Source organism: Osmerus mordax, chromosome 13 (assembly GCF_038355195.1).
Source record: "Osmerus mordax isolate fOsmMor3 chromosome 13, fOsmMor3.pri, whole genome shotgun sequence".
NCBI lineage: Eukaryota > Metazoa > Chordata > Actinopteri > Osmeriformes > Osmeridae > Osmerus > Osmerus mordax.
The window spans coordinates 7,372,001-7,440,992 of record NC_090062.1 but is presented as its reverse complement, the minus strand read 5'-3'; the positions used below and the strand labels follow the sequence as shown (position 1 = coordinate 7,440,992).

Below are 68,992 nucleotides of genomic sequence, written 5' to 3'. Positions count from 1 at the left end.
GGGCATGGGGATTTTGCCTACCTTCTGAGAACCGGAACTGGAGGAGGAGCGCTTGATGGAGCCCCGTTTGATGGACCCACTGGTCCCTCTCCTCCCTCCCAAGCCTCTGTACTCCATGAGTGCCTCCTCGGGCGTTCACACAACCTCATCCACACAGCCAAATAGTCCCTCAGAGTCCTCCAGTACATCACCTGAAGTCCACATTCAAATACCAAAGATACTAATGATAGCAAAACTGACGTAGCAGGTCTTCTAGGTTCTGAGTTAGTTTCAGGAAAAGCCCCAGGTCTTCCAATCCTTTATCTCTCCTCTTACTTTGTCTTCTATGAAAGAGATGTGGATGATGCCAAGCTCAACAGCAACAGCTTGACACATAGACCCCTGTCTCTTTTCCCGTCCCTGTCTCTCGATAATCAGGCTTAATGGACACAGCTCTGACTGGGGGCAGTGCACTTTAATGGATGGAGATTTAATAAATTATGATTGAAGGTAAATCTACTTTGGGACAACTCTGGCCCCAAAAAAGCTTAAAAGCATGCTTAAATGGAACACACGGGAGGATATTGTAACTCTAGTTGAAATAGTGATACTTTGGTATACAGATGTTAATACAGAATAACAGAATATCTTCCCTAATAGGATTAGTAAAGTCAAGGCATATCGAGGACTGTGTATGATTGACCATACACAGGCCAGCATGGGTCTGAATAGAGTATGCTACTCAATTTGGAATAAAATATTTCCATCAAATAATTTTACCACCTCAAGTTCTAATGTTGTTTTACTCAATTTGAGGAGCAAAATCCATGACCTGGTCATCATTTGTTCAAGCAGACAGTATTTCCCTTAAAACATTGACAACATCATAAAGAAAAATGTATCCTGTTTATTCTCAAGTCAAATAAGTAATAAATGTTGAAGTGTCCTTTAGAATAATTTACAATGTCTATATTCTTTTTTATAAAGGTGTCTTTTATTTAGAAAATACTGTACAATCTATCCTCAGAATTATTCAAATGCACTCATATTTCAAGAAAATATATTTATATTTATATATAATATGTACAGCATAATATGTACATACAGTATGATCAGAAATATTTTTTATTCTCGTTTGGTTCTTTCATCAGGATAAAAAAATACCCCAAAATCTGTGAATTTCTGCATGCTTCTGGATTATAATTCAGTGTGAAGTTAATCCGTGTCTGGGTGTATTTTTATGAAGGACACATAATTTATACACTGGTTTATTAAAGCTTACACAATCATACATATTAAACACCCACAACTGAAAACTTTTCAGCTTTGGTCCATTGATTGACTAAATCGATAAATGGCAAGCCATCATGTATGGGTCCCAACAAAAGATGTGTATCAATGTAAAACATACTCACTCACCTATGTGTATCTAAGAGATCTCTATCAACCAGAAGGGCAATGGATAAGATGGAAATAAGTAAAATATTGATAATATTGTTGCCCTAAAAATACTTTCCTGCACTTTGTGTCTACTTACTTGCCTTTATATCATACTGGACAATTGAAACTGTTTCATAAATATAGAGATCTCAGAGTAAAGATAAGGGTTTTGAACAATGAATAATCCAGCAAATGCACAGTTAATCATGGCACAAACAATCCTTTAGAAGAGTGCAAGAGGCATTAGTCACAGTAAATGTAATAGCCCCGTCTGCTGGAGGAATACCTAGTAACATGTCATCTACAGTACTACCATACTGTTATGGACCCTTAATGCAGATCTAAGCATTGACAAGTAACATCAAATTAGGGTTTGTTAAAGTAAACAAAGAATAAGGTGGGAACATACATAACTTGCTGAACTCAGTGTACAAAATAATGTTCTTGAAAGGAAACAAAAGTCAAGAGGCAGCTGTTGAGGAAGTGTATGAATGGTTAAATGTAGATCACGCAAAACTCATTGTATCCACTAAGTGGCGCTCTGGTTTAGTTTGTGTGTTCATCTCTGGTCATGGATAGGAAAGATTACCACTTAAGAGATAAGAAACTAGAATCTCCCCAATACTGTTTGCTTCTGCCCTTTGTAGCCCCTAGTCATATTAAGTAATTAATTTTAAAAAACTTTTACGTGCATTCTTTGGTACTATTTGGCGCTATGTGATTGCTGACGCAACAAGAAGAAGACATATGGTGTGGTAAATAATTCCACATGTTCACGGCACATTTCGAGGAAAAAGCTCTGTAGCTTGTCAGCTTTCTGGCCTTATTAATATGTAATGTTAGCCAAAAAACAAGACTTGAAAGTTCTCTGTAATATGACATTTTTGCACTTGACTGATTAAGCCTTAATGGTGATCTACAGTATACTACATACCAATACAATACCTGCCAAAACATAGATTATCCATTATCAATATGTTGATATGCTGATGAATTGTATATATAAGGACAGCAGATCCCCTTGTAAGTCACTGAACAGAAGTAGACTGGATGTGGGCCTGTGTTTGTGTACTGTAACAGTGAGAAAAGAGTGTGTGTGAGTGTGTGCATGGCATGGTTTTGGTCTGTTTACAGATTTTCACACTAGTTTGATTACAATGCTTGTTAGGACATGTCTGGCCACTTTTTTCAGGCAATTCCCTCCACTGGCTGGTCTACTCCAAACAGAGAGAGTTGACAGAAACTTTAAGCCCACATCCAGCAGTAATTACAATAATTTTCCAGGTATGACCCACACATTCCCCAATGAAACTGACATCTAAACAAATATCATAATATGTCATTGCTTATTTTGTTTAGTCATGCTAAGCTATTGCAAACAAAGGGAAGGGTGCTCCCTTTCAAGGTGATGGTTTACTGGCACGCAGCGTATGTGTCTTTAATTGTGGGTCTTGGAACTTGAATGAATAGAAAGATACAAAAAGACAGACTCAAGCAGTGAACAAGAGGTTGCTGAGACACTTATAATTGGAACCACTATGGTATTATTATTATTATTATGCGTTATCAAAGACAGTAATGTAATTAGTGAGAAGCAAATTACAAAATGGCATACCCCTTTCATGACATTGATATTAATTCGTATGTTACTGAAAAGCAAAACACTGTAAATATTTAGGAAATATGTATTTGCAATGTTCTTACTGTAGGAATTGCTCTAATAGGTTTTAAGTTGTTTTAGTTTTTGTGTGAAGGCGAAGGTTTTTTATGGGCATCACCAAGTCAAATGAGTAAACTAAATAATTTAAAACGTGTTATCAGAGACTCTATTCCTATGTTACTTGTTGCTATCCAGTATGGTTAACATTAGTGAGTACTCTTAATTTATTTCTGAATTGATAGTTGAACTGATAGAAGTACTTTGAATGTTAAGCATACTACACCTTCACATGTTGTTGATGACCAAGCAGAAGTCTCTGCATGGTCAAATGTTATCAGTTATTTCCCATGTCTAAAGATTAATCTAAAACCCACCGAAATATATTGAAATGACTATAACTACCCTTGAACTGCACTCCTGTAGTCTTGTTTTCCAAAGGTTGGTAGATTGTTATCAATTCACCAGTCTGTCCATGGTTCAGCTTATCACCGTCTGTCATAGATACAGAACAGTCCCCGTGTATTATAAAAGGACTTCTGGAAATACATCACCTGTCGCTTTTATCTAGTTTACAGTCTGCTTACCCATAGGAAACCAGATCAGATAACACCTCTAATTCACCTGGCAATACATTCTGGAATGTATTGCCAGGTATTGAAAGTACATTGGCAAGTACCTTTCTACCTTGAGGTATTGGCTTACCTCCCTGAGGGCCAGTGCTATTGAAGCGAGAGGGTACTCTGAAAAAAACATGTCTTGGTGTTTGGATAAATGACAGTTAACATGATACAGGATAGGTTGTTTCTACACCTTAATGAATGTTAACAGACTCAAAAGGTTTTAGTCATGCTAAGCTATTGCATACAAAAGGAAGGGTGCTCCCTTTAGAGGTGATGGTTTAATGGCACGAAGCTGTTTGTTACGTTAGTCACTACCCAGAAAGGAAGTACAAAAAACAATGTGTAGCTGAATCATAGTGTTAGAGGTATCATTTCCCTCGCCTCTTATTTGGTATGTATATGGTTATATGGTTATTGCTGACACAAGCAACTCAAATGGACATAGGTTCATGTCCCAAACATCAAACATAAATACAACTGATTGAGCTACATTCAGGGCCCAGACCCAACAGAATTATGGGCCAACTTAAATTTCTGATAGTAAGTAATTCTTGGGGGGACTTGACACACAATAACTCACCCATTCATTAACTTGGTTAAGTCGTAAAACCAAATCCTTGTCAAAAACATGAGCCTGGTCTATCATGACGGTCATTGAGCTGTCAGGGATATCACTTTAGGGATTGTCCTTCAAATGGGAATGCTGTCAGCTAGAAGGTGAAGTTCATAACCGTTCCACAAACGATGGTGAGACAAGACATCATCAGAACAAGATCATCAACAGCATATAATCCCACCACCAGGCTACAGTGGTAAGCTTTATCTGAGCTTGGTCATGCCTATTAGCTAATGTGCAGGCTAATCTTGGAAAACATATGGCTAATACATGGGCAGCATTCTCCATACATTGCTGACTGGCAGACTTGATAATATCTGTTGTACAGTGACATATGTTTATTCTGTCTTGTGCAGCATATGAAGTCCACTCAACCAAGTGATTAGGAGACACTATGTAGACTGGATGTCCTTCTTACGTTCCTCTGGTACTTTCAGTGTTCTTCAGTAAACATTCTTTTGAGATACTGAAACCGAAAGGTGTCATCATTCACATGAGTTAGTCCCAGAGCTTTATTTGTAGATAGATGGTCTGGCTATGCCCCTTTGCATACAGCCTCACCCTAAAACCTAAACAGGAAAAATGAATGTGGGTAGTGTTAGCTTACCAAACAGTTTCCAAACCTTGCTTTTGTAGAATTCTAAATTGAGAAACTGAGATTTGTGCTTATTTAGATTCTTTCCATCATTGCACACAGCTACCATTCCAGTGACCTTACTGATGACCTGGCCTCTCATTTGTAATTACGGGAGGGTGTGTTTGGATTATCCTATAATTTCCATGGTGCCTCTTGTCTGGGGAAGTGGCCAGGGAGAGACCTGCTTGGCCGGTATTTAAAGTAAGTACAGACATGTTGATCACCCCCATGATGGAGGGGTGTGTTCACCATTGACAGTTGGAGGATTTTATCTACTCAACCTGGAAACCGTAGGGGAGCTAACAAATGGCATAGCACTGCTTCACGGTGCACAAATAAAAGCATGTCTGTTGTCCAGAATGGAGATATTATACAGAGGATACTAACGTAGGTTGATATTTTGTGTCCTGTGCACCAAAACGGCCTTACAAAGAGGTCAGAACCAGCAGCTCAGGATAAAGGCATGTCTCACGCTCCTCTTTCATAACAGCTCTGTGTATGGATACAGCCACTCCCCACTAGGAGCACAGTCCCTCCCTCTAGCAGCCCGACCAGTATACCCTCTGTTGGGATACCGCCCACCCGCTTGTCTCTCTTCCCACTGGAGCTAAGCCAATACCTTACTCCTCACCCAGCCCCCTCTCCGCTTAACACAGGCTGGCCTGGGCAGTGAGTTGTGAACTAGGAAGTAGGTCAACATGAGGTTAGTGTGCGAAGTGCTACCAGAAAAACAAATGTATAGGATGACAGAGTACAGCTATGGTAAATCGTAATAGGTATTTTTTTTTGCCATACACGATTATGCTGCACTGATTTCCATTGTATTTGTTAAAAAAAAATCTGCTGAGGGGAATCTAAACTGAACTGAAGCTAAAGCCATCCAGCTGTGACTGAATCTTTGTTAATGTGGGGCTACTATTACAGAATTATTGGATTTAGTCCAAATTGGTTGTAACTGTGTTTTATACCCTACAAAAGCCAAAATGCTAAATATGATTTCTTTATTTAGGTTACACTAATTCTAAACGCAAGAGAATGACTTAATTGTGAATAGCCAGTGTATAACTGTGCTTAGCTTTGTGTATTGGCTAAAATGTATGTATGTAAAAGTCTCCACCATAAAATCGTCACTCACACGATTTATATGGCGAGGATTTGGTGCCTCAATGAGGTGTGGTTCCGTTTCAGTCATCTTGATATATAAAGTTATAAAATTAAGATATAACTTTCAATTACATTCAGTTGGATTGTTTTTCCATATTTGCTACGATGACCTTATCTTTTCTCCAAAGACAAATTGCGGTGTGTGAACAAAATGTTCACCCCTCACCCCTCGCCGCGTGGTAGTCAGCAGTCGTCTTCCAGTCGCGCCCACCACTAAACTCGTTGACATTGCGTGCACGCAGATGAAAACAACCCCCAGAAAAATGTTCCCGCTTCTGTCACAGGCTTCCACAGCATTCTCGAAAACATATGTGAGCACAGAGATATGAGCGCATGTGTTCTATTTATGATCAATGTAGGAATGTACATCTTGTACATTTTGATTAAATAATAGTTTACTTTTGATTCAAGTCATTTAAAGACCTCTATACAGAGTATATCTATTTACGATCTGTATTTTGTATACTTTTACATGTTGTTGGCGTTTTCAATCAAAACATTTATGATATAGCCTGACTGAGCACAAAGTACGCTTTAGTTGCTCGGGTGCCAGCATATTCATATTCAAGGCGTTGTATAGGGATTGAGGTGGGGACAAACTGGAACAAAGCTCCACCAGCATTTTACCATGTGATCCTACTAAGGACAGTTAAAGTCCATCTGAAATAGTCACGCAAAGTTCCGCCATGTGCAATGAAGTTGTACCCATGCTGATTGTATTCCACCAAATAAACACAGAATTATCATATGGGGTAATATTTTTTGTTTTATTAGATGTATTTTTAAATATGTGTAATACTGTATATTGCATTAGTAATCATTAGAGAAGCAAAGGTCACATGCTTACACACCCAAACTTACACATCTACTACATATAGGGCCTATCTAACACAACATTATAGAAAGATTAACATGTTGAGCAATTATCAACGTTTCTACATTTTGGTAAATGCAGGATATGGGTGTATACTGGTTCATTGGGTTCTTTCTTGGAATCACCTTTAAGGCCACCTCAGCCGGGGGCCTCACAGACTCCACTTCGCTACCACAACAGTGCAGCTGATGAATGCGTACGGCTCCTCTCATTAGTGAACTAAGTGTATAAGTGCAGTAGACATCTGAATGGCCTATGTCAAAAGGGAACTAGGCTCCGGCATCAGTATAGGTTAGTGCAGAGTTCTGGTTCACACTGTGTGAGTGAATGGAGCCTGTCATGGGAGGCTTTTCTGATTGGCCCCCCAATGAGGCCCACCTCACACACACACCCCCTTCCCCAACCACAATGCTGTAGTGGGTCAATAGAAACACTGTCCTTAGGTACAAGGATGGGAAGAGCAACAGATAGTCTGCCATTGGTTTGTTCAGTTTGGCCTCTTTGTATAGAGGGCAGGAAAGCATGACCCCTGTCTGACTGAATTGAACGGATAATAAGAGAACAATGATTAGAACAACAGCCTGGTCTTGGTTGTAACTGACAGAGAGTCATGTAATTACACACGGTAATAGCCCACGCTCCAATGAAAACCTTGTTATAGTCAACATATCATAATTACACTCATGGCTGAAACTTTACACAGTGTTCACCTACTAAAAGAACTTACAATAAAGGGGTGCACATATGGCGTGATAAAACAGTATATCTGAGAAGGTGTAATCCAATATAAGCACGCAAAAAGACGTGTATTGCCTTAGCTTTAGGTTTTCTTGAGAATGTAATTTGAGTGACATATGAGAATGAAGTGCAATTATTTTCAATTCAGGCCATTCATTTGTGTAAAAAACAACCTAATTATTCCTTCCGATTATTTCCCATGAACACCGTCAGGGAGTATTAGTCAGTATAAACTGTAAATGCAATGAAGTTCCTTCCAGCCCCATGTGGTCAGATAGAAAACAGGACAGTATATCCTCAAGACCCCTGCTAGTAATGCATTCTAGTTACTTTACATGAAGTATATAACTTCATTATCTCCTGATCCTACAGTCTTCAGCAAAATGCTGATTGTTATAACTCTAGTTTACGTCACCTTTGAAGTGAGAAACTGTATTGTACAGTTGATATTCATAGACTCTGAACTTATGACATGGTATATAAAAATGAAGCCAAATCAAAATGTATGTACAAAGTTCTGCCAGTTCTGTGTCAGTATGACTTGCATTTATCTGTTATCTGTGACCATAGTCTGAAATGAAATATGCAGTTTATACTATTTTAACTTTGACACTTGCTTTGGAGGAAGTGTTGATTTCTGTTGAGCACGTGTTCTGTGAAACCAAGTGTCCCACCCATTTCTTCATTTCCTGTGGCAGAAGACCGAGAGAAATAGACAAACAAAGAGAAAGAGAACCAAGGGAAGTCACTGTCACCAACGCCAGCAATTATGAGAAATGAAACCACTTGGTTCAGATCTGTGTCGTCAGAGGAGGAAAGCCAAACCACAAAGCTGAACAACAGGTGCTTGTGTGTGTCGTGTCCTTCAGAGCTGTAAAACTAAGCCAAGATTCACAATCGTGAGAAAAGTCATAAGACCATTTCGTGTTTCCTAATAAGGAAATGATATCAAAGAACTAGCTCTGTATTTGTGTAAGATGATTGCATAGATAAATATTTAAATATCAGTCAACTTCTAAAAAAGTCACAAAAAATAACTGAAACACTGTCTTGGCTAATATCTTGATAAAATCAAAGGATAAGGATTATTATCATCCAGTTTCTAAAATTCTACTCCTCAGCAAAGCAAAAACCTAACATCCTATTCCTAATCCGGAAGCTTTAATACTTTATGACTTTGCTTTGTGAGATAAGACTTCAGGAACTTTGCTCTCTAGACCGGTATACGGTTTGACCATGTAGGCTACTACTGATGTGTTTTCATAACCAGTGTACCTGACAAATACAGATAGACTATTAGATGTCCTAACTTATAGTATAACCTGTTGTGGACCCATGGTCTATGACAGTTATTATACATCAATAAGAGTATGCTGCTTCACATGATAATAATAATATTGTAAAAATCTTTTAGATGCTTTTATCCAAAATGACGTACAGTATGGGGGAGTTGAATCTGCGAGCAGTCAAAGGCCCTACTACTGAGCAATACCCATCAAATAAATACAACCTCGCAGCTGGTTTATCAAGAATGTGTACATCATTCTCAGTTTTGAGAGGTTTTACCCAGAAGGTGTTCTCACATCCTGCATACTTTACCCAGAATCATGAGGCAGTAAAACAATTTGTTCAAGCCAAGACACACTCGGTGTCCACGTGTTGTTTAAGGCCAGGGGGAGCAGGGGATATCCTCTGACTGTGTGTCCTTTGAATGTCCCAGCCCTGACAAGAATGCACCGCTTTGCCAGGAAGATAAGGCAGCCTGTGCTGTACCTTGAAGAAAACTCGTCTTCTTCCTATTTAGAATAGTTGGCCTATGCAAATGCAGAATATCTCATGTATATTGTGTTGATTTAGAGTAAATATGCATCATACACACGTATCATCCTATGCATATTATTTACTTTGCATGTAAACAGGTATTCCTCAAATGCCGATCATATTTCCAGGAATTGTTGTGTTAGGGCCATATATAGGTTACTTGCGTCTAGGTACAACAGGCCACATTTTTTTGAGGTGGTTGACGACAGAACAGTATGTCCCAGAGACAACTTTGCATTTCAGGTTTACTGAGGGCACAGCTATCGCGCTCCGGAGCGCATCGGTATCCAATGGATAAGCAGCTGCAATGACGACACTCGTTTATGCATTTAGGAGACACGCCCCCAGCATGGAAACGGCTCTAGTCGGCACATCGTCCTGTCATTATGCAGGAGATTGAGCACCGGCAGTGATGGAGTTCGTTAATTTTAAGTTTCTTAACATGTCATAACTGACTCGTTTTCATAATCTGAAAGTCAGACGCACATTTTACATTTACGCTTCGACTGTGATTTTTCAATTACCAGGATGACCATTTTATGGAGAAACCGGTAAATTATGGGAGTTTCCTATTGATAGACCGAGCTACCTCTAGCATCATATAAAAGTGTTGACGGAAATAATTTTGCCAAGTTGTTATTTTTGAATGTCACCAAAACAGATTGGTGACGGATATATGAAAGGATATGGATCATTTTGCAGCTGAGTGCCTTGTGTCAATGTCCAGTCGGGCTATCGTGCATCCTAAAGAAAACAGAGAGTCCAAAGCAGAACCTGCATGTTCTCAAAGGAATGTGGAAGAGAAGGACGCAATGATCAAAGACAATTCTTCTCTATTTGTGGTGGCTCGGATTCTAGCGGATTTTAACCAACAAACCCCTACCGACATCACCGAGCAGACTAAAATAACAGAGGAGTGCGCATCGCCAACAGCTTCGGAGGATGGAAGTACTGCCACACCTACCACGAACATCGACCCCGGCCGCACACAAAGAGGCAAACGTGTCAGAGGTCGAATCGAACCTGAATCTCCTCAGAAAAAGCATAAATGCCATTTTTCAGGTTGCGAAAAAGTTTATGGCAAATCGTCCCATCTCAAAGCGCATCTAAGGACGCACACAGGTCAGTTTAATAAAGAATAAAAAAAATACACCTTGCAGATTGAGAAAGCTTTGGGAATTAGATTTCCAAAGTTAACTTTTAACGTTAATAGCCTACTATCCAATCACTAGCCCTGATCTGGCTGTCGGGCTTTGAGTGGTGAGAGTCAGTTTATGCCATCTGTGTGCAATGCATATTATGCAAATGTGGCACGTACAGCCACACAGTTATCTTTACGCAACTGCCTTCATATAGAAAATGTTTTCTGTTAAAGAAAATTGCTTCCCAAACTCCTTTATTTGATTCCCAAAGCTCGTTTTTCAAGCCACATTGGAAAGCGACATGAAATAACTGTGTGGCTTGTCATTGCCTGGAAAAGAAGTTGGTCGTGCGTGGAGAAGTCCTCAATGTCTAGCCTAGGTGATGTAACCAGTGGAACAGTGCGTTCAATATAATTAAATAAATCTACCAGTGTGAAACAATGTTCCCACATAGCCTAACAAGCCTAGAGCTTGAAATCTCCTAAAGGTTTTACACATCTAAATACAATGTATTGCTTTACCATTCGCTCTGGATAAGAGCGTCTGCTAAATGACTAAATGTACCATATAGTTCCATAAGAAGCTATACATCCAATAGGAGAGGTTGTAGGGGGTTGGCAAGTTCTGCAGTTCCCTGTCTGACTCTAAGCTCTTTGTTGTGATGTACCACACCCCCGCCAGACAGCCTGCCAGCTGATCTGGCCAGCAACAGACTCAGCTAGCTGAGCTCAGAAACAGAGAGAGGGGAGAGAAGGAGGTTCTAAACGCATGAATTAGGTTCCTTAAATTGGGAAGGTACTTCTTTTTCATGAGCGTCTCCCCATTCTTCTAAATACAACTATGTTCTTATATCTCTTATCAATATGAACAGAGAATTGTCACTTTGTTCTTGACCCCCTGACCCCTGACCTAATCTGGGAGTTTACAACACAATACTGACACCCCTTCTATGGAGCAATCCCATGATAGGAACATCTTGGGATTTTATTGGCTTTCTTCTCTATATAAAATGTGCTGGAATGCAGTACTGTAAACTTCTTGTTTCACAGCTGGAATAGTTTGAGCCTTTCATGTTCCAAGCCCATGTGACAAGTCTCCATAATTATTCAATATTTCATGATCAAAGACAGAAGAAGCAATTGCTTTGATGTAGCAAAGGTATTCTCAAAAGCTCATAGAAAATAATTTTTAAGCAAGATACTGCACATCTGAAGTTGTCAGGTAAATGCCCACTATAAGTTCTACCATAAGATCAGAGCAAAGGATTGAAGTGTGAAGAGTGATTAAACATAGGATACTAGTTGAAAGAAATGTGTATTATTTAATTGAAAAAACTATTGTATAAATTGTAAAAATTGTACAGCGGTTTGAATGTAGCAAAGTTTATACCCCGCACAAGATTCTTAAGCAGACTTAAATTGAAACTACTATATCTGTGTGAACTCCAAGACCCAGTCCAGAGCTTCCTAATTTAGTGAGACCCTACCTCAAAATAAAAATATGCAGACACTTTGTCTATAGACTGGTCGGATCTCAACTTGTGGAGTAGGAATCTTTCGGTTGGTACACAGAATTCTGTGGCAATATTAACACTATCAAAATTGTATGGGGACTTCTACTTAGATTAACATGTTACCTTAACTGGGCCTGACCTGGTGCTTCCTTTACTCCATTTCCAGCACAGTGTTCTCCTGCCAAATGCTTAAGAGTGAGCGTGACAGGGTGTGTGCGTATATCCAGGGTGAAACCAGGATATGTTCATATGAGGTTAGCCGGTGTTATGCTATGTGTCTGTGACGGCACAGATGGTAAGCAGATCGTAGAGCAGAGTAGCGCCTGTGCAAGCTATTTCCTGCTGTTGTTTGAAAACTATGCCACTTGAATTACTTCTTTTTCAGTTAGACTTGTGTAAATACAGACGTTTCAGCTTTCAATATCATTTTGAGTTCTTTTACTGTGATTTGTTGTCATGACATTTGGTCAGTGCAGTCAATGCATTTGTCAATTGTTGGGACATTTGCTTCTCCCTGTTTTCTGTAAATTTGCCCATAGCTCACTTGAAACTTTGGAACACATCTCTGGTCTTGTACACAGAGAACCTTGAAACACATCTCAGGTCTTGGACACAGAGAACATACAGCTGTTGAAATAAAGGCACTGAGCAAAAAAAGGTGCCACATGGAAGTGAAAGCAACAGTTTGCATTTGTCTATACCACTCCTTCTTCTCAGTCTCTCTCCATCTATTATTTCTTTCTTTGTCTCTTTCTCTCTCCCTCTTCCTCCTCCGGGCTCTTGACCGACTAGTGCTCCGCTCAGATAATATGTTTTCCGTCTCTCGTTGGGTAATCAGAGAATGTGGGTCATTTGAGTTCAGCTCAGGCTCAGCCAACTTGCTCTGTCCTGGAGTAGCTTTCTTTTGCACTCAGCAGTTTCCTCCCCAGTCTCTTCCAGTCAAGCAGAAAGAACAAGGAGTTCCCCACACTTAAGTCTAGGAACTTAAACATTTCTGAACTTAGTCAAAGAAGTCTGGCTTTTGTCAACGAATACCCTTTTTGCAATATTGTCATCTTTTGTCTCTCAAAAAATGTATGAAAATCCTTATCATTGTGGGGTTTATTATTCCTCGTCATGGTGAATTGTTAATCCTGTAGACTGTTTGTTGATAATTGCCTGAAGATAATAATTGGTGTCTGAGTATGTTCAAGTGTGTCTGTAAGAGATCGTCAAAATAGCCTGAGGATATGCTGAGGATATCACTTAGGAATTAATGACAGCACCTCCCTTGCAGGATAAAAAAGAAATAACTCACATCTAGATACAGTAGATGGAAAAACTGGAACATACTGTTTCCCTTGAAAACTATTTTGAAAGTCATAATGGAGATTATCGCAAGCTTTGAAATTGCTCTTTGGAATCAACAGATGCCAAGAGCTCAAGGGGATATGAAAAAGAATAATTACCAAGTTTAGATTATTCACACATTTTATGATATTCTTACTACAAATTCTTGACTGCATGAAACCTGTATGACACAATAAACCTATCTTGATCAATTAATCTTTGTTACAACTTGTTCAAAATCCCTTATGAGCATATAAACTACAATTAGTCACATTGACAAGTTCTCCTCAGTAAATTTTAGTTGTACACACAGTTAACCATGTGAACGCAGATAATTCAAGCATTGCTGTTCTAAACATTGGGGTTTGTTAACTTGGGGTTACCTCAGATTGGGGTCTAAGGTTACCAGACAGCTTTGTCTGATCTTCCAACAGGGGAGAAGGCTTTTCCTCTGTAGCTGCAGTGTTATGTCTTTAAAAGACTGGGATGAAGGGAGCATAATTCAGCAGAAGGGTCTACTGTGAATGTAACCAGGAAGTCTCTGAAAATCGTGCTTGTCTGTTCAGTCTTGGATGTATGCCTGGCATGTCTCAAAGGGTAATGATGAGATGCATATCAAAATGAATGTTCTTTGGAATGAAGCGATGCCATAGAACCAATTCCCTTCCACTTGCTTAAGTTAGTGTTTACTGCCATAATTGGTGTATACTTCTGTATTGGTGTAAACAACCATATTGGTGAGTACTGCCGTATTTCTTTATAGTGAGAAGCTTGAGACCTGACTGAACATAATGTACTGTAACAGTTTTAGTAGATAAACTTAACTCAAAAAGCCATATTACTACATGTACTATTCATACACTACCGTAGTTAAATTTTTTACTTGAAACCAAACTGGAACCAATACATAAATCCACATAGACAAAAGCTGTGACAACATATTTCACAGTCTGTTTGCTTTTTTGTCTGGAGCTGAGGTCTTTGTCCTTGGCTTTTGTCATTGCATGATCACCCCTCTCACTCCCCATCCCTCCAAGACACAATTCACTGACCGACCTCTTTGGGAACCCATGTGCCCCATGCATCTAAGCCCCAGGAGCTTTAATAAAGAGCCTTAGTGGTGGAAAAGTACCAGCCTCCATTTCCATTGAGGGTCACTAGGCACCATTTCCAGAAATGTGGCAATATTCCGTCGAGTAGATATCTGCCAAACTCATATCTCCCTTCGCTAGGAATATTGTGTGGCACATATCTTCTCCCATCTGTCTCCCTCTATCTCAACGCTGAGATAGAGCAAGAGGGGTCTCTGATATCTGCCTATCCTATCTTCAATGTCTACTTGACAAAAAAGACAGGGAAAAAGGTCCAAGGGTCGAGCAGAAGGTCAACCTGTCCAACCGTAACCACCTTTGTCAGAACGCGCACCCATTTTAAGGTCGTCCGCTCTGTCCTAGGAAACAGCCTGACATATTTTCTGTCCCTGGTCCACATGACCAATATGGCCAGATTGGTACTCACTGTGACTTTTGGCTAAGGAAAGGCAGGCTAGGTAGGGGCTGACTACCTAGGCACTTTCCCAAGAAACACATCCAGAATGGACGCTTGAACTGGCCAACGACTGTGACTGAAATCTACAACCATAAATAACCATCTACCACTATGGGCCATAGACATTCCAGGCTTGTATTGAGTGTTTTATGAAAGAACCAAGTTTCTTCTTCTCCTGTCTCGATATGGCAGTCTCTCAGTGGAAGTATAACTGAGCAGTTGGCCATTCTGAGACTGTGCCATAGCAGCAGACAGTAGGGTGTTGGTTTCCATGAACAAGGAAGGAACAGGCAAGTGACCTTTGGTTTGAGATTATCTCTAAGCATCATAATAGGCCATAATGCAGTAATGTATAAAAGCTTACATACACATGCAGAATGTACTTCCACATAAACATGCACGCATGCACACACACACAACTAAAGTATTGAAGTCATTACAATATGAATTCATTCAGTCCATACTCTGAATTGATGGAGGTTATTTGTTAAACTGCCTTTGCACTCTGTCAAAACAGAATAAACCATATTGAAGTCCACATCAGGAATGCTTTGATATGTCAGACCAAGCCTGATGCCTGGGGATTTCTTATATATTTTTGCTAATAAAATTAATGTAATGTATATTCTATATGTGATACAAGTTGAGTGAAACAGAGAGGTCTTTCTACCAGGATCATACTATTTACCTATGTGTAGTCAGTACGACACACACACACGCACACACACACCCTACCCCCCAGTAATGAATCAGACAGTCTGGGGTCCATGTCAATGTGGAAGAAAAGGAACATTCAGCAGATGGTGGGGTGGGCTACCTTTGTGGGAGGGGGCACTGTAGTTTCACATTCAGTGGTGCACCCGTTCCCCTCTGCCCTTCCCCTCATTGAAACTAACACCACTTTTCAGCAATTTCCACTTGAAGACTGTTGTGCCCCTGCCACCTATGGGACGGTTAGTTTTATTGTAACTAAAGCATTCAAGAAGCATCTTATAAGACTGGATTTTGTCATAGAGGTAATTTGTTTACTTTAATTTGTTGTATAAAAGCATCTAGGTTTACACTAAATTACATGGCAATTATTAGTCAAAGGTAGAAGCACTAGAAAGTTGGACATTAATTAACTAGTTGAGTTGCTATTCCCACCTGTTAAGAGTCTTAGGCTGTTTTTAGCTCTAAAGTGTCCCTCCCCCTCATCCCCCCCCCCCCCCCCACCCCAGGCCAGAGCTGAAGGGTTAATCTCATTTGTGCCCAGACCGTTTCTGGTGTTCACATGGATTTTAGTGATCCTCAATGAAACAAGTGTGTGCGAAGGAGTCGTTAAGCGTGGACATCTGGATTTGTTTATGTTGCCATCTTGGTTATGTTGGTGCTTCTCATTTTCCCCTCTGATGTTATTGTCAGCTTTAACTAGCAATATGTGGCTCCATAGCTTGATGTATATTGTTCTGGCTGTGGCCTGGCTGCAGATATGGTAGATGTGTTGGTCTTGCTAGTTTGTTCTGCAAGCTAGTGCAAAGTTACCAGACACATTTTTGCTTTGGATAAGGAAATGATTTCAAATCAGAGAATCATAGCCATAGAACCATAATAGTAAGTTTTGCTGTTAAATATGTGAAATATGTGCTTTGAGAGTTTGAGGTTTTATCACATTTATTTATATTTCTATCAGAGAGGACAGCTGTCACTGAGCTTGCTTTTGTACATGCAGAGTGCCTTAACCTTTACTATAGATTAAAATCTCAGGTTCACTTTGACTGAGAGCATCTTCGGGGACGCTGTGTACAGTATGACATTTGGATCCAGATGTTATTCATGCATCTGTCACATCTGGTATTTTACAGTTGAAGTCATCATACCTCACAAGTTCTAACTGGTCAGATTTGGGTCTTGGGTGAGATACACAGTACATTCTGTTTCAGTTTTGAGAATTTGGTAAGTCTTCTCATTGAGTTTGTGACCACACACGCAACTCACAGTCGCACATATACAAACACCCCTCCATAATCACACCAGTCTGCTGCCACAGTGGGAAGCAAGAGGACACTGCACCGAGAGAGCGGTATGAGTCAATGACTCGCAGTAGTACTCTCAGTTCTCCCACACACTCTTCAGCACTTTGATAGTTTCAGGTTAAATTCCAGGAAACCTGCCCCCCCCCAGCTTCAGCTTCATTTGCTATTAGCGTCATCAATTATAGCCTTTTCCCTTATTTTGTGATTTGACTTACGATCAAAAAGTCTGAAATGTAATCCTGATATTGTCTTTCTTACTATTGTCTACTAGCATATTGTCTTGCAAATACATAAAATAGTGGGGCCCGCAATTGTCAAGCCTTTCTGAAGGTTGTTAAAGTTCAGTCTCCACACATACTTGACTGTGACAAAAGCCAATCTGTCTGCAGATGATGGGTTTGAACTTGGTGACCATTCTTTTTGGTTCAGTCATCTGTTGCTCTCAAGGCTGGGGAAGTCTCCTTTAGGCGTGGGACTGTTTCTGTGTCTTGGTTCACTTATGACCACCGATTGCATTTCAAAGTTCACAGCTGCAGCTCTAATGCCCAAATGCATAAACATGGTATTTTCTCATATTACTTTGTATAATTAATACTGTCACTGACCTTTTCTTTCTTTACAACTTTAAGCAACTGTAATGTAGTGTGCTTTTCTAAATTATTTAATTCATTTAAACTTGAAAACTGTACACAAATTCCTAGTAATTCTTCAAATTCATAAATAGACAAGGGCAGGAATCATCCTGATCATCAAGCTCAATCATGTGGTATTTAATTCAATATAGGTGACTTCAGAAATGGTGTGTGTGTTTGACCTTCAAATGAACTGAGAGTGTTCTGCGGTGCTCCTGTGACCAGTAACCATGAATGAGGACATTTACGCCAGTCAGCTACTTGTGACATAATGGACAGGGCTTGAAGGGAAATTCCTCTCTGTGGCTTTGGCCACATTGGAGGTCTAGACAGACAGATAGACACACAGACACACACATGCACAAACATCAAACATACACACACACACACACACACACTTATATAACAGCTTCACATTGAAAGTGGGTCAATGTGTTAATTCTTAGTCTGTCACATATAATGCTTCCCTAAATGTCAGGCCCTTTCTGAGAAAGATTTCTTGTGTTTGTGTGCATGCGTGTGTGTGTTTTTGATAGGATAGGGTACAGTGTTGCAGGTACAACTTTTGGATGCATAACCTGATAAATGAGTTCCTTTTGGACAAAAGTCACAAGTACACAGAGACACACACATGCACACCAACTCACACATTTACATTTACATTTAGTCATTTATCAGACGCTCTTATCCAGAGCGACTTACAGTAAGTACAGGGACATTCCCCCGAGGCAAGTAGGGTGAAGTGCCTTGCCCAAGGACACAACGTAATTTGACACGGCCTGGAATCGAACCAGCAACCTTCTGATTACTAGCCCGATTCTCTGACCGCTCAGCCACCTAACTCCCTGCACACATGCACACACACTCACAAATATGCACATTATGCACACACACATGCACACACACAGACACACACATATGCAGGGTCACACAAGGAGAGACTAGAGGTATTTATTTTCATTTTACAGGAATCAGTTGCACAGGAGTAGCATGCCTGATGCTCATTAGTGTGTTTGTTTTGGAACAATGACTCCACTTGACTGCAGCTCGCTTCATTGTTCCCTCAGAAGGACAAAGAGGGTTGTTTTCAAAGCTTCTCCAGAGTTCTGGTCATACTCTACCCATCACAAAAACAAAGCTGGTGTCATGTTACTGAACAGTCAGACAATCCTGAGCACTATGTACTTATATAAGGCCAACTTTGGCTCTGTAATTATAACAGGAAGGTATAAACAACAAAACTTGTTTGATTCAGGCATTTCCCCATCGTTGGCTTTTATTGTCAGTTGTTGAGAGGGCAATTACTGTTGTGTTGTGGGGGAGTTGGAGCCAGCATGTTGCAGGAGCAGTGAGATGTTGTCCTTGCAGAAGTCTATTGCTGACATATGGTTGTAGCCTCTCTCTTATCTTCTTCAGATTCAGAAGGGGAGAGGCATTCAGAGTAGCAGGGTTTCGCTGTGTGTACGTGTCTGTCTCATACCTGTCATTGGTCACCACACTCCTCGCACCTAACTTTCAGAGGTTTGTCATATGATTTTGGTCCATGTGGCACAACATGTACTAACAGTACAGGAGATATTCTCAACACCCGGCCCTTTGAGACAGAAGCATAACCCCAGATCTGAAAACTTCTAACCATTGTTGACTATTCAACATATTATGTGCAGACCTATGGCGTGACATCCTCTGCATTATGCTCTCATGCTATGTTATGCCTAGATACTGCTGCACCATATGTACTGTTTTGTGTTGCTTTCAACTCTGTTTATGGTACATATTTCTAAATCTATTCGACAGTTGTCGATAAAGAAGCTCAGAAGGAGCTTATACCTAAGCCGCCTCCACCACATGCCATACATTTTTGCTCAGTTTTACAGAGTATTAATTCACTCGATACCATGAGGTGTTGCGATACCCGAAGACTGATATCTTCTCAGTCAGCGTCGCCATGCCACTCCCAGATCCAATCACCTCTGATAGCCTGTTAAATATTGTAGCACATGGATCTGTTACCCAGCGACGTGGATTAGCTTGAAGGTCTGTGGTTTTGACTCACCGGTACTTTGAGCCTTTTGTGTGGGTTGCGTGAGTCAGAATCATACAGGACATCCACCAGTCTAGTGATTGACTTCTCAAATGAACTTTATGGATTAAAGAAGGAGTGTTAACTTGGCAGTTATAGTTACGCTGATGTAATAGTACCTGCTTTTAGTTTTGTTAGGATCTATGTATATGCGTGTGTGTGTTCTATTGAGATGTATTAGCGCAGGGAGGCTGGAAGTCTTGAAGGAAGTGAGAAGCCAAGGGAGTCTCGGTTTGCTTAGCATTCTACTGACTTGATCTCTGTAACCTAGTGACGAGGGCTAGTCTTACGGTAGTGATCAGGTAGGCCCTGTGTGTGTGTGTGTGTGTGTCTGTGTGTGTGTGTGGACAGGCTGCATATCATGTGTTTCACTCTTGGCTTCTGGGACCGCACGTTTACTGGTAGGAAGCACTAGAATGGAGATCTTTGTTCCTGCTTGTTTTTCCACCACTCTAAGGACAATATGTCTACAGCAATGTTTTCTTTTTGATATTGAATGCCTATTTCACCTGATAAGGAGGTTATTTGCTCTGTGTAAGTGCAGTGGAAAAGTGCTGGTTCTTTGTTGTCTGCCATCTGGTTCTCAGTGGTCATGTGTTGAAATCTAGGTTTCTTGCAAATGGTGTCGGAAAGGAGTGAGCTACCTTACACTCCAAGGCTGTCGTGTGCTGGAATGAGAACTAGGATTGCTATTTCAAGATCTTTATCTATTGCATATAAGGATAAGGCCACCATTCAAATTATATATAAGAAATCCTAGTGAAACCCTGGAGTTCCTTTTTGTGCTGTTGTTCACCCAACCCTGTTTAGCTCAGCAGACAAAATGATCATATGTTGGTTTTGGTGAAATGGTTTGCATTTTAGTTATGAATAAATACATTTAGGTCTGCATTAAAGTCTTGCATGTCAAAAAAGGCTTCACAAATGATTCTTAGAAACAGAACATTCCATTTTTATTTGAAGACAGATGCACATGGTATCTCATGGGGCTAAAATAGACTGTTGACCTAGAGCAGGCCTCAACGTTCCTACCAGAACAGAACATACAGGAATTGCAGATGTTTTGGATATGTTTACAGTGTCCATGTTTTCCTTGAACAAACCTGTGAAGTAGATTTACATCTGCTGACACTATCAGGGGTCAGGTGTGGTGCAAAGGTCACCTAAGGGTTATCTCTCATCAGAGAGACTCAAAGAGGACCAACAAACAATGAGAGGCTACAGTTTTGTTTTCACTTGTGTGTTTGGTCTGGAGCTTGCAAGTGTTTTGTCTAGCCTATTTGCTTATTCCGTTTCAGATTATATTGTGATGGGATTTGGAGATAAAGCATGATGAGTAGAATCGCTTATCTCGTGTTTGTTTTTCAGGAGAACGTCCATTCCCGTGCACCTGGCCTGACTGCAACAAGAAGTTTGCCCGCTCAGATGAGCTGGCGCGCCACTACCGCACCCACACGGGGGAGAAGAAGTTTGGGTGCCCGTTGTGTGACAAGCGTTTCATGAGGAGTGACCATCTTATGAAGCATGCACGCCGCCACTCCGACTTCCAGCCTGGCATGTTGAAGAGGCCCTACGGCGGAGCGGTCAACAGTAACCGACCCGGCTCCCTCAGCGACTACAGCCGCTCCGACGCGTCCAGCCCCACCCTCAGTCCCGCCAACTCGCCTTAAAGCCCTGCAGCACTTACAGTCTCTGCCCTGCCACCTCCACATTCAGACACACTCATAAGACACACCCCAGTCTCATCGACTCTTTCAACCATAACGGTGGACAGTTCAATGGATTCTGTCCAGCGACTTTGGTACCCCCCCCCCCTCCCCACCACCTCACCCTTGATCGTCTACTTTAATGCTGTGGAAACTTTGATTGGGGACAGGGCCACACCCGCCAGGCTCCCTCAGTTTGGTCCTTTAATTGGAGCTATTCTAACAGGGTGAAATTCCAATTACACTTGTACTACACAGTTGCATATGAACTTACTTTGCCAATCCTACGCTTGCTGTACTGTGTCGTACGTACCTGCTTATTGTAGTGCAATTTCTTTAAGAAACTCAACAAAGACATACATGCCTTCTTCATGGCTATATCTCCATTTACAAACGTGTACTATCTATATTATTTCTATTGTAAGCCTCTGGCAAATGTTGAACCATTTGCAATCAGTTTAATAAGATAAATTGGTCAATAGAGAACAAATTTTATAGGACAATTATGTCATCTTATGTTAGTGTGCAACCTTCATTTAAAAGCAGATCACATTTACACCTCAGGATTAAGAAAATTATTTGTATCCACTTAACTTGACTGCACAATACAGACATCACTTTACAGGCATTTCAACGTGTGTTGAAATTCTGCCCTGCTCAGGGAAGGCCTAGGTTGCTTGAAAGAATGAATACAATGTTGACATATACACACACACACAAACACACACACAAACACAAACACACAGTGCACAGCATCAATCAAGGAAAGTATGTGAGAAAGAAACGCCGTAACTTGAACATCTACTGGACTGACTTTCAGACTGGACATTAAGCACCCTCACTTTCATAGCTAATCTCTATACTTCTATATTCGACCATCGTTTCAGAGGGTAGTCTCACCTGTCTTTTTTAAAGACTAAAGTGTAGGAACAGCATTACACTTTTTTGGTGACACCCCCTCAGAAAGGTTGCTTCAAAGATACTGAGAACATAGTCACTAAAAACTGAATTGACCTGGAAGAGAACCTTCCCTCATCCTGGAAAAAGCCTGCACATTACTTAATGAGGCTACAATAAGAATATTTAAGAAGATGACTAAAGCAATATCACTCAACCTGACAGCATTTGTTTGATCAGAGTGGCCTGTCAACTACAGTGCATTACCGAGAATCATCACCGGGTTTGTTCCGGTACTTGTGGAGGTTGGACTCACACACACCAAGCCTTGGTGTCTTATCAGAGGGTTTTGGCGTTGAAACGGCATCCATCCCCATTGATGGGACAATGTATGGAAGGAAAAGACTAATTAAAGTAGTCATGAAGAGACTTTCAGTTTGTTCATGTCAAGTTAAGTCCAGTGCCTGTATCTATTGCAGGTGGCTTGATACAGCGGAATGAGGGGACCATGAGGTACAATAAAAGACATACAATAAAAGCCTAGCTTTATCAGCTGGAGGGAACACCCAGTGAGATCATAGCGAGTTAGAACCTCACCCTTCAACCCTCTGAACACATCATGAAAAACTTGACAAAGCCCAAAGAAGAGTGCAGCCATAGATGGATAAAAAAAGTAGCATTTAGGAGTATAGGCAAGAGACTGTGTTTGATTTTCACACTGAGCTTTATGCACTGTTCATATACACTTACAATGGAAAATGTACTCTCAGAGGGAACGTCAACTAAAACGTGAGAGGAGTCAAGTCTCCTTTCCAGATAAGCATAATGTTAAACATTGTTAAATCATGCATGGAGACTATTTTCCTTGCAGATGTGACCATGGTGTCTTCTCATGTGTACTGTACAATCCAGCCTTTACCACTGCCTCTGATTAAGAATGATGGGACACACCCAGAGCTCTCCTTATAGATCCAGTAGTCCCTTAGTTTTCCGTATGCTTATTTCCTTAAGATGGACATTACAATTGCTTAACAGCTTAATCATCATAGGGAACAGGCTATAAAGCCTCATAAAGACATTTGCTATATAACATTCTCCCTCAAAATCAAATCTTTTTTCTGAAGTTAGATGCAAGAGTCCCCTTTGTACTTCTTTGGAAGTATGAAAACAAAATACTTTATTGGCACAGGCCCTTCTCAAGACCCAATGAAACCTTCAGGAAAAGTAATCTAGGAAATATAAGACCTAGCTAGCTTTCAACACAGCAATGCTTATGTCAATCAGTACAATGTATCAAAGATCTTCAGCAAATTTGATGGCTGTGCTTTTGGAATCAGGTCTGAAATAGTCAAAGGACCTCAGACCTCTCCCTCCTGAGGAAATCTGCTTGAGGTTCTCAATGGGATAAGCCATGGACTTGGCTGTGCTGTTCATGTGCTTCAGAGTTGGCTTTCAACAGAGAAGTCGAATTGCACGCTGATTGGTGCACACACACAGACACACACGCACACACACACACATGCACACAAACACACACACAGACACACATGCACACACACGGGGGGGAGAGGATTTGTCCAGCTGGAGAGGACTAGGAATGTTTCTGTGGGGAAGGAAGCAGGTGTCAGCCTGTGAATGGCCAGCGTTGTCCCCTTGCTTCTCCCCAAGGCCCCATTTTCCCAGTCACCTAAAAAGAGCCATCATCAGCGTTTTCCCTCCCTCGTCCATAAAGACAACACCCCTTATGAAAACACACTGCATCACTACTGCAGCATTCCCAGTCATAAAACCACAGTAGACTTACTCTTAGATAACCCTCACACTGTTTTCTAAGGTTTCAGTTTGATGTCTGACTCATGGGATTCCACAGTGACTAGAGAGTGCAAATATGAGGGAAGAGACAGCCCTGCTCTCGACCCTTTAAGAGCTCATTGTAAAAGTCATTAAAAACAGACAACGAGCGTTTCAAACTTGCGTGGAGCTGTGCAATCCCTCAATGACATATCCCTCCGCCTATTGACTCATTTCGATACAGGAGAAGTTTTGTATAAATTCCATCAGTGATGTGTTTTTTGTGATAGTATCTCAACATGACAATAATAGTTGCATGAGAGACCAAGGGTAACAACATTTTGTATTTTGTCACCTGCTTGGCATCCAAGAGACCCCTACCGCAGGGTGTGACTGGTCCCCTACCGCAGGGTGTGACTGGTCCCCTACCGCAGGGTGTGACTGGTCCCCTACCGCAGGGTGTGACTGGTCCCCTACCGCAGGGTGTGACTGGTGTTAAGCTGTTCATTCAGGATGTTTCATACACCTTTTTTCCATGACAGATAAAAAAACTAAAAGGGTTCGTCCATTCAGTCTGGTGTTCATCTTTATCCATATTCAAACAAAGTGGTGTTCCAGTCCAAATATGATGTCAGTAAGTGTGGATTTATATTAATGTACTGTCATTTAAAGGATTGTTGAAGCATTTTCAAAGTTTTAGGGCCTGGATAAAATAACATTATTACGAGGAGTGAAGGTGGGAGTACTGAGTCAGTCAAGTGCATCAATCAACAGTTTCAAAGATGGCCACCTTTTTAACTGGAACCTCAGTATGGTTGTTGAGAAATTATTTAGTAAGATATGCTGTGTGATTTGAGAACTGTTCTTTTTTTTATTGATGACGACCAGACATTTGTATGGTATGGTCACTTTCTTTTCCTCACTTTCTGTCATTATTAGTATTTCTATCATTGTAACTTGATTTGTGTTGTTTTGTACGTTTTCTTATCACCCGAGTGTCCATATCATGTTTTTATTTGGGGATATTATTTAATGTTTCTCATGCAAATTATGCAAAGCATTATAAACATACTGTATACTGTATTATATCTGCACAAAGATAAACTGGTGACACAGCAGGGAAGTATTCAAAAAGATGTATTCAAAGGAAACACGTTTAGTGTATATCGTAATTGTGATCTCTTCTTAACATGCTTACGACATTTTCCTTAACATAATTTGTCACTCCATTATCGAAATTGACATAAGTTTCTCTATTTGCTTTTTACAATGTTTTTGGTGTAATGATGTCATTATGCATGACTTGGTTGTGGAAGTAAATGGTTATGTTTTACTGAAATTTAAATATAGTGTGCCAAAGGCAAAAATGATTCCACAAACAGAGATATTTACATCCAGTTGTCCATTATTATAGTATGACATGAATGACATTTAAAAATATGTTTTTGTAAATAAACATGTCATGTCACAAACATTGTGACAACTGAACACAAGAGCAGAAACTCAAATGTCCATTGATCTTGTTTGAATTTGATTACTTTAATTTGCTTTATATCTGACTGAAAAGGGATAGTTGCTTGTACTGTCTCATTTCTGAATTTTCTTTCCAGCTTCTCTCGATTTTTGTGACACAGCACAAGAGCCGTCAGTTGTAGAAAAATGGTGGTTAAATGTTTGTATACTCAATGCCTGTTCCAAAGGATTCATATTTCATTCAAGTCATGTACACTGCTTTGCGTCAAACCAACGTATCTGTCCCTCTTTTTATGTCATGTATTTATTTTTGAATGTGTATTATATATATTTTTGACTGTGATTCATTTACTATTCTTTACAAGTCATAGATATATTATAAACTTTTTCTTAGTTGGCTTTTTTATTTATGTATTGTAGCATTATTGAATAGTCATTGTACTTTAGCAGCGTAGAAAACAAAACGCTAAGAATGAAATGCTAGGAGGTGAATTCTATTAAACATTGCATTAAGCTCCCAGTGACAAGTTGAGTGTATGTATATGTACATACGTGTACCCAATGTTAACAGATTTGACAGCAACATTTGTAGTGTCTGTAATGTCTACGGGAAAATGTGTTATGATGAAATGATCAGAAAAGTGGCCTACTTTTCATCCAGTAATAGTTACCAAAGTATTCAGCTACAGATGATAGTTCATATCAGATATTCCTTTGACCACTCCCTCCCACTGAACCAAGCTAGTACATTGATTATTCTGCTTTTCAAAAAATGTACTACAAATAAAAGGAACTTGATATGCTGTTCTAGCCTCCAAAAGTATTTATTGTGGGTGGGGTCAAAACATCGCAATTTAGTTACTTTTTTAGTTAATCTTTCTTGTCTGCATCACTATTACAGTAGAGTGCACTGCTCAAAGTGTACACATTAGGCCTATGCAAGTATAGCCCTGGGAATCTGCAGTGTCATTAATCTCTAAGTAAAGCACAATGTGCAGTTAGAACTGCAAACTGAGAATTATATTCAACCTTTCTTGGTATATTTTGCCCTGAGGATCAACTCCAGTGAGACTAGTTGGATAACTGTCTGTCAGTTCAGAAACATTATGTACAGTGGACTAAGTTCTTATCCATCAATGAGGGCCCCTGTAGTCCACATGGTAAGTCACATGATTACTTAAGCCCCCTCAAAGGAAAATATGTTGGAATGTATGGTCCTCTACCTTGTTGGTTTGGTTGTCTTGAACCCAGTCTGACCACATAGATGTACAAACACTAGTAGGTGCCAGCAGAAATATGTGACTTCTAGTTTGATTCAGCAGAAATGGATTATGTCTTGCAACCTCTGTAGAATCACAATGTTATTAGTGTTTGAGAGGGTCACATTTGTAATATTTCACACTCCTTTAGGTTTTTTCATTAGTGGGGTGCCCCTCATCACCTTTCTAACTTGGTTTATCTGTGCGACTAGTTGCCTGTAGTGCAGTAAGGATGTTATGGCGTGTCCCTCTTGTCAATACATTAAAAAGATTTAAAGGTCATCAAAGCTGCCATTTACCAAACGTCTTTTGAAAATCCCAACTGCATTTGTTGTTGAAGTGTTGGAAATGTACAAGCCCATAAATTATATACCAACAAGCTAGCCTACGAATAATAATGTGTTACTCTTTTGTTGCTCTGCTGCATCTTTTTACATAAAAAAAAGTTTTTTGTAGGATCTCTTTTACGAATCCCCAATAATGTTGGATTGTTTATTGTCCGTTTATTATAACAATGTTCCTCTTTAATGCATGCATTAAGTTTGGTAATAAATTCATACATCCACATTTATTTGAAGTTAATTTTTGGGTTAATATTGCTAGGGTGCTGTTACCATGAGTTACCACTCGTGACACATTGGAACATTCAAATTTAGGGTATGGCACACTGGCACATGGATGTCAGTCTTAGGTACTAGTGCAGAGAAGGAACATACTGAGGCATGGCAACCTGCCAGTGTCACTGAAAGAACTCTCTGTGCTTGTGAAACTGCCATTTTTCTGCTGTCATTGCAGTTGGCCATACTGCATTTTACAGAGAATTATATTTAAAAATAATGGAGGAGCTGAAGAGAATGCAAATGATATAAGCTGCAGCAATATATTACATATTATAGTTATTCAAAGTTCTATCTTTGTTCTTAAAACCTAACTGTGTGTGTGTGTGTGGGGGGGGGGGGGGAGGGTAAAGTTTAAATGCAAAATGGGGTATTGGAAAGTTGATGTGAGTTTTCATATTACAGCACAAATAAGTTGTTGTGACTGTTGTTTTAGCCCATATGGACTGAAGCAGCATTCACACCATCGCCCACTCATCGTCCGTCAGTCTCACACTTCCACTGCCACAGAATGTTCCAGAGAACTGAGTGCTGGGAACCAAAAGGCTGGCACTTAGGACACAACATCTCAAACTTGTACCAATAAAGTGTCTACAAATCAAGGAAAGTTATTTAAAAGCATGTATCAACATGGTGAAGACCATTGATCTGTATATATTATTGAAAGAATTCCGGCTTGAAATACATGGAGTTTTGACTGTTACTGTAACCATTGCATTGTCTTTTTAAATCTTATACTGTGAACTAAGGAATGTTCATATGTAAGGGTGATGTGTACTCACTGTGGGCACACAGTGACAGCACACCCACATGAGGACAGAGAAGCATGAGGAACTGACACCATTTTCTCACGGCAGCGTTCACATGAGGACAAATGAGTCAACAACTTAACAGTATTCTACAAATCTCTCATGTAATTTTTCCACATTTCGAAACATTGTTTGGTGGTTTCACTTCATTGTATCAAGCTCCATTCTCCCTACTCTGTTCTGTGTGACTTTGATTCCAGTCTATATGCTAATATATAGAACAGTGTGTACTGTAGGAGTGACAGTGTAGCATAGAAAACTGAGGGGTTTCATTAGAAAATGTCTGGCTGCTGTCTTGAGGGTTGTGTTTGTGTGCACCACAGAATGAAATCCATTGTGTGGGGTTCCTGTTACAATTCTGTATTATTCTACTGCATTGAGGTCAGGAATGAGGGGTCACATAAGTCAATAGGACGCCAGTCAGGTCAGAGAGCGGCTCAGTGGGCTCAATAGTATTTGTTCTTTGTATTCAATTCATTATGCAAAAGAAATTGCATACCAGGAATAAAGAGCTATAGTGACTGAACTTCCTGTCCATGTGACCTTTTGGAGGAACTGGACTATGCAACCAAGCCGGCCAGAGTTAAACAAGATGTTGGGAAACATCCGTCACAACACATTGTTATGCAACAAGCAAGGTCATTTGAGCTCATGGAGGAAACATTAAATTAAGTAGTTTGAACATTTAAAAGTAAGAGCAAAAAAGGTTTTCACAAAACAGGTCGGAGCAAAACTTAGGCTCGGACAACAAAGTTGAGGCATCATTGTGTGTCACTGGCTCTCGTCAGCTGTTGCTCCATGAACCTTAATCTCATGGCTTCAACATAAGTTGCTGCCTCACATGGAGGCTACATTATTTAAATAATCGGCATAGAACACTGTATATACTTGTTGCTACTGTATGATGTTGCTGCTACTGCTGTTTTCTTGCTTGATTGCCATCTTCCCAACCTTTACCAATTCTGTTTTGTACTGTTGTGCTTTGCATGTTGGTCAGGGAGATTGCTGTTTATTCCTTTTTTTGTCAATGTAGCGCTGTTGCGGGGCTTGGGTCTACCCTCTTAAGCAGAGCCACCAACAACACAACCTAATTTCTTTGTTACAAGAGAGTTACTTTGGTTCTTAAGTTAAAACTACAATATACTTATTGATGTACGGTATACATATACAACTTCTGTGTGTACAGTGTGTGGGAGAGTTAGATTTATTATATTTTGTTTTCCTTCCTGTAGTCAAACAGGTTCACATTGCAGTATTTCTTTTTGAGTATCAACTTTATAGTTCCCATTTGCATGAGAAGCCGTGAAATCCCTGCTTAGTGCGGTTTGTTTGGCTGCCTGGGGGCCAATCCCTGGATGAAGCTTCCGCTACTTTGAAAGAAAGGAACAGAACTCCTGAAATTGATATCCGCACAGTGGGAAAGTAGAGTCAGCAAAGCCTGAAGTGGTAGAGTTACTGGGTTGATATCGAACATACTGGGACCACCACACACAACCACCACCATAGCTACTCAACATCTGGAAAACAGTGATACATAAATAAAGAGACAGGTATGAATTATTATTTTATTGTATATTTTTTTTTTGATATGAACACATACAATCCCATTGCTCATGGGCTATATGAACCACACATTATCTCTCACAAGGTAAGACAAACACTCAGCAATTCACCTCACACACTCACTGATATTGGCGCTAAAGCTTTTTTTAAATATCATAACAGTTCTTTAAATAAAGGGTTGAATTGTCCAATAATTTTGAAATGTCTCTATCGTTATTGCAATGTAGGGCAAACTAGGACAGTTATAACTATAATTTGGCTTCTTTGACATGTAACCTATATAAACATTGTACTGTAACACAGTTCATTGGAAACCATGTGTGGTCGTCTACCAACAACATAATACAAGGACAATTATTGCAAATGAAAGACCTTAAGATCAATACCAAACCATTAGGCAGCCCCTCAACTGGAAAACTCTGAGGTATTTCAGAGACACATACAGGCCCACACACAGGCACACAGACACAGTCAGACAAACAAACAAAAACACACACCTTGCCATTTCGGTTTACGGTCGACATACAGTATGTATAGGTTCAAGCACCGGCACTGCGTATGCATATAATTTCACCATAGGTTGAGCTGAAGATATTATACCAGTTATGTGAGTTAGTCACACAAACAACTGCAGGGTTACTGTACACAGCATTCCAAAGGACTATCCATGGATTCAATCTGGAGACAATTGATCTAATACTCCCTACTATTATGTTTTCACTAAATAAGAAAGGACATCATAACGCTATGTTAGAAATCATTAGCTAACCACTGAAAGTACAACATAGTACAAAGATATGTTGTGCTTAGAGATGAAGACAATTTAATACACCCTTATGTGAATCTCCTAATACACGATGCAACAGCAGCATGATTTTCCATTAACGTTTTAATGTTTAGTCAAACTTGATACAGTTACAGATCTGTGGAGCGTCCATGAGGGGTGATTATGCCTCTAGTCCTTCAAAATGCTAAGATATTTCGAAACCCGTTTAAACCCAATTTTTTTTATTACAAGATTAATCGAAACTAAAAACAACAATATAGGTGTAGTTCCTTGATCTGACATCTGATCAATTATTCAACTGCTCATCAGCTCATCTTCCTACAGAGTCATGTTTTTTTCAAATGGCCGTGCACTTAAAGTAAGTTACCAAAGTGAAAACCGTGTCCATAAGAAAAAGCGCAAAATATTGCTTCATGGCATTTTGTGAAAATCATATAAAAATATTTTTAATATTTTACACTTTAGCCTTGGCTTGTAAATTCCCAATATTTTCACATTCTGTAGTCCATAGACAAAAACACACAAACTCTTTTAACAATATACTAATCAGTTTTTTCAGGTCATTTTTGCTATGTACATTGTTATCTAATGTGCAAATAAAAAATGTTATCGTGTAAATCTCCCCAAATGAATACAAAATCATATCTTACATTTAAATGGTGAGAGTCCATGAACCAGTCACATAAAAGGGTTACAAATTGCGGCACAGTATGTTCAGTTGAATGTTGATCGTTAGAGGTTAACAACTTTGACCAGGAGAGATCCATTAAACTGTGAAAATTTTACTTTTTAATGTGAAATAGTGCCTGTAAAAATATCAGTAACTTAATCCCTTGATTAAAGATATTCAGAAGATAGGAAAAAAAAATATATATTCAAAAAAAGCAAAGCGTAGGCTATGTTTGAATTAAATAATTTCATGTTTTATTTCATTTAACCCTGTAGTAATTAAAATCTACCATTGAAAAAGTGCATTACCAAGATGATTGAATTTTGCCGCTGGCATTCATATTCAGCCCTATTACAAGCTGTGCAACTGTTCTACTTGAGCAAATTAGTGCATAGACAACTGAATGTGGTCATGTTAATTTGACAACAGGCTACTTATTGCTCCAAAAAGTGCTTTGTCCCATTTAGTACTTCGACACGCAAATATGAGAGATTATTTGAAGATTTTTAGTTGGAAAATGATTATGTATCACTGTCATCTTCAAAATTCACAAGAATGGCTTCTGACAAAAAAAACACAGACTTGTACCACACATTGAAGATTTTAAACAGATATAATGTCTTGGCCAAAGTTGTTAACTCTTCCAAAACACTGCTTCTCATCAAGTAATTGTGTCATTGTACAGTAACCGACACTGAGACAGAAGTGACAGGTATCAAGACCCTTTTCTAAATAGAGGCCAGTTCTACTCTTTTTCATTACCCTATGTTAACTGTCTGGTACCTTTCAATTATGGCCATTGCTCTTGCTCTAAGACCAGCACAGGTTATACCAACTCTGGCTGACATGTGGGCATGGGCTATCCAGGTCTGTGCGACTTGCCTTCCCTCTCTCTACGTTTCAGCTCCTCTTTGAAGCAGTAGGAGCAGTAGTTCTCTGTCTCAGGCCTGCCGTAGAATGAACAGTTCTCCCTCCTGCACCTCCTCTGCTGGCTGCAGTACATGGTGCCACTCCGGCCTTTGGGCTTGTCCGTGCTCCCCCAGGTCTGTGGCGAGTCAGCGTCGGCAAACTCTAAGCAGTCTCGGATATCATTGGCATTGAAGCCGTTTGTGTATGTGTGGGACTTGTGCTCCCCTGGCATGTTGTAGGGCTCGGCGGAGGTGGGGTTGTTGTTGTTGTTGACGGCAGTGCGGACGCCAGACAGGCGTGCCGGGGAGTAGCTTTGCGAGGACAGAGAACGGTTCTGCTGGGGATAGGTGGCACAGGTTTTCAGGGTGCCCACCATTGGCCGGTATGGTTCTTCCTGGAAGCTATGCGGGGCTGCATTGCCTTCACGTAGGTGGATGATGCTGGAGCGCTGGATGGGCGGGGTGTGGCTATAGTGTGCCGACACCGGGACGGGGGGCGTCACACACGCTGCCCCGCTCCTCCTACTGCTGGGGGAACTGTGAGGCGAGGGGCTGTGGCGGCCATGCATCCTGAGGGCGATTTGTGGGGGGATGTGGGAGGTGTGGCTTTGGTGATGGTGTCTGGCCGGGGAGCAGCCGTCCTGGGGGGTGGGGGCTGGTGGCGGCGGGATGGGCGGAGGGGTCGGAGTGGAGTTCCTCTCTGTCCTGTCGACTCTGTCCGTCACCCTCTCCCTGTTGGGGGCGCTCTCCTGCTCCGGCTTCCTCAGAGAAGCCGCTGAGGAGGAGCTGGGCCCGTTGGTGGTGGTCGCCGCCGGTTTCTTCTCCATCTCCTTCCTCTTGGTTTCCTGCTCCTGGCTGAAGCGCTCCTGTGCGCTGCTCAGGTAGAAGCTGATCATCTCCTCATGGAACTGGTGCCGGTGGCTGGTCAGCAGCAGGCCCGCGAAGATGAACTTGCGCTCCCCTTGCATGGCTGCCCGTAAGATGTTCAAGCTCAGTTTCACATCGGTGCTGTACTTCCAGTGTTCTGTCAGAGCCTTGTCCCCCACCAGCCTGGCCAGGAGGCTCCCTCGGTCTCTCTCCACCAGGGGAGACGGCATCCCAGGGAGCCTCTCCGTGGGCGAGGGACTCGTGGTCTTCTCTGAGGAGGATGATGTGCTGGCCGACGGCCCCGACTCCTCCTTCCCTACGCCTCCGTCCTTCCTAGCCTTCCCCTCTTTCTTACTCTTGCTCTTCTCCCCGTTCTCCACCCCGTTGCTGCTCACGTTCCTCCCAGTGCCTGTGGAGTTGGACCGGTTGATTTTGCCATGCACCAGCCCCCCCAAACCCCCCATATTCTTCTTCAGCTTGATGCCCAGGGTCTTACTGAAGCTGCCCAGTTTGTTCGCCACAGAGTCCGTTCTGGTTTTGTCTTTATCCTTCCTCTGCTGCCCTGGCTGCTGCCTCTCGGTCTTCTCCTTTTGCTCCCCTCCTCGCTCCTTGTCCTTACTGGAGGAGATTGCCTTACCATTGTTGATATTGGAGTTGCTGCATACAGACTCGCGGTCAGAGTCCATGGAATCGGCCAGGGACTGTACGTCCTCGCCCGCAGACGCCGTTGGAGACTCCGGCATGGCCAGGGGAGCCTAACGGGAAAAGGAGAGAAGGGGGAGAGTGGATATGGCAGAGAACGTAAAGACCTTAGCAACAGCTCATGAACGTGTAAGAGGCTCCTCAAGGCTGACTCAGCTGTGTAAGAATAGCCGGCTAATAACTAGTAATGTTCTCTTTTCCTGTCAATTTACATTAGCCTCACAGCTGGTTCTCATAGGCTAGAGAAACAAGAGGATGCTACATAAGAGTATATGGCTACATCTTTCAACATAATGTGAATTCATGCTTATATTGCTTTGTACAAACAAACCACATAATACAATATTCTGAATGTGATATTCAGCTTGTTTACTGAGTAGAGCTTTAATTTTTATCAATGATGTGAAATGTTAAACGTTACCCTTGTTTCAGAAGGTATCCGAACCCATGTTACATTCATGTAGTTGTGCAGGAGGTTCAATTTGGCTTCCAGAGACAGGATTAAACTAAAGAAAAAGAAGAAGAAAAATCAAGGGATATAGCACTGTACTGCAACAAAAGTGTTTATTTGGTCTGGCCTGGAATAAATTGGAATCCTTATTTGAACAGGAAATGGATCCGGTTATTTTCATATTGGGGAATGATCCCTTGCCAAAGAGCCCAGCTGTTTCAAAGCCGCATAACCTTAAAGGACCTCACAACTTCATAGCATCATTATGAACCCTTTCAACATCGCTACGTTGTTACAGTCACAAACCACCATTAGTCAGCTATTTAATGTGAAGTGATGTACCCCCCCATACACCTCACCTAACCTTAAAGACATGATCTGAAGCTCAGTAGTTACTGCTTTGGAATGCTTATCGTTACTCGTGTCCTGTCTTGTATCTTGTCCAAACAAACAGGCTTTATGTGTGTCTGATAGACAGTCCAGAAATGGCTATATGTTGGGTGTTGAGTTCAGATCTTCTAAATCAGAGGGAATCTCCTTTCCCTCATTTTGTGTTTACCTTCCTCCCAGTGGGCGGAAACACAGGCTTTAGAAGAGGGCCAAGTCTTAGAGGCGTTCTGAGCACAGTCCTGCCCCTCCCTTCTCTTCACACTACCACCGCAAGCCCTGGGGCTCCTCTCCCCTCTCCTTCACTCCCCTGCTCTTTGTGACTCAGTCTCTCATTTTTCTCTATTTTTATCCTGTCTCTCTTTTGCTGTCTCTTCTTATCTCCCTCTTTCCCTACCCTATGCAAATCAGTATTTGTCTTTTTTTTTACACTTTTTCCCTTCCCTCCTTACACAGTACATCGACTGTATCTGTTTCTCCTTCCGTCCTCTATGAAACTCTCTCTCTCTTTGTCTCTCTCTGTCTCAAGTTTTGAACTGATCTTTTCCATACGTAACACATCCCCAGGCGTCTTTTCCCCTTGTCCTCTCCATGAAATATGACTCAATCTTTCTCTTTTCTTTCCCTCTCCCTTCCCTTCCTCTTTTCCTGAGCTGCTGTGGGGAGACAGCACAAAGAGACTGGGGGTGGTACCACTGTGCTCCTACTCTCTTTGTTCCTGGCTCTGTGGGGGTTCGATGTTGTCCAGCTCGGCCCCTGGGAGGTCAGAGGCCCGGGGGCCCACCGATGGATCAAGGAGGAGGAGGAGGAAGAGAAGGAGGAGGTGGAGGAGAAGGAGGACATGGAGGAAAAGGGTTGTCACCACGCTAACTTACGTGGCTAGCTTGGTGTTGTCGTTGTCGTCTCTGCCCCACTCCCAGTCCTTCCCGGGATCGGTGGCGAAGTGGAGAGAAAGCAGCTTGTGTTCTGAGTCGGTGAGCGGGATCACAGCTGGAAAGACAAAAAAGCACATTGGCCAGGTTGGATCAGAGGCAGTCCGAATCTACCTTAACCTGGAGGGCGATTCTGACTTCCATCTCATTCGCACATAAATCCTCAGAGGCAGTGCCTCAGTAATCCCACACTGTGACTATCATATAAAGTTTCACTACCTAAAGCAGGTTATTAATTATGTTGTTGACACAGGCCTCATTTGGACACTTCTCACGCACTCCTGGTAAAAGGTATTCTCTACCTCACACTCTCTACTTCCTCAACTTTCCAGGCACCCTGAAACCAGTGGGATAAACGTTTCAACAGTTATGAAATGACTCCTTCATTGAATTTAAAAAGTGAGTAAGTGTTGTGTGGGCGTTGACACTGCAACAACACAGTGTCAGGGAGACCTGTGACTCAGTGTCTCATTGTTGCAGTTGACGCGAGGCTACAGTCTGCTGTCTTTTAATGTTAAATACTTTTTTTCATGCCTTAACACATTCAAGCTCTAAAATGATAACTAGCACTTTTAGCCACTGTATACATTCTACAACTATTTTTTATCCAAAAGCATACTGTAGGAGGAGATCAACAGTTTCAATATCAAAACATGCCTCAAACAGGTTTACTTGTTATCTAAGAGCCCCTGCATCCGTAATTAAGGATAAACTAAAGGCCTGAACTTGTTATTCCTGCTGTGCATTTTGAACATTCTATCTCCCTTATTAAATGTAATGAGAAACTGCCAGTAAACCATGGCCTGGCCTCAGTGTGTTTTCCATTCTCTTCTCCCACCAGTCCGCTCCTTTGTTTGGGGGCAATGTATGTGATTGGAGCTAGGAGACATATGCTCTCTACAGTAGCTTGTTGAAGTAGAGGATCTTCCTGTCTGAGCTGTCAGACTATCCTCATTTGACATTTAGCTAGCCAGCCAAGACGCTCAGAATGTTCTGCATCCTGAGTGTGTGGGAGTGTTTGCTTTTGAGTGTATGTGCGTGTGGGTTGATTTGATGGGTTCCTTTGTTTAGGCTTGTCTGCTGTGAACTGTAAGTGTGGTTGAATGTTCGTATGTTCCTTTGTTTGCATGTGTGGTGTTCAGCTCACATATGTGTAACTCTGTGTGAGTGCTTTTTGAGAGATTGTGTTTATGTGTGCTATTTGAGGAACGTGTGGTCTATGTTTATATCTCCTGTGTGTGTATCACACGCACATGTTTTTGTGTTACAGTGTGTATGTGTGTGCAAGTGCGTGGATTACGGTGAATTTTAGATGCGTTGTGGTGTGGGAGGATTCCTCCAGTGACGCCGTCCTGTTGTTGACTCCTCAGACTGTTTAATTAGTTGGACGCCATGACACCAGTGCTATAAAATGGAGTCCTAGTGGCCTACTAAACAGCATTCACAAAACCATAAAAAACGGAATCCACTGCTTGTGTCAGATTCTTTCTGAAACTGCCACTTAAATGTCTTTATTTAAGACTGAAATGTCTTTATCTGATTCACTTTTTGGAAATAGTGGAAAAGTCAGTTGATAAAAAGAAAAGTCTGCTATCCATTGTTCACCTCAGCTAATCAACTATTTTCATGAAGTCATTTAGGAGTGTAAGTAATTTAGGTAAATAGAGGGCTGAACGAAAATATCAAGGACTCAACACCAGTTGGAGCTAAGTCTTGGAGCTCCTGTTACTGAGTGATTTATGCCAGTCCGGACAAGTTTAAAGTCATAACCCTACCGACAGCTCAGAGTTATGGCCATCTCTCGTGCCACGCAACAGAACAGGCTGTGCACCTGTTTGGTGTGTAAATAACCAGCCAGTAATGTGACTCAGACACAAGCACACACATGCACACGTTTCCTTAATTTGCATTGTAGGCAGACACACGTATGCATGAACACCCGCACACACATACATACAAACAACAGTCACACAACACACATAGACAGACATACACAAACACACACACATGCACCTCCCCCCCCCCCCCCCCACACACACACACACACACACACAAAGCTTCTCACCCACTCAAAATAACCATGATGAGAGGGAGAGGTTTCAGTAAAGCAATCATAGGAGTGGTTTCACTGGGCTCCTTCCAGCGGGGAAGATAAACCCAGAGATTCTGTGAACAAAGCAGCAGAGAGTGTGTCATCCAGCAAGCAGCTGTGAGAGCTAAGAGAGAGAGAGTGTCTGTGTGTTTGACCCCATAAAGCAGGAGCGTTCGTGAGACAAGCCTCAGGCAGGTGTGTCAACAACACAGAGGCAGTTATAGCAGAGGGGAGGTGTACTGTAAGGTAAGGTACTGTAAGGATTAGTATTGTTTTGCTCCTTTGTGGGAACCCAGGACCCTCAGAATCTGTCCTGGGCTGACCTCCAGCCTGTCCATTACCTTCTGTCGCTTCTACAGTACCGCTCAACAGCTATCTGCATCGATGACAGCATTTGTCGGTTGCCAGTTGGTGTTGTTTTGAACCCAATTTATTTTTAACGATTTAAGGAAGTACAGAAAGGGGTGGTGGGAACAAAGATATGAGTGGTGAGATTTTAGCACCAATCTGAGCTGCACACACGCACATACACATTGATTCAGACCTACAGTAGGGCTGACAGAACACAGGGCATCTAGGAACACACCACAGATCTCCCCTCTTCATTGTGCTAAATGAGCGGTGAGGGAGCTAAAGTAGAAACTTGATCTACTTCTATGAACCAGGCCGCTGAACACAAAATGGACGTCCCTACTCCCTAGCATGTTTCAGCTTTCAAATTAAGTATTTCAATTCGGACCACCTGTAAGGCAATAAGATTCTGTGCTGAAGGCAAAGTCAAACTCTTCTGGTAGACGTGCAAGGCTGAGCTGAATTGGGTAGTTCACAAGTCTCAGTAGCTTGCTTGTGTGAAGAAGGTATATTCCAATCTCTCCCTACACAACAGCTTTACGCAGGCAGGCCTGCCCCCTGGTGGATAACATGACTGGAAGGAGGTAGATATAACGGAGGTTCGGAAGAAGAACACACCACAACATTCATCTGCCACCTCAAAAAATACACTTGATGACCATCAGCCAATCACATCAATTACACACCTGATTAACACTGGCTAAGCACAACATATGCCTGAGAGACCAGTCAATAAGATACCTGAAATACACCAGTGCTAGACCTATCGCTTGTGTGTGTCTCCTCTTGAGGCCCTCCCCATCCTCACCTACTCTACTCTTCAGCTCCTCATCGTGATGTCCAGGCAGCTCAGGAGGATCTGGCTGAGCTCAGGCCCCAGGACTCACCCACCACACCCACAGTCGTCTGCCTGGATCCCTCATTCATTCATCTATGCATTATGATTCCTTCAAGTGTAACTACACAACTTATTTTGTTGCTGGTGGGATCTTGAACTTGTATAGACATAGATATTGGATACAACAAAGGATAAAAACAAATAATTGAATATAAATAAGGTATTGTAATTGATGTCAAGCTGTACCTATTTTCTCTCCTATCCTCAAGATGAAAATTCAGCATTTTAAGCAGGTTTAGGGATAAAATGGACACATTCATTGGAGAAACCGGGTGGAAATGCTGATTAGGCCAACTAAAACCAGGAAATGTTAAAATATTAAGAGAATTCTAAATATAACGTTTAAGGTTTACATTCACTACCTGAGCTAATATTTGTTTAACCACAGCATTAAAGAAGCATATAAAACTGTCAAAGACAGATTATTTGATAGAAATACTTTTGAAAAACTGTATGTTCCCTGTGAGTGTGTATTATATGTATATTCCCTGTGCGTGTCAACTTTGAAGAGATCTATTTATATTTTTATAGATAAATAACACTTCCTGAGTAATTTAGCTCTCTTTCAAACTGTCTTTCCCCTTCTGTCTCTCTTTTCCTCCTCGATCCCCCTCTCTTGTCCAACCCCCTCCCCTCACACACACACACACACACACACACACAAACATGGACATACACACAAACACTCTCTTACACTACCAGGAAGTCCAAACTGGGCCTGGTTCCAGGCTATCTGGCGTGTGTGTGTCCGTGCAGCTGTCTGCCAGGGGAGGGTGAATGGGGCCAGTCAGGATAAAAAATGGCCCGTGGTATGAGGCTGTGGAGGCCCCTGGCCCAGATGTGGTCAGCCTTGGCTGTCTGGCTGCCCTCAGCTCTGATTAGCTTTGGCATGGCACTGGGCACAGTGTGTGTGTGTGTGTATGTGTGTGTGCACATGTGCGTGTATTTGTAAGATTTTTTGGGCGTCGGAGAAATCTGTGTGTGGGTGTGTGTATGCATGTGTTAATGGGAGTGGTGTTTGTGTGTGAGTTTGCCAGTCGGGTCTAGCCCTCTCCACAGCCCACAGGGGGCAGACTAACACAGGAGCTCTCAAACCATGACTGCAGTGAGATCACATGCCTCATTCACCATAACAGTTCTGTCTGTATGTCTGTCTGACTGTCTCTCTGTTTGTCTGTTTGATCTGTCCATCAGATTAACCCAATTATTACAAACAGACCGTAAACATAAAGTGCATCATAACAGTAGATATAGTATAACCTTAATACTTCTGTGGTCTTAGCTAACCATGCCACCCAGGCAGATAAGTCTGGACACTGGCCCATGGTCAACATCTGGTGGTTCCTGGGGTACATCTAGTGCCCAGTCAGCAAGTCTAGTCTCTCTAATCTGTGTGTGTGTTTGTGTGAGTGTGTGCAATCCACTGTCTCTATGACAGCAACAGACAAACAGGCTTACCAGCCGATGAGTCAGGTCAGACACAGCCCTTTTTCACAAGCTGCCCTAGTATAGCTCTAAACAGTATGAGGTCAGTCACAAAGCTATTTCATACAAATATAATGACACATAACTAACTACCACTATTTAGCTGAGATTCATTATACCTACTCTACTTTTCCCTCTAATTTCTTGTTTAGCTTCACTGATTGGACACCTGGTGTATGGTCCTTACACCTGGATCGCCATCTGTTCTCAATAATATTCAAAGAAAGAACCACATAAAAAAAAAAAAACGTCAATTTCCTGTAGTATATCTATACAGTTAGTCTATTCTAATATACTGATACTGGTGTCTATACCACCAACCTGACAACCCTGAGCCTATCCACCAAAACAAGCAACCTTGTGCCTTCATAGAAAACCAAAGGCCAGTCCACAGCACAAATCTGACAACCCAAGCCTACCTTGTTCTCTGTGCTGGTCCTTCTGCTCCATGGAGACCAGGGCAGAGAAGTGGGCCTGATCGTAGGCCAACACCAGGGGAGAACAGTGGCAGCGGTTGGGAGGCACCTCCAGGGGTAGGTACAACCCTCCAAAAGGGATAGGAGCAAACGCTGGAATAGAGAGAGATCGAGAGAGTTTGAGAGAGATAGAGAGAGATAGAGAGACATTATGGGGACAGATGGTTTGATAACATTTGAGTTTACTGAACAGCGTACTGTATAAAACTACAGTGTTACAGTTATTGGTAGCTACCTCTCGCTGTGTTTACCAGCTTTGAGAACAAGCACTGTTGTCCTTCAGAAGTTTCTGTTGTTGGTGCTCTACTACAATTGTCCAGCCAGTTATGTCTTTAAGTATGCAGGCTATGTAATGTAGCAGTAAAACAATACCTTTGTTATTAATTTCATGGTTGAGGTATATAATTTAAAGGGAGATCGATACACATTAAAGGCCTAGATGCTAATACCAAGGTTAGGATTCTTTCCTTTTCCTTTTTTTTACTGTGCCCATTGATTTCTGAAAATTTTGAAAGTATGGGAGACTGTGTGTGTCTGATTGTGAAGAGTGAGACTTAGCTGTGTGTGTCTGGTGCAACAATGCAATTATACTTGCAAGGCAAAAGCTTCAAGAGTTCAGCGTCTTCCCTCTGCCCCCAATAGGCCTCACAGGCAGGCCTGAGTCAGGGGCTGACTTTTAAACCATTAGTTCTATCAAATACGCTTGAGCTGTCCACTTCAAACAAGCCAGCGGCATGTCAGATGGCTTGTTATGTGCTAAGATCCCATCATGCACTGCACTTCAGAAGAGGGCAATAACCCGCTGTGACCATGTGTGTGTGCGTGCACGAGTGACTTTGTGTTTGTGCTTATGCACTCGTGTGCAAATGTGTGCATTTCCTTTTGTGTGAGTGTGTGTTCAAAAGTCAGGGGCCATGGCATCTTCAGAGACGATGAACTCTGGAGTTAATGAGAACTCTGGAGGAATGGAAGCGTGGAGGGAGGTGTGCTCAGTGTTTTATTTTCCGGACTGCTCTTACAAACTTAGGGTTGCATCGTGAGTTAAAAGATGGCTATTTAACCGCTTGATTACTCGTATACCCACATATATTTGAATTCTGTTTTAGCTAAGCCTTTTAATAAAGGACACAATCTACCCACAGAAATAACTTAGGGAATACATGCCTAATAACAGAAAATGTGTGTGTGTGTGTGCATGGAAAATGTGTGTTTGTGGATGTGAGAAATTGTGTGTGTGTTTTTGGAAGTGTGGTATTTGTGTGAGAGTTTGCCAGTCAGGTGCCTGTCATAACCCCTTTGTGTGTGTGTGTGTGATAGAGAGACAATGAAAGAGTAAGAGAGAGAGAGCAAAAAGGGGATTTGTGTGAGAGAGATATATCAAGAGAGTACATACAATTTCTTGAAAAAGTTATTTCCTAAGCCCTTATAGCGGATGTAGACAAATATAGTAAGTATTGCAAGCATTGTGCAAATGTGTTTCCCCCTTAAATAAGCTTTATCTTTTCTCCTGGATTAGTGCATGTAAAACAGACAATGACACATTTACTAAACAAATCATTTTTGTCAATATTTGTTTCTAGTCCATGTATTCCATGTAATCCATATTTGTTTGTGTGTGTGCGAATGTCTGCTTAATGAATGAACGGCAAATGTAACGTGTCTATTTGTAATGTTTGCGTGTGCCTGCGTGTGTGTGTGTGTGTGAGCATCGGACCCCGCAGACTAGCATACCGTCTCCCCCTGAGTCTCGGAGCATGGTGTCGGCCACCACCACGATGGGCCTGCGCAGCACGTGGGCCAGGACGAACACGTGGAACTCCTCCAGGCTCTCGTACACCGGGTCCTCAGAGTTGTCCACCCTTGAGACACAGGTCCGAGTCAGACATCTGTACTATGCTGAGTGCTACTGGGACAGGTGGCCTTTACACACTATATATTCGGGGGCAAAGTGTGCCAATAGTGAGTAGAGAGTAGAGCAGTTCTTTACTGATCTGAGGAGGGACTACTGTTACAGCCGAAACAATATAAAATGACAGTACATACTACAAAATATACAAAGAAATTGTGAAGGCTGATTTGCTATCTGTTTTCCCCTCTTTGCATTTCTAGACGTTGACACACACTGGCACAAACACACACAAACACATGCACACATTGGTACATTCTTTTCTCGCAGATGTGCTACGGTATGTTGTAATGTTGTGCCTAGTCGCTGCATCATGGCTGAAACAAAGGCAAAGTGTGTCTGATATAGTGCTGTGTCTGTTAGCGGTGCTAACCTTTGCATAGTTATCTAAGCTTGGCTTGCTCTCACCCATGACCGCTAAACAATGAGCTCCTCACATACAAATTGCAGTGTGTGGCTAATTAATGCTAACCGGGTCCCTTTATTCATGGGCCCTTTTCTTCTATGGAACCTATGGGCTCAATGAGATGAGAACCACACAGTCATGGGAACACAACCAGAACACAATATTTGGGATTACAGGTAAAATGTTGTAGTTTATCGTTCCGTGACAAGTCTTTATATTCATAAAACACGTACATTTGAACATGCTACGGTCAAATATTGATTCCCTCTGTGGCAACTGCTTTTACTGTGACACTGGGCTTTGTGGCTGAAATTATAAACTTGCAATGTGGCACACTTATACATCTGTACAATAACTGAGTTTGTGTCATGACATGCCACTTTAGGTCCAGAGCTGTTTACATAAGGGCTTAGTCTGTGGTAGCATCAGCGTTAAAAGGTCAAATCTCACACTGGTCTGTGGGCTACACAATCAGGGTTTAATGGTGACGTCAACCAAAACTCAGATTTGAACACAGTTACAACTCAACAGCAAATAAATAAACATGGGTTTTGAGTATTCATTTTTGCATGTGGATGTGCATGTGTGTGTGCACATGATTGTGTGGGTGTGTGTCAGCCTTACCCTCCAGTAGTGTTGTTGTTCTTGCTGTTGTGTGTCCGGGGCTCACTGGAGGCCAGCTTGAGCAGCTCGTTCCACTCTCTCTCCCACTCCTCCTCCGTGTACACCAGCCCTGACTGGGGAGGGAGACGCCACAGAGTTACACTCACACACATACGCTCATACACACATGCATACACAAAAAAAAAAACACACACAAGGTATACTGTAGTGATATTGTGAAAACGCAACTTATTCAGATGCAACACTTGATGCTGAGGGTAGTGAGGTGACGGTGGGACTGTGTATCACATCAGGCCCAGTGGGGGTGGGGTACAGGAGGGAAGAGGGGACAGGAGGGACATTACTGACGTCAGAGTTACTGGTCTAGCCTGCCTGAGGGGTGATGGGGGGGCGGGCGGCTGGGGCTCATTTTACAATTGCACAGCTGGACGGTGTGTGTGTCTACGTGTATGTGTGCTTTTGGGTGTGTTTTTGGAGGGGGGGAGGGGGGGTTGGGGTGTTTGGGCCCGCTTATGACTTTGGGTTCCATTTAATCTCAGTCTAGTTTCTGCTCCTCCTAAGGCACTGGAGATAAATGAATCACCGGAGTCTTGCTGTATCTGATCTTAAAGTGAGCAGCGGTTGGTAAGTGGCATTTCACTTAGAATTCTCATTTTCATATTGAAGCCAAAGACAAGTATGATAACAAATGAGTGAATTAATACATTTTGATTTGTAATTATATTGTCCTAGACGACCCATCCTTTCCTGAAATAATTTTGACATCAAGTTAAACTTAAATAAAAATATACAATTTGATATAATTGCATTGCAAAGCTTAGTATTGCACACAGTATATTGAAGGCTTTTCAAGTGCACAATCAACCACATTATGGATATGACAGGTGGGGCTTGTGGCCTGGAAGAGCTGAAGCTCCGCCCCCTCGAATTTATTGAATTTAGCAACAACAGCAACAACTAGCTAAATCAATTGCAGATATCAGAATATACCTACCTGCAGTCTCTGAGTGTTTTATGTGTTAGGTACTTTGTCTTTGAATCGTACCAGCTGAGTAACAGAACGCAGGTTATATAAAGCGTCTGTGATCTGACGTAGATAGGTGGCTCTGACGTACCGTAGATAGGTTGGGTTTTGCCCCGCCTATACAAAACCTGAGCTGAAAACGGGTGAGAAACTGTTCAACGGTCTAACTCCACATTTCAGTGCGACAAAGTTTTCGCGCTTTGCACATGCTTTCAGCAACTCTTTTCACACGTATATAATGTACTGAGAAGCAAATCATGGAATTCGCTTTACAGCATCTTTAATATAATTCAATTACATGGCAATTTGTTGTACTTCAAGGTTATTACCGTGGGCATTGCTATGTAGTTACATGGTTGTAAGTGTTGCCTGCTCCTCTATTGTGCTTCTGTGCTACTAAGCATCCTTAAGTTCAAGTTTAGGATATCCTTGCGTCACACAGAGCAGCACTGCGAGACAACAGAGCCAGGCACACTCAACACTTCAATTCCCACCACACCACCATTCCCCCCAATAGGCAGGACAAATAATAGCCAAGCATTTTCCCTGGAATGACCCTAGCCTGCATTCATACACACACACACACACAAGCCCACACAAGCACACCCAAACACACACAGCATAGCCAAACCCCATCTTCTGACACACACACACACTTCCCCACAGACAGGCCCCTGCTCAGACGTACAGGGTGTTCATCACGGCGGTGTGCGTGCATTGTGCCATAACTCCTCATGAGTTGCCTTTTTACTGCCTGTCAGCTGTATAACGACTCTCTAACTCTTTCATTAGCGCTGATGTCTACAGGCACGCTGACACAAGCTAATAGTCGAGCAACAGCCTCTAAAGTGTTCTCCCGGCCCATCGTGGCACTGTGTGGACTGAGGCTGATATTAATGGCTACGGGAAATGCTGCCAGTGCTTTATCACAGCCACTGTTATTGCCCTAACATCGGGCTACATGTCAACTCAGCAACGAGGTACATGGTCAATGCTAATGCTAATGTTCACAGATAAGGGAAGTAGTTTCCTGTGCACTGTGTGGTTGGTGTTTTGGGATACACATGCCAACATGAACTGGTAAGTTCCACTTTTAAGTACAGTATAGGTTTACATTTAGTCATTTAGCAGACGCTCTTATCCAGAGCGACTTACAGTAGGTACAGGGACATTCCCCCGAGGCAAGTAGGGTAAAGTGCCTTGCCCAAGGACACAATGTCATTTTGCACAGCCAGGGAATCGAACCGGCAACCTTCTGATTACTAGCCCGATTCCCTAACCGCTCAGCCACCTGACCCAGGTTTAACATGGGTGCCTGTCTTTTCCACGTCAGCCAACGTGTTGACTGATGTTTCGCACAGTTTGATGGCACAGTTGAAGTTCGTTACACTTTACCTGAAGCTTCCATTACTCATTGTATTTATTGTATTTATACTGTGGTAACGACATTGTTGTTGTTACACAGAAACAACATTTACTTACATTTTCCTTTAATGACACAATGAAATTGGTATTTTAACATTGTTCAAAATATCTCCATGGGTATTTTAACATTGTTTCGGAAACACAACTTTCTGCCATCCCATTGTCACATCCAAAGCCACATCCATAGAAACAACAATTCCTATATAACAACAATGTTATCACGGCAGGCATTGCTGCCTAGTACACCACAGTAATGACTGTACAATGAAGGCAAATTGTTAGTCAAAAGCAATGGATGTTTGTTGCTATTTGTATTCTGTGGGCTCACATACAGTAAGCGGTTGTCCTGTGTGGGAGTATGCAGCTAAGAGGCCTAATGTTCTACATACCTCCTTGTTCTGCTGTGTTTGCTGCCATCTCCACCTCCTTTTCAGAGCTTCCCTCTCTGCCCCACTCTTCATCATGGCATATAGGGACTTTCGCAGCACCAGGTCCCTGTCATGGAAACCCCACATTCCTGTAAAACACACACACACACACACTAATTACCAACCATCCCTGCATCTGTACATTGTCAACATGATTAATGTGAGAAAATCGATATAGCCTTTGCTGGGGGGGTTCCAAATGTGCTGAGGGGAACTTTTCTCTGTGCACCCTGCAAGCACATCTGTGCACCCTACAAGCACATCTGTGCACCCTGCAAACACATCTCCAAGGAGTTACAAGGAGTAAGGAGTTTAGTAAGGAGTAAAGTTGTCTCATTATACAAGCACGGGTGTACCCCGGGACACTTCCAAAATCTTCTCAAAAAGATGAATAATTATTTTCCATTTCCCGTCAACTGCTTGGGTTATAACCTTCTGCTTTGTTACTGCCAGCCCTCTGATTCTCCCTAATAATTAAGACGGGAAAAATCCACCAGTTCCTGCTCTGTACCCAGACTGACTGACAGACAAGTGTGGGTGGTATTTCTTGATGTCTATCTGGCTTTCTTCAGGCTTGCACTGAGTCTGAGTGGCCCTGTAAAGAGCCTTATGAATGCAACCCTCTCTGTCTCCATTTACAGTAGAATGTTGAGTAATCAATCAATCTGTCTATCAATTGATCGATCTAACTATCGTAACAGAACAAGAGGGGTAGGGAAAAGGGGAAGATCGATCACTTCCTCTGTTCTGTTCCTTCTTCCTCCTCTCTCTACTTTATCCTTTCCCCAATAGTGGCAGAGGTCTGGCTCACCTAATGACGCGGCGTGGAGTAGACAGTTCCCATCCCCAGTGGTGGCCAAGGGGAGGAGCTTCTTACAGCTGGTACACATAGTGGACCACCAGTTCAGACGACCTGAAGAACAGGCACAGGGGCCGCTAATGGTAAAAAAAAACTTGGCAACAGTATATTATTACTGTATAAGTATAGTACCTGTGGTAATAACATGGGATTACAGTTTATCCACATAGGCTATTACACAAGAGGGGAAAGGGAGGGTGGAGGTGGTGGTGGTTGGGGGGTGGGGGGTGGGGGTGGGGGTGGGGGGGTTGGAGGGGGAGGGTTGTCGAGGGAGATTGAGAAACTAAAGGCAGGGGGGACTGGTGCAGAAGCTATAGGCGGCTCTGGGTAAGACATTAGCACTAAATAAGTGACATTCATTCACTTCAAAACACAAAACACACAGAGCAAAAGCAGAGCAAATCTGGATGTGCATGGGGGAGGACTTTCATTCCTCAATACCACACTGTAGTGTGTTCTTAAATGATGCAAAGCTGCAGTCAACCTGTGAGCTATAACAGTGAAACGTACTTGTACTGTATGTTCAACAAACAAAAACAAATGATCACATCTCCTCCTTTATCAGCATAACTTAACAACATGCATCTCCACAGTGCCAGGCAGGAAGACACCCACTCTTTAAAGCAGATGGTGAGGTTGCTTTCTGAAAAGAACCTCTTAGGTACTCCTGTGTGTGTGAGTGCATGTGTGTGTGTTCATGGTTACACGCCCCTGTGTGGACGTTCTGCTATTTGTGTTTGTGTGTGCGTTTGGAAATGTGTGTGCGCAAGCTCTCATTCATCATTTAGCAATGCCCTTGGTGGGTGCTGTTAACAGGGTTAGTTTAGAGAGATTGAGAAACCAGAAGCAGGGCACTGACGTAGAAACTTCAATGGCTCTTACTGGCTCATCCATAGGATATAGGACAGAGAAAGTGAAGGGAGATCATCTTGGAAATAAAACAATAACAGCTACGGATGATTGGCACAATCCACCTATATTTGCTGGTCATTTACGAAGACTGATTCGGGAAACATTCCCTTCTTGATCCCAATACAAATTTTAGAGAATGGCCCCATTTGGATGCCTTAGTAATAATAAAATATATTATATATATTCGTATATAGATAGAAGTCATATCTCAACAATGTGTGTAACAGACACAATAGAGAACTTTGTTTTTACATTTCACATTATGATACTGTAGACAGTAGTCATTGAAACATGGCTGCTTGTCACACTGCCAGATGCTAGATTCATCATGGATTATGTAATTTGATCAACAACACATCTATCGATGCTGTGGAGAATGCTGAGAGAGAGATCGATTTTTTCCTCAGTAAAACCACGGTTGAAAACTAAATTGCATGTTCTTCTGTAATCTGTAAAGTCTGAAAAGTGGCTTGTGATCAATCTAGGTCTAAAGATCCATCTAGGTCTTGGCTATATTGTAATTGTAATCGTCAATGTCAATGGGTAACCTGAGGTTCAGCACCTCAGCTTTTCTGTTTAGCCTTGCACTGTAATGTTCATTTCAATTAAAAAGGAAGAATAGAATTATTGCATCAACATGTTTACCTTTGAGAAATTGCATCCCAAGGTACTGTGCGCTAGGCTGCCTTGTTGATTGCAGTAATTGCGGAAGGCATTTTTCATTTCAAATTAAGTTGTCTATGAGCACTTCTCATGCATTTACTCAATCCATTTAGCCCCTGTGTGAGACTAACTGGCCTAGAGCAATTGTGGTAGATGACAATGTGGCACTATCTAGTTTCATTGGAAGCCATTCAGAATATGATTATGAGATACTGACTGATGGAGTCTACAATTATTTTGGTGGAATACCTTATCACAACTAATCACCAAGCACACCTTGTTTTATCCCAACCCATACATAACCATGATATAGGACAATCAGGTTGGTTCAGAGCTAACATGGAGCATATAGGCAGAGCGATCAGGCTGCTTTAGAGCCAACATGGAGGATGCAGAAGGCTGAGCAATTTGGCTGCTTTAAAGCCAACATGGATGATATAAGCAGAGCGATCAGGCTGCTTCAGAGGCAAAATGGATGACATAGGCAGAGGAATCAAGTTGCTTTAAAGCCAACATGGAGGATGACTCCAGCATTTGTATTCCTTGTGTCTTTTTTAGGTCTTCTGAGGCCTGCTCAAGAGCCACAATGGTGGACCGTTCATGTATACCTAAGCCCGAGGTGAGTCCTAGCCCCATCCAGAATGGTAGGCTCATTGGGTGACTGACCTGCCTGCTCCAAAGCCACCATGGTGGACTGCTCTATGAGGTCTCTCTCTATGAAGCTCCTAAAGTCCTCGCTGTAGACGCTGAGGTCGGGCAGCTGGAAGGTGTAGATGGGCATCTCCAGGGGGAACTGCTCGCTGGTGCACTCGCTGGCCACGTGGGAGCGCGCCAGGGACACGATGGCGGAGCTGGCATGGGAGATGCCCCGAGACAGGCGCTTCTCTGGAGGAGGAGAGGGGGGGGATAGGGGTACAGGTAGAGAAAGAAAGAGGATGAGAAAGATGGAGAGGGAGAATCGACAGACAGACCTATACCCTTTCCACTTTAAAACCAATTACTACTGCTCAGAAAGCATTTTTGGAAAAGATGACAATGACACCGCCCTTGACTCACCCTGCGTGTTGTCCTCTTGTCTGTGGACAACAGCCCGCTCCACCTTGTTCATGTGCTGGGGGGTGTCGTGCTCGGGTTGCCGGTAGTACCGACCCTCGTTAAAAACTTGCGGCAGGTTGGCAGTGTGAACCTGCCGCAGCTGCTCATAGTCTCTGAGGGCAGCACTCAGGTCCCAGTTTTTGCCTGAAAACACACGCACACACATGCCCACGTTGTCAAAGGCTTGCATAACATCACTTAAATCTAGATTTGGCCTGCGCAGTTAATTAACCTTGACTAAAGTAAGATGTTTCCTCCATTCATTCCCACTAAAGTAAAATCAAGTCCAAGAAAGGTTTGCATTGAGCACTACAAATATACATCTGGGTGTAACAGTATTGCTGTGATCAAAAAGTACAGGTCAGACCTATTCGCTTAAACTGGACATTGTTGTACTGTAACGTTACATTTGGATGCATGTATTAAAACCAAACGCTTGGGTCCCGCACCCCTTGCGACTCTGTGCAATGTTTGTAAGATGTAAATGTAAATAGAAGACAGAATATTACAGGACTACACTACTGTAGTTCAAATGGCACAACAAAGGGGACAGACCAGTTCAGCAGCATCTCGTAGGCGGATCCTCACCCCCCCCATCCCCCAATACTACACTAATATAGATTTGTCTGACGAAGGATGAGAAAGTTCTAACGTAATACCACACACACAGTCACACACACACACACACACACATGCAAGACACATACTGTAGCTGTCAAAAGCACCCTGTTTCCATTTTGGAGACTAATGAGGCAATTGAAACTACTGCAAGCGGCTGTTAAAATGCCATTGTGTGTCGATGGGGTCAAGAGAAGTGAAGCGGACAGCTGAACTCTAGCCAGACATACCAGACAGACAGTCATCCACGGCCTCGACAGGAATCACTTATACAACACAATGGATAACACAGGGGGCAACAGCTTTAAAGACTACCATGTTTAATTTGAGTGTGGATATCAATGAGCAAGACCTGGCAACCGCCACAGAGGAAAGCCCAAAGAGGGTGCCTTGTATTTGTGCATGTACAGTGTTACTTACTGTAGCTAGGGACAGACCCTAACCGGACAACTTTTATTTAGTGTCCAACGGTAGGTTACATATACACAATAACTTGTTTTTAAATGTTTAGTTTTAGCATTCTCTTTTACTTTACAAAGTTGCTGTGGTTTAATGTTATCTTTTTTGTAATGGCTTCCCATTGTCTGACAGATTTCACTGTCACATTTATCGATTATCAGCCCTCGGCTATCCATTAGAAAAGTGCTGTACCTTGAATGCATTGTATCCTGTTACAATTGACTAATGGAGATCATATGATAGGCTAGTTATTAATTATTAATTCAACATCAACGACACAACAAGCAACAAAGCCAGCAGTAAAAGTAAAGAATGGTAAGGCAAGCTACAGTAGTGCACTTGTTCATGTTTTAATGTCCCATTTGAAATAGTAAGTACTCAATGCTGTGGTGCCACACTTGTATATTGTGCATGCTGTGTGATGCCAGCATTTGATGCTGGAGGATGCAGTCAAGCAATCAAATTAAAAAGAAGAATTGGGTCAGAGCTTAGTCGGTATGATTTAGACTAACGTTTTAACTGAACAGTAATTCCGCAATATTTACTCGAACAGACTTATGTGATGATATTGCGATTCATCCGCATATATACAAAGTCCTGTGTATACTCTTTCCACACCTCTATCTCTCTCTCTTTCTCTCTCTTTAAATGTGGAGCAGCCGGAGTTACCATGGTCACCACTAAGTTCCCTTGACTGGTGTATGGGTTGAGTGCCAGTTTACTCTGGCTTCATGACTCCAGTCAGCATATGTGTGTGTGTGTGTGTTTGCATGTGTAACGTTACATTAGGAACCTTTTCTAATCTTTGACATAAAAAAACCTTAAAAAACCCTTAACACCAGTTAGCTTAAGGAGGGGGGTTGTGTGTTCAGGAGGAAGATAGAGAACCCACTTTCTTCACACAAGTGACTATGGCTCTCCTATCCTACAGAGGGCAGTACTTCACATCACCATGCAGACATATCCACTGGGAGGATAGCCCTGGAAACAGCTCTAGTGAGTGCAGACATAAACAGTGATTGCTGCAGATAGTAGATATTGTAAGATATTTAACATAACAGGGATAGTTCTGCTTTTTACCTTAAAATGTAGAGGCGTAGGTTTCATCATACCCTTACGATTATACCACTTTTTGAAAACGGTAAATCTGTCTCCTCACACATTTTATTAAAAAAATGAAATGCTGCATCCTTAATACAAAAAAAAGCTGTCCCATTCACAGCTGAAAAAAAAAACATATCTAAGCCTCGGTTGATATGAGATGTGTGAAAAATCAATGTTGCATCTTTTAATGTGCATCAGGTCAATTCTAACGGTTTCCTTAGATTTTCTAAACACAAACATTTGAACCAGTGAATGGACATGGCTGTGTGACCCCGTCACCCCAACACATCTTTAGATCCTTTTAGTAAGCCAACATCAACTGGAATTGACTAATCATTCTTCAGTAGTTCAAAAGGGTGTCAGTCTAGAATTGCTAACTCAAGTATTTTTGTTTTTCAGCTCCTCCTGTGGATTCTACTCTATCTCTCTCCCCCCTGTATAATTCCCCCCAGTACTGCTATCATTTCCCTCGCTTCTCATCCACAGCTTTAACCTCAACACTATGTGCTGCTTTGATGAGTCAACTTACAGAAACATACAGCAGAGGAGAGAAAATGAAGCTCTTTTATCTCGGTCGAGTTGAAATGAGTTAATTCTATTACATTAAATGTTCCTCAGCTATAATCATGATTGATGATAACTGCAATTCAACATTCATTTGTAATTCTAACGTTTGGATTCTCAATTCCAGCTCAGTTCCAAGCCCCAACAAATACTTCCACGATGCATGCTTTGAAATAACTATTTATTTTCTATGTTTGCATCCGAGAGGCTTCAATAAGAATGCAATCGAGCCGACAGAGCATACAGACAAGAAAAAATAAATCTGAGCTTATTTTATGCGCTTTCAAATCCAGAGAACTGCATATGATGAATGATCAAAGTGAAACCTCATAAAGGGAATGATTTTGAGTTGGATTAAAAGAGAGGTTTCTTTTTATCTGTCTGCCGTATATGTTTTTCCTGACTAAATTGGGCTCTGGTTGCTCTTTAATGAGATAACGCTGGGAAATTACCCACTCCTTTGAGCAAGCGTCTGTCTGCTTGGCTTCCTGCTTGAGGCCCAGTCATTGAGGAAACAGAAAGGAGTTTAGGTAAATAAATAATTCATTCTGAGAAAGGTTGTCTGTTTCCGACATATCTTATTTTAATCATCCCTTTATTGATGTGCAGATGACTGTCAACTTCTATTCGATTAACTAACCAATTTCCCTGAAGTAAACACCAGTTGTTGCATATTAGATCAGTTGCAGACTTTTGGGAAATACTTTTAGAATGGTCCATAACTAACTAACCAACCAACCATCCATACATACATATAAACATACATCCTTCCATCCATCTGCTAAATGAACACACACATTGGCTAACTTGCAAACGTACAAACTAACTGATCATCATCCTTACCATAACCAATTGTTGCATATCAGTTAAGATGTGGTTAACTTGTGGCTATTCTTTTAATAGAGTATTGATATAGATCTATACCTCAAATCAATGGAACTACTCAGTTAAAATAAATGCATAGCATACTGTATTTTATTAATTGCTATGTAAATACTTCACAATAATGCTGTACAATAGGTAAACAGCTTGGTAAATTATGTTATGCTATATATTCAACAGTTCTGTAAAGCATTTCCATCATTGCTAACAAATGAAAACTATGTGTTTGCTGTAGAATGTGTCGTGTCTTACGACTAGAATGCTAATATATTAGCCTTAAGGGTTAACAGTATCACGTGAGTCCAGCTTCTTACCTTCCAGCAAGTCTCTAGCCAGACCAGGTTCCGCCCCAGTGGACTGAACAAAGTCCGACAGGACTGCGTCCATATCCAGAGTCATGTGATCATGCGGATGGGCTGCCCAGGCCGCAGCGGTCACCTTAGTCGACGCCAGCCTTCACACTCTCATCTGTGAACACACACACACACAGTACAGTACATACACATGCACGGAGCCACCTAAAACCAGTCGGATGAGTCTATGTAAATACACATTGTGAGAAAACTAACGAGAACTGATGGACGCTATTCACAACAGCACATATCTGAACCGGACATGCTTGCAGGTGGTGTGTGTATATGTTTGTATGTGTGTTGTCTTATAGCCTATGCCCATATGGTACATGGACAGATTCATATATTGTGAGGTCTAGTACACCCAACCCAGCTCTCTCTGTCACCTCCCATATGGAGAGACTCAACAATTTCCCCAGTGTGTGTGAGAATGACTCATGAGGTCATTCACTGCACACTCTGTGTCCACAGTATGACAGTGATGTGATTCTCTCTCTCTTTTTCTCGTCATTATGTTTCCTCCGTTCCACTCATTCTTCTCATATTCTATGCACAGTCAATCTAAGTTAATGATATATTTTGACAATTCCGTTTTGCAAGATGTACAATGTCACTTTTTTTCTTCCAGCAGATGACAAATATTAAAGTAAGTTATATATAATATATATATATAATAATGGTACAGTAATACTAAATAACCCATTTTCCAGCATCACTTTAATGATCTTGCCTTTATTCTCACTCTCAAAAGAAGTCATGCCAAATTGGATTTTCTGTAAATATACATGTTACAGGTTTCCACCCAAAATCTCTCTATCTGTGGTGGTTATATCACTTTATCTACTGACAAAAAAAAAAAAAAAAAAAAAATTCACTCTTCCTGGTCACTCAAGTTAGAAAACAGAAAGCATCAACAGGACAAAACAAGCACCAAAACCCAACAGGAACCCAATTACATGTCCAATGAGAAAAGGGAACCAATTCGTTCTCGCCTGACACCCTGAGGGATGGAGATTTGTCGCACTGGAGGCTTTTTGTGTCTGTGGTGAAGAGACTACAGGGAGGATTTAGTAGCCGTGACGAATGGAGAACCGCTAGTTCAGTCTAGAGTAGACCGTGCTTTGGATATAAGAAGGATGTATCCAATGATGAAACTGTAGATTGAAGCAGTAAATTACCCATCCTCTACTTGAGTGTCTCATAATAAAAAAGATGATCTTTGTGAACATATCTGTTAGTATAGTCTTCTCGGATGTTAAAAACAGCACACTTACTTTCTGCTTGATCACAGTGGAGTCCTCAGCAGCCCTCTCAGGGGCATGCTTACAGTATGTTTGACACGAAGATCAGTTTAGTCCATTATTTCACTGGTACAAGGGATGGAGGGAAGACTGGTTAACGGAAGGCCTGGAGGAAAGATAACACAAAAGACTGGGCTTGAAAAATGGACCACTGGAGTATTAATAGTAATACAGCCGCTAATACACTCATAATACATCTGCTGTCATTTTATGCACACAGCCATTGTGTTGTTTACTGCCCACACCTCATACAGTTGTGAGCCCTTTGCTTGCAGTTCTCCCTCTCCTTCACCAGTGTGCATTTGCAGGTTGTAAAACACGGAGGGACACATAAACAGCCTCATCATCGGCCAATACTACAGTTGATAACACCATGGAACACTATAGTAAACACAGTATTGTTTCTTCTCTCTAGCTTGAATTGTTTAAAACCGGGGACTGCATTGTAGAAAAGATGTACCGTAAAATCAACTAGAGTGTAGGCTTCATGGTGAATGATGGTTTTGGCCTAGAATCTAATTGAATCTCTTCCTATTATATTGGAATATCCCTTTTAACAAGTAGTATCATAAGGTTTCACAGATGCTCAAAGATCAGCACATATAACAAACCTAAACCATCAAAGAAGACAAGCAGGGGTGTCCCTGTGGCTGACCAGATAAGAGCGCTTATCACACAAGTGTCTTGACTTCGAGGCTTTAACAACTTCTGTTCTCTATGTTATTTATGTATTGATGTCTGCACACACACGTGTAGCATACAGCACATCCTGTCTCAGTTCATGTTAAGGCCTAACACGTCTCTTTGATATTCTTCAGGGTATCAAAATAAAACACATTTACATAATATTTCAATTTAAAACCACACCAGCAGAGCGTCCTCCAAAACAAAAGCAGAACGTTCTTCATGTCGATGCAAATCAGCCTTGTAGGGAGACATTTTGTGTGTTTTGTCCTTAGAGTTGTAGTCGTACAGTACATGCAGTAATGTTAAATGCTCTGTAGCCTTAGAAAGCATGAAGGAAGAAGAGCTGGAAAGACACTCAATGAAGGAACTGGGGCAAAGCACACATTGTTAAAAGCCAGAAATAGAGCCCCTCAGTCTACTTGAAGAGATATGTAGTTTTAGGATAATACATCCTGGTGGGATTTTATATTATACTGTCTGTCTCTTCAGTGTCTATTAATGAAGAATACATTTGAATATCCCCGTTTACTACTGTCGTTGAACATCGAAGTAAAACTTCTTGCGACTTAGGGGAGGAATGTCTCTCATATAAGTCCACAGCAGATGAACTTTGATCCCTCTAAGGGAGCAATGAAGGCTCAGTCCTAGCATCAGATAGCTATCAGGGAACCTCCATAGTCCGACTATCAAGTAGCAGCATTGTCATCCAGATATTTGTCGAGGCCAAGATGCAGATTTTTCTAATTAGTAATAGAGGGACGAGAGAGGGAAGTGTCTGTCCTCCAGAGGAGCACAGCAGTGGGTAGGAGAGCTGCATAAAGAGGGGTTTTCACATTCCTGAGCATAGCTAAAATGCCAATGGCATAGCAGCCTAGCATAGCAACTCAAGCCCACACAACTGGGTCACCTACTAAGGACTAAGATAGAACCCTTGGGACCAATCAAAACTGAAAGTAATGACATCAATAGTGATTGAGCATAAATGTGTCCTCAATTCAATTCACATTATTGATCCTGAAGGAATAGGTAAGAGTTCCACCTAGCTTTCTCAGGGGATGGTGTAGTGGTTAGAGCAGGGTAGCAGGTTCAAACATCCCCTGTACTGCATGCCGTATATGAGACATAAATAAAGCTAATTAATCAGATTTGTAAAGTAGAATAAAAGTATCTGTATAAATCTATCAATCTTATTGAAAAACAGATGGCCTGCAATGGATAAAGACATACAGAATTATATATGTGTTTGATTATAGAATATTTATTCTGTAGAATAAGATAGTTAATGAATAGTATGTATAAACTATTTATAATAGTATCAACTATGGTCAATTTAAATTGCTGCTGAGTAGAACAATTCTTCTTGTTTTATTCTATAACACTTTAATGTTTTCTCATCTTTTTCTGACCCTAACAGTTAACTAAAAGAAAAGGCATGTGACAGAATGACTATTCTCTAGTCTTATTTCTGCAATCTGAGGTTCCCATTTTGACATGACTACAGAGGCAAAGTCTGTAAGCAGAAACACCACCTTTATTTTACGGACCGCGTTCCACATAGTGAGGAGAGTAGACCTGCCACTGACTGACCATCTGCTGCTGCTATTGTCTCAGCAACAAGCCGGCTGCAAATGGGGGCAAACCAAATGAATCTCTAAATGCATCTTGTCAATCGTGACCATGCAGGGTGACAAGTCACGATCAGATGACCCTCCCTCCATAGTTTTTTTCAATGAGGACGTCAATCTCAAACAAGGTGCTAATTAAAGCAAAGACTCAAACGGGGATTCTGGTAATCCAGTCGCCTGCTTACCTCAGGAGGATGTTTTTGGATGCAGACTCTTTCCATACTAGCAGAGGCATAACATAGATCCTCGATGGTCCAAAAAATAGGTTCTTTTTGTTGCAGACCTTGAAAAGTAAGAGTAATAGACAGGTTGTAGATAGGTTGTGGAAAAAAACGCACAAGCCTTCTGCACGAGGCATGTAGTGTCTTAAAAGTTCAATACAATGCAAACCAGCTCAAGCACTCCTGGATAAATGGTGTGTAGCGTGTACAAGAGACAGAAAGTCAGAATGGGAATACACTGTATTTGGGATCCAAATACAGTGCACACTGTACTCGATTCACCCTGTGTTCTACAGGCTACTACAACAAACAATTATCCTGATGATTCCTACAGCCTGGTAGTGCTGCTGTGGTATTTTTCAGTGTAGGGGTGTTGTGCTTTCACAGGATGCTGTGAATCATCATTATCTCTCCCTGCTCTGGATGTAACATCTCTTTCTGAGATACCAGAAGAGGGCGAAGGCTAGGAATACACACACGTGCACAGAACACTCTCAAACACATACAGTATACACACACAAGCACCCGCACACAGATAAACCACACACAAACCTACAGTAGAGCTTCTGAGCCTGACAAACCAGACTTCAATATTCACTGGAAAAGAGTTGAGCCTCTGTAACATATAAAAAAAAAAAATGATTTTGATTTGTTATCTTGCTTGTACATTAAGAGGTTTATTTTTATGGTAACCTTTTGCTAATATGAGTTTCTAGATTAAAAAAGATTCATCCAATATTTAATCTGAACAATTGAATTGTGTCATTATATGAGAATTGCCAAATAAGTACTTCATTTGCATACAAATTGGTGATTCACAGACTTGACATCAAAGACAAACGATTTACATGTTGTCCTCAAACATGTGCCAAATATCCACTAAACATTAGTTCAGGTCCCAAAATGTTCTGAAGTGAGCAAAGACAAACCTTAAAAAACATAATCCACAGCTGTTCTACAGCAGATTTTGAATGGGCTTGCAGATGGAACAGAAGGTTTTTCAAGTCCTAGAGGCTATTTTGTCCTTTTTTACAGCAATAGGAATTCATTAGAGTATCTCAATGGTTCATCGAATAAACAAAACAGACTGAAATGCTTAAGCCTAAGTGCTAAAGTTTTACAACTTTCTGGACAGTTGCAGAGTAGGTCTAATAAACATGAAATATATGTACATGCATGTAAACTACACCCAGTCAAGGTGACCCTTGCAAAGCTGTTTAATAGTTACATTTTTGGATTAATCCCATATGCTAGTTCTGGCAGCAATGTCATGAGAGGACTAGGTTTCTTAGGTCTTCACAGTCCTCAAAAAAATAAAACGTCCTAATTCCCTTTGAGAATCACTAATCTGTCATGATTTAATAGTTATGCAGTGGATCAGATCTTACCTTGTGTATATATATTTACAGTAAATCTTCTAAAGCAGGTCTTAACCTCTGTATCTTGTCTCTGAAACTCAACACTGACCCAACAGCACAGAGGACTTTTCCCACGGTCACTACCAAGGCCCAGCAACACAGTCTGCACAATGAAGAACACAAATATGTAATTATTTAACAACAATAACAACAGTGCAAGCTCACACATACCCAGTTATGTGCTTACTCATGTGGGAAAATGTAAGGGTCCTTTGACACTCATGTTTGTACTGTATTGGATGCATAGTGAGACACTATTCAACAGTGTGCCAGAGAAAGAACAAGCTCTGAAGAAGAGCAACATCATTTAAAAAGTGCCGATCAGCATCTCACTGTGGCCAAGTTCATTATCCCCTGCAAAAGGACTGGCAGGGAAATTAATCTGACTTCACTTCAACTATACTATCAAAATAACATGTCATGTCATACATGTCATAATGGATGACCCAAGTTGAACACAGCATAAAATAGACACCATTACAACTAAGGACATTGTTAAAGACTGCCTCTTTCCAAAGTTTTTTGTAGAAAGAAGGGAAATGGATGAGACGGGTCAAACAGTGACAAATAAAGATTTCCTTCTGAATCTAGTTAAACAATCATGATCCACTCTAGGGAATGAGGAAGACAACTCTCTATCCTTATCTGTCTCTCCTGCCTTCTCTGTGCCACAAACTACCTTAGATCTTATCGTCTTCTGGACCCAAATTGAATTGGACCATATGCTGCTCAGACAGTTTGTGGATGGGCCGTCCTTTCTGTCTATCCTTTCTGGATAAACAAAAAGAGGGACAGGTTTCAAGCATTATCACACACACACACATACACTTGACCCTTTGAGTTCATCGTTGTTGCGATATGCTTATTGGTTAGCTAATAAGATAGCATTTTATCTTAGTAATGTGTTTTGGAATAAATTCTTCTAGTATCCCGTCTCATGACTGCAAAGGTTGAAGTCAACAGGAGGTCAACTAGTAGGTTACGAGTGAATACATAAGTTTTTCAAATCCAACCAATGTCATTGCAGCACTAAACACCAGTAAACTAAACTAGGTAGAGCTACAGGCCGATTAAGTAAAAATGCTCATTAACATGAATACGGCAGGCAGGCAGGCAGGCAAACGTCATCCTGCTTTGAAGAGAGACAGATGTAGGCAAGCTGGCCCGGCCCAGGGCCTCCCATTTTCTGTCCTAGATATGAACAGTGGGTCTCAGGGGGAGAGCTAGGCCACTCTGCACAGCATCCTCCAGGTCCCTCAGAACAAATAGGGAGGGAGGGATGGAGGAAGGACGGAGAGAGGAAGAGAAAGAAAGAGAGAGCGGGGGGGGGGAGGGGAGATGGAGAGCGAAAGATATATGTAGAGAGAAGGTGAGAGAAAGAGACAGAGATGGAGAGAAGATAAAAAGAGAATGTACAGTAAAGAGGGAAAGGGATGAACAAGAAATGGTTTCCATACAATCTACAACACTACAACCAGTGTCGGCACAAGAGAAGCTACAGCACATTGCTTAGAAGAGATAAAGACGGCTATGAAAACCATGATTGCTCAAAAGCACCGAGCCGAAATCACAAAACCATTCACACACTGTATAGAAAGGTTATCATCAGCTTATGATGTTCTAGACACAAGACTCCAGTTCAGACTAAATCTAAACAGGCATGATCCAAGGAGTATTTTCTGAAGGATATTGCTACAAGGTTTCTTTCGAACATGAAATATTAGACAGCGTTGAACAGTGAGAGTCTGAGATGTTGCTTCTGTCGGGTGCCGTCACTCTTTCAATTAATACTGGCTATCAAATTGCAGAAAGAGCAACAAAACATTGATAAAAAACTTGCAGGGATAAAGTAGGTGTATAGTTTGATTAACATCGGAAGACAAATTGGCGCTATTATACTGTTGCTCTTTGGTCACGCTAAATAATTTTGTTCCAATACCACAATTCCAATAAAGACCATCAATCTGTCAATCAAGCACAGGAATTCATAGAGCACTATGTCCATATGCCATCTGTATATATCACAGTAGATTCCATTGTGTAAATGTTCAGGTTATTTGCGACGCAGGGGGTTAGCCACTCAGGTCTACTTTATGCATTTACCCCAGCTCAGCACATTCTTTTTTTAAATGGCCAAATCACTTGTAGTATTCCTGAGCAAAACTAAGGATGGGTCTCTGATAGGGGACAGTGATTATCCAGGCCTGGCTCATCTGGCCAAACTGTACATAGTCCCTACCTCTCCATATCAATACTCTTTCAATCAATGCTGTCAAGGTACATGAAAATGCCTTTCCAACGCTAAGAAAGGAATACATTACAAAGGAGACATTGCAGGGTTGTAGGCAACATGATGAGAGATAAGGACCATTTGGCCTAAATGCTGATTCTTCCTTGGTAAGTGAATGGCCAAAAAGTGATTGGGCTACCAGAAAAGTATGTAGTTCAGTTGAAGATTCACACATTTATTGGAGCTTTTGCATATTCATCGACTATATGCTTCACATGGTTGGAGCGTTACAATAAATACAATGTATTGTGCGTGCAGTACATACTTAAGGTACTAGACGTTCTTGCCTCCATCCCTCTAAACTCCTACTGAGGTTATTAAACCTGGCTTTGCATTCCTCAGGAGATCTTGAAACCGCAGACAAAGATGAACTGAATGCCCCTGCTCCCATGTGGTTTTAGATTATTAATAAAATATTAATTATATATTTTTCCATCTTGGTGAACTTCCATCTCAGCCTCTGTGAATTCTGGTTGTCTCAATCTCTCACACAGCCTCGTTTATACCATTGCACCTCACTGGTTTTTGGGACCAGTTAAATTACCAATTTAAATATGAAATTACTAACCACATAGTGGTGCTAGTGTCGCCAACTTCCGGATAAAGTGCGCAAACAAGATACCAAATTATTTTCAATTAGCCCAGATCATTATATTGGATCCTGCAGTGTTACCCAACATTAGACAATACCCAGGTGCTTCCAAAATATTTGCCTATATATTTACATTTCAGTATATATTACATGTGTGCATCCTTATATGTGATACAAAGTAGCCTACAAAGTAGGCTATACTATGCCAGTTAACATACAAGGTTGTGGGCACCAAGCAGACATGTAGCCTTCAGGATGCAGTCCCCCTGTAAAAAAAAAAGAAAGAAAAAATGTAACCTCTGTTGCTGAGGCTCCATGACGGTGATGAATGGGAGTTTCGTTTCTTTGCGCATCTCCAAGGAGGGAGTCCACCTATAAATCAGGCCACAATAACAATCTACAAAAGAAAGTCTCCATAAAAATGCTGAGCAGTCCACCCTTACCTAGATACAGTGTTATGTATGGCCCTGGGACCGAGCAAAGTATTTTCCCCACAACCTCAATGCATATTAAACATTCTCAAAAGGGAGAGTTGTTCCTTATGGGTTAAGAAGGGGTTAAGTCCTTAGGGGGCTGTGTACATAGATGGATGTCAATCTTAACTCCCAAGACTAAAGATATAGGAGCTACACCTTGACACAATTTGCAGTCACACTATCAATAGAGTCTATCTAATATGGAATCTAACACAGTTTTGCTTAACTCCTTATAACACTTAAACATAAAGTATTATCTAGATGTAAAAAAACAAAGTTACAATATGCCATGTGAAGTATTCTAAAAAGGAGTTTTATAGGCTCATCCCAGCCTAAAAGACATCCTTGAAAAAATCGGACTAATTTGGCTTAATTAATTTCTTAGCAGTGCCTCAAGCACAGGAAGAAACTGCTTTGTTCAGATGTAAATTTACTCAGTGTGTGTGCCACTAATGATAGTACTGGAATTGAGTTAAAAGTATTTAGCAAGTAGATTTTTCTAGCTTCCTGGATTTCCTACAATCCTAAATCTATCTTATTTCAGGCCTTCCATCCAACCTATGCGGATATCACTCTTCACCAGCACCTGTGCCGGAAAAGAACTCCCTTCAGCAATGGAGCTCTCTCTCTGAAGGCACTGTGAAATATGACTTAGCTAGCCGTGCAGTCCTTGTGGACACACAGAGTTCATTAAGTCGGTCCAGAAATACAATAATTAAGTGTTGGGAGTCACACACTTCTCTCCCTGGGCCCACACACCCAGAGTCCACTTTGATGACTCCCAGACACAGAGAAGGCACCAAGGTCACCTTCTCTTTTTAATTTCCTTACCCAAACTCAGTTGCATTACTTGACATGTTGTGCTGAGTCACTTAACTGTATAAATCAATTGTTAAGGCTTAATTTAGTTGTTTTTTATTATATCACATTCTGCAATAATGGAGGCGACGAACACTGTTGTGTTTTGGCAAATCTATACCATAAAGTGCATTTTCATTGATTTGTGGGTTAGTGCATTGTCCCTCAAGGGCAATGGAAGCTGAAAGATAAAAATTAGATTGGGTAGCACTTTATTTTACTTTACTGTTTAACTGTTGTCATTACCCTGTAATCAGTTAGGAAATTTTGAGGTAACAAGAAATATGTTGCCTACCATCTGGAACTAACACAATTAGTACTGAGCTCCGGCAAAAGACTATCTTCCTCTCCAGGGTTATGTTTGTAGCCCAGGCTTCGGCTCAACACAGAACCACAAGGTATGGTCAAGGCATAGTTATGGGACCAAATAGCTGATTACTATATAAAACCATCACATTTTCTAATAACACCATCTGGTATTTAAGTGCTTTTTTTCTCTCTTGGTCAGTCTCTCTATAGCTTAGTTTTTTCCTCTGTCTGTGTGTCTCTAATTCACTGTCTCTCTCAGCATCTCTCTCTTTCGTTCACAGTCTATCTTTTATCTCTCTCTGCATCTCTACTACTGTGTGTCTCTCTCTGTCTGTTGCTTTATATCTCTATAATACTGTCTCTCTTTCTTTAATAGTGTATTTCTCTTCCTCACTCTCACCCCCCTCCCTCCCCCCTCACCCCCCCCCCCACCACCTCTCTCTCTTTCTTGTCAGAACCAAATAAGGTAATTCCAACATTTTGTTTGCTCCTCCATTCAGGGATGAGGTGGATGGGTGGGTGAGAGCAGCATCAAGGCTGTCCTGTAGCGGAAGGTCCTACGTCACCGCAAGGCCTGTTTCCAGCAGGGGAAGTGCAGTCCCACGCAAATGTAATCAGAGCACCATCCACTGTGCTGGGCACTGGAGAGTAAAGTGTACACAAACAAGTGTAGACACACACACTCAAACGTACCTTGCCACCAAACAAACAACACACATGCGAGCATTGCTCGCACACCTTCCCAACTCGTCATAGCACACGTCGTGTACATATATACACACACAAACACACACCACCTATTTAGCTCAGACACACACAGCTGGCGAGTGAGATGACAGCTCACTGGCCGGTGATGACATCTGCTCCCAGACATGTGGCAAAGCCAAGTCTGCTGGGCCTGCTGTTTACCAGCAGTGAAGGGGACACACGCTCACACTGCCTATCATGTTAATGAACACTGAGTGGAAGGAGTTTGTGTGGTGTGAGGGGTAGATCACAAAGATCCACAGAACAGGATGAGGGCCGTCCAGGCTTTTACAGTTAAACATAGTAAGGTCAAATCATGTCCTTCTTGACAGTTGCTCGTCAAATCTAAAATACACAGATAGCTGGCCGAATTAAATTCAACAAACTGTAATGATAATGATTTTGTTACATTTATAGCACTGACTCATTCCACCAGGACACGACCCGTCATTAAAAGCACAAAAAAGCAGCAATTGTCAAGCAGATATTATTTCTGTGACATGATAATCTCAGGATGAAAGCAGATTATGGACTGATTATGGAGAGAGTAAGACTCCATATAATTTAAACGCAAACATATAACAATAAACAAAACATACAACTTAATAATGACATTATCTGTACAAGCTTACAGTTACCACTATAATGGCACCTCTGTTTGCAGATTCTGCTTGACCTTGGTCAGAGTGGTCTATATTACCTTCATCCATAAAGAGCCTTCGACTCTTCCTCAAGAACTCTTGGAAAAACTTCCTAACTCATCTTTGGTCAGTTGTCATCCACACAACCTCTAGATTTTCGACTGGTTTCTGTTGCGTCTGCCCTGTTGTCCATCCTTTGCAGGGAAAGTGCAGCATTGCATGACGTCTTGGTTGACCTTTTTCAATTAGCACAGATGCATGATGGTGATTTGATCAAATTAATTATGTTCAAAAAAAATATATATATTCACATTTATATGGTTAATTGTTCAATTTTATAATACAGTGCAATGTATCTTTATTATACTTCAACCTCTATGTTTATTATATGCACCAACCCACCACAGCAAATTCCTTGTTTGTGTAACTCACTTGGCAATAAACCTGATTCTGATGTGCCTTCAGACAGTATGACAATAACAAAACAACAAATCTCCAATACTCCAGCACTGGCTTATGAAGCCATACTGATCACTTAACCCTGATTGAAATATGTGCAATAAGAGCTAGGCATAACTCAAACTAAAGTACACACAGTATGTCCAGAAAAATGTGTCCAACAGAATGAAGCAGAAGATGCTCTCTGAGAACATCCTTCTACATTTGCTAATGTTTTCGACTTCAATCAATATTAGGTCATCCAATAGATGGGCTGGAATCATGTCAAGAGGACTTATTTTAAACAATCAGATGAGATTTGAATCAGACAGACTCCAAGTTGCTACACGTCTGTTGAACCCTTCGGATGAATTGGAAGGAAGTAAAATCTAATATCTGACCAACAACAACAAATACATGATTCATATGATATGATATATTCAATAAAATCCATATTTCAGTACAGTGCAGGTCCATACAATATATATTCTGCTTATATCAAAATGGAATATTAATTAAATTTTCTGTATTGTAACTTGTCTTATACCTCAGTCTTCCGAAATCATTAATGCTTCTCAATTGATCTCCTGCAGAGTTGTGGACCCGTTCACTTGAACTATTCACAAGGGGTCCAGAATTGTTCAGCCACAATTACCCAACGCAGACCCCATTGAAAAGCCACAATGTCTTATTCCGGTGGGTGTTTTTGGTGGAACTAGGAACCTCAGAGCTAGAATTCACTGTAATGTCGGATCAATGGCCAAACGGTGTCCCCGAGGCTTCCGTGTCCACAGCACAGCAGTTTAGACTGAGCTTAGCCCAGAAGTAGCACACTTAGGCAGTTTGTGTTCTGCTCCCCAGGCTCAGAAGTGTGCTGTCCAGTCAGGTGCTTGTACACCTGTTATACAACCCTATCTGTACCACCATGAGAGTAAAGATAGACTATGTGCTGTATTTATGGGTTAGAGTTATCTTTAGCTGGCACATGCATGTGGACAGAGATGGAAGGAGATCTTGAGGCAACGTTCTGAAGTTTAGACACTTCATTAGAACATGAGCTGTTTGCTGTATTTTGGTTTTGCAGACACATTTTCATTTTCATTCCCAAATAGCCTACTGTGCTTTAATTGGAATAAAATTATTTGGTAAGATGTAGGTCCAAACACTGAAGCTCAATCATTTCACACTATAATATTTCAACATGTTATGTTGTTTACTCTTCTAAGTCAGCCTTTAACAAGTGTAAACATTTCAGCTAGGACCTTTGTATTTTATGGTCTGCCTGAGACATGAATATCTCTTCGACCTTTTTTTTTTGTCTAGCCCAAAGGAAGAGAACTTCCCAATACCTAATCTCTCATTCCACAAGTACATGCAGCTGGGACTTGGCCTATATCTAAAATAGGAGAAATCTCTACCTCACACACACAATCAAGGCCTAACAATCAACGAAGAATTGGTACCTTATTGTGGCTACAAACCAGTGCTACATAAGCCTCTGCGTACAGCTGTGAATATAACTGTCATGTAAAACTACAAATAATAGACACACAACATTCAATGAGGTGGGTCTAACAAAAAACCTAAACAAAGTCTAAGATACATGGTCAGTCAGCCAGAAGGGCAATCTGCCAGACAGATTGTGAAGCTTAATTGACAGCATGGGCAAAAAGGACTATTACTTTATATACGGTACTTATTAGGTAAATATATAACATTCACTACATACCCGTGGTACTACAATGTACCTATTATAGAAGAATATGAAGAACTTGAAGGGATCATAGTAAGACGGCTGTTAGCAATCATCTTAAAATTACGTTCAGGCCAGGCAATGGATTGCCTCTGTGTAATTCTTAACCTTAATAAATTGCAGTCTGCATACACTGCTTAGTATTACGTTGTAATACTAATTCCTGTCATTAATGACCGACTTCAATGGTAGGCTATGGTCTCAGTCTCTGCTTTAGGTAATTACATTATAGATTCAATAAAATGACTAAATGTAAATGACTAAATGTAAATCGGAAATTATAGGCTATTGAATTTAGTCTGCAGTATGCAATATGTAATAAAAAGGTAGGTTACACATGCTGTACACAAAGTCCTATCTTACATGCCTTATCGTAGGTTATGCGCCTTGTAGGCTACCATTGAAGCGCTACGGCACAAATCATCACCACATCGAACTGGGCCATGAGTCTAGTAGGCTACATACTCTCTACCATAGCTCCACTTAACCCAATACTAATAGCCTAACCTAATAACATTAAATGGCCCTATTTGAAACAATACCATGGTGTAGGCTACAAACAGCTTTCAGTTGGGCAATTATCTCCTCAATCGCACTGATTCAGATAGCCTACAGTATTTCTCATAATTATTTTATCCAGTATGAACATCACTACTATAATGTGAAACAACGCTACACGAGAAACACAAGCTGTGGACACATCAAATCTTATGATGCCGGTGCACCTGTCACGTCTGCAGTGATTGAGAGAGATGACAACATGAAATATTTACTATGGCCAAACTACTGATTTATACAGGCATATGCTTACCGTTTGGTTAGTGGTCGGTCTCCATCGTTTACTGTGAAATCCCCATAGACCCTTTTCTTGTCTGTTTTATTTTTCCTCAAAAATAAACATGCCCGCCCGCCCGACTGTCTGCCTCTGTTTCTTTCATCCTCATGTCATTCTCCGCCTGCTGCACCAGAAACACAAAGTCACTCCCCCCAATCCATTCCACAACATGACGTCAAGGATCAACAGCATCCACCCTCCCCATCGATGCCATTGACAATTTCCTCACAGTGCCTGCCTGGTCTTCAAAAATGACTCCCGGAATAGCCTATGAGGCTACGTGAGCCTGGTTTGATGCCAGGCCGCGAGTATTGTCTTTAAAAAAATTGTCTGCGGGATGAATAGGCCTACGTGGTTAAAAAAATGGTGTTAAGATTCAAATGTATCGCTGAGGTTGTGATCATAGTTGCTGACCGGTGGATGGCGCTTTTTGTTCGACGGGAGACAGAGCTAGACAATGCCGTCATGCTTTCGAGTGCCTATAATGTTGGGCTGAGCTTCAGTGGCATTGTTCTCGTTTTGAATTGATTATGAGCAGGAGTGCTTC

At 41.4% G+C, this 68,992-nt stretch overlaps 2 protein-coding genes across 2 annotated transcripts; one reads left to right on the top strand and one right to left on the bottom strand.

Annotated features, from left to right (window-relative positions):
* Window positions 1-9,948: 9,948 nt before the first annotated feature.
* LOC136955452 (Krueppel-like factor 13) lies at window positions 9,949-24,621 on the top strand. Its single transcript, XM_067249162.1, has 2 exons — window positions 9,949-10,671; window positions 21,180-24,621. The coding sequence occupies exons 1-2, from the start codon at window positions 10,236-10,238 to the stop codon at window positions 21,479-21,481; spliced, it is 738 nt and encodes a 245-aa protein (XP_067105263.1). The 5' UTR covers window positions 9,949-10,235; the 3' UTR covers window positions 21,482-24,621.
* Window positions 24,622-29,997: 5,376 nt separating this feature from the next.
* On the bottom strand, window positions 29,998-54,303 carry LOC136955441 (OTU domain-containing protein 7A-like). The gene is made up of 11 exons (XM_067249151.1): window positions 54,216-54,303; window positions 50,236-50,418; window positions 49,846-50,064; window positions 47,557-47,658; window positions 46,707-46,834; window positions 43,869-43,981; window positions 42,664-42,791; window positions 40,876-41,025; window positions 35,574-35,688; window positions 34,282-34,366; window positions 29,998-33,913 (listed from the first exon to the last, which is right to left on the bottom strand). The coding sequence occupies exons 1-11, from the start codon at window positions 54,298-54,300 to the stop codon at window positions 32,243-32,245; spliced, it is 2,979 nt and encodes a 992-aa protein (XP_067105252.1). The 5' UTR covers window positions 54,301-54,303; the 3' UTR covers window positions 29,998-32,242.
* Window positions 54,304-68,992: the final 14,689 nt, after the last annotated feature.

Bases quoted from the DNA above. Each gene is read 5' to 3' on its own strand.
- LOC136955452 (XM_067249162.1), top strand. From the start codon at position 10,236: ATGGATCATTTTGCAGCTGAGTGCCTTGTGTCAATGTCCAGTCGGGCT. The intron at 10,672-21,179 runs GTCAGTTTAATA...TTTGTTTTTCAG, and splicing joins GCATCTAAGGACGCACACAG to GAGAACGTCCATTCCCGTGC.
- LOC136955441 (XM_067249151.1), bottom strand. From the start codon at position 54,300: ATGACTCTGGATATGGACGCAGTCCTGTCGGACTTTGTTCAGTCCACT. The intron at 50,419-54,215 runs GTAAGAAGCTGG...GTGTGTTTTCAG, and splicing joins GGCTAGAGACTTGCTGGAAG to GCAAAAACTGGGACCTGAGT. The intron at 47,659-49,845 runs GTCAGTCACCCA...CCTGTTCTTCAG, and splicing joins GGTGGCTTTGGAGCAGGCAG to GTCGTCTGAACTGGTGGTCC.